The sequence below is a fragment of the Dioscorea cayenensis genome, chromosome 8 (genome assembly GCF_009730915.1).
Source record: "Dioscorea cayenensis subsp. rotundata cultivar TDr96_F1 chromosome 8, TDr96_F1_v2_PseudoChromosome.rev07_lg8_w22 25.fasta, whole genome shotgun sequence".
Lineage (NCBI taxonomy): Eukaryota > Viridiplantae > Streptophyta > Magnoliopsida > Dioscoreales > Dioscoreaceae > Dioscorea > Dioscorea cayenensis.
In genome coordinates, this window is record NC_052478.1 from 10,306,567 (window position 1) to 10,378,655 (window position 72,089).

The window sequence follows — 72,089 nt, forward strand, 5'->3', positions numbered from 1 at the left end:
GTTAGACCGAGAAAACCCAAGATTAGGTCAACCCGATGTTCATGGCAATTGACCCCTAATCCGGTACGAGTATTGGATACCGAATCTCTTCCACCCAAATCCTCCTACGATAGCAATGGGAAAGGTGGTTTTCTCAAGTTAGGGTTAGAATACAAGCTAATACTTAACCCTAGAATTGGAGGGGTATAAATACCCGATGGTCACGGCGTATTTATATGTGTTTCCCTTCCAAACTTGGTGAGTCTAACACTAGGGCAATGTTCATGCAACCTAGCATTACCTAAGAATTGATACACCGAGTTCTCATACATACCAAAGCACTCAAATACACAAAGCAAGGATCACAAACAAGCCAAAATACAATAGAAAGAACCAAGCATCCACACAAGCACAAGTCCACCCCCAAGGTTCACCTAAATCCGGTGACCTTGGGGTTTAGTTGTTTATAGTCATCAAATACAACAAGAAACCCATGCAAACGACCAAACAAAACATGAGAAACACTCCCTCAAAGAATGAAGGCCGGAGAAGCTTCCAAATATGCCACACAAGAGGTGGCTTCCCTTGTCTTCAACCTCCTTTACACAAGCCCTAGGAGTAGATCTCGCCTAAAATCGTGCTCTCCTCATCGAATCATCCATGGAAATGCCCTCAAAACCTTACTTCTAGCTCCGATTTGGAGTGGTGATGGTGAGCTCCAAGAAGAAGGCTTCTGATAAGTGCTTGAGTAGACATATTTTTATATATGTTTTACATGCATTGAGCATCATTTTTACTGTGGTTTATGTCTTATATTGTGTATTTGGTGTTCTTTTATGCATATAGGTTGTGAATGCCTTGAAGAGTAAAAAGGAAGCAAAGATAGGCTATAAAGACACAATGTTGGGAGTTCTTGTTCAATTCAAGGACCAAGACACGAGAGCAGTTGATAAACGTGGAGATGTGTGCCAACTTCCAAGAAGATTCAAGTCAATTCACCATTTGGAAGGGCACAAAGGCAGCCACATCTTCATATTCCTTCTCTTTGTGAAGATTGCAAGACCTCTCAAAGATATGTCGATGAAGAAAAGTTTTATAGCCTACCACATGGACGTGTGCCCGGACATGTGGCCTTAAGAGAAGAGTGTTCGGATCGCGTTTTGTGAAAAAGTCTCGCAGCCATTTCACCGTAGCGATCGTAGCATAATTCATCGCTCACGCGGCGCTGGAAATTCCAGCGCCCGCGTGGAAATTCTTGCGACCACGCGGGCGCGTGGAAAAATCCACACGGGCGGCGTGAGGGGCACGTGACGACGCGATCTAAGGCCTATAAATAGCCGCTTTTGCCCTATTCTTTCGGATCTTTTGTGCGGCTCTTGAGGGGTGAGACGGCTAGGGGTTTGGAGAGGAGGTCTTTGCGGCTTTGAGGCGCTCGTCACCAACTTTGATCGATTCCTCCTCCGTCATAGCATCAAGGAAGCCACCGGTTAACCTAGCTTCGGAGTGGGTCCTTCAAGACGTCGAAGCTCTCCATCAAGGCCATCGGTTCATATATAAGGGGGTTTATTTCTATGGTTTTTAATGTACTTTCATTCATTGATGGTGTGTTTTTGTATGTTGCTCCATGGAGAGCTAAAAACCCTAGAGGGTATTTGGGCTTGTGAACCCTAGGATTCTCATCTTTTGTGGATTTGCTTAGTGTTTCTATTTAATCCGAGTTTGATTAAGTTTTAATCTTGTATTCTCATTGCTTGTTTGTTTAATTAATCCTTGTGGTTGATTGGATTTGCATGATTTGTTGCCTTGGTGGGAGAGAGATCTCCATTAGGGTTAGAACCTCAAGATTGAAGAGGGTTGAGAGGGTGAATCATGAGATAGTGAAGTATCCCCTTTCCCCTCCGATTGGTGTGTTCTATCTCCATTCCCTAAGCTCTATGCAACCATATTTGGTGGGAGGCGTGAGATTGCTCGATTTCTCCGCCGGGACCTTGTAGGGGGTTAGGATCCTTCGCCGGGAATTAGGGTTGGATCAATCTTTAGGAATTGGATACACAATTTGGAATCCCTAGAGTGCTTTGCGGTCATATGTGGTGTGAGGTGTTGAGATTGAGCGATTTCTCCACCGGGACCTCGTGAGGGGACTAGTATCGGTGATCTAGAGATAGACCCTGATTATGTTTGGATTTCCACGACTTAACTTACTCATCATAGAAACACTTTTGCTTATCCGGTACCTAATACCGAATCCTAGGGGAGCAATGCCCGAATACCCCACTTTTACTCGATTGAGATTCTTCTTCCATTTTACCCTTGCATATTTGTCTCCGGTGTTCATCTCTTCGCACATTAGATCACCACACTATCCCATTATCATTAGGCTAGATAGCAGAGAAGAAGTTAGTACTAGTAGCCCTGTTCCCTGTGGATTCGACTACCCGACTCACCGGGTATTTATTACTTTGACACCCGTGCACTTGCGGTACACACACGCATATTCGGACGTGTCAGCTTCCCCCCGTCAAAAGAAACCCTAACAATGCTTATAAAGGGATGAACTCGGGCTTCCCTGCAGGTGGCCTCATGCTCACAAAAGTGCTCGCGAGGATGGTCATAATACTACCTGAAAGAAAATCCAGACTTAGACTTTTTCTGAAATTTTCATGTTCCGGGGTCCAAAAATGATGTTTTCGATGTCAATTTCTTCTTACATTCCGCCGTTGAGCTCACCTAGGCCTCCTTTGTGCCTAAAACATGAAATAAAACGACTAAACCATAAAAAAAGGCATCGAGTTCTCAATAAAATACAATAAACATGCGCATTGGTACGTACATTTAGACATTTATCAAACATCCCCACACCTAAGTGTTTGCTTGCCCCGAAGCAAACACACATGAAGAATAGGGGCAAGAAGATAAATGGCTAAATGCATGACCTCAAGCTCAAGCATAAAGGACTCCACAAGCACGAATGGACAGAAATCAAGAAGTGAGTTGTTCAATGAATAGTGAAGTGACAATAGTTTTGTCTCATCTAGAGAACTCCTGTGAGTGTGTGTGCTAACTCCCCCTTGACCTCCACACCCTGGATTACCCCAGTATGCCCATTCACCCCACACAAAATGAAAATGACATTAAGATGCTAAAGACATCCTCAATACTGAATTAAGAATCCTCTAGTTCCTAGGTAAAACTCTAACTTTCATTAGCCTGAAAATACTCTCCGACTTAGCCGCCGTCATGACTAGGTTGAGAGACATCAAGGTATTCATAACCTTGATGTTGGCCATTGAGATCCCCGTGTGGTACTCCTGGGTTTCTCACATTAAAGAACCAACCCTGTCAATGGCTCCGCGCACCTCTTCACCAAGGTAAACTCAGGGTTGACCACACCGCCTCCCATTAGGCCACACCATGGGAATCCCCCCACCCCCCCACCCACTGTAGTGGCGGAATAAAGTCCATGTCACCATCAAAAGTCCAAATGCCACGGTGCAATTATTTCCAATTCCAACTCGAGGAATCAAGGATACGATGTTTAAATACGGAAATATACATCAATCCATATTCGATGTGCATGTAAAATACATTTACATGTAAACATGTTTCTTTCAAAATAAGTATGTATAAGTATACTAGAATCATCTTTGCCAAAATAAGTCCATATTCAAAATATCCATATATATATAGCAAATGAAATCTAGTTTATCATCAAATTTATGATATAAAACATGTAAAGAAATACTATAATACTCTCATTAAGTCTATGCAATTAACAATTAACCCACTCACAAAACCAGACGTCTCTCCTCGAGACGCGCTTACGGATTGGCGATTTTCTTCCTCTTGGAGGATCCTTCGCCACCTAGAATCAGGCAGGGAATCAAAGAACAAATGAACACAATAATAGAACTAAAATGCATTCGAATGCAATTTTACATGTCGAACATGTAACGCTAGGGTTTTAGGAGAAAACGACATCATTTTGGGCCCAAACAACCTCAAACCAAGGTAAAACTAGTTTCAATGGATTCCAAGTAAGAAAGGATTCGATTTGGACCAAAGAAATATAAGAAAAGGCCAAAGTCTTTCGATGCTACAGTAACTTCGGATTTGCTACAGTAACCACGAAATTACTACAGTAGAAGCACACCTTAAACGATGGTTTCTCAAACCAAGGCTCATTTCTAGGGTTTGAAGGATTTTGGAAAATGATGAAATACGATGAAAATACAAAGAAAAAACCTTGGATCAAACCCTTACCACACTAAAGAGATTGGGAGGAAGTATTTTGAGGCTTTAATTCGAAGAAGAAGCACGTCGACGAATTTTTTTTCGAAATAGGGTGTTTGGCCGAAGAAGGAAAACAAGAAAGAAAGAAGAAAGAAAATGAAAATGAGAGAAAGGAAGAGCAGCCACGTTGCTTCTTATCCCTTGAATTTTCAATTTGTTTAAAGAAAAAGGGAAATTACCAAAATGGCCTCAAAAGAGAAACTAGAATGAAAAAGGGACTAAAAGACTATTTTGCCCCTATTTTTCGGCTGGTTTTCACACACAACCTACTGTGAAATCATGCAAAGATGTCACTAGTACAAAATGACCATTTTGCCCCTACATGCACGAAAATCTAAAAAGAGCATGAGGTCGAAATTCAGGACAAGGTATTACAGTAGTAGCTTCACACATCCTCTAAGGTAGCCCTTTCTGAAGTGGCTGCTAAGGTGGCTTTCACACTTTCGAGGTGGTAGCTCTTTCTACCGGGGTAGTAGCTTTTACTTATCCCATGAGATAGCTCTTTCTCTCATTAGGGCATAACTAGTATCCGACTTATGAGAGTAGCTTTATACTTCATAGGTGGTAGCTCTTTCCACCACAAATGCACAACCAAAACGAACATTTTTCTTTCTTTTTCAATTTGTTTAGCAAATCCAAAAATAATTTACATAAGATACAAACTAGTCTCTTAAACATCAAACTTGAGTTTCCACAAGGTTTAATGAGCGAGTAATGCAACAAGTGTAAATCGGGCAAAAATTCCTAAAAATTCAAGCAAAAACTAGAGCATGAGAACATTCAATGTTAAAATTCTCCTGATAAGTGCTTGTGCGATATGAATGCGAAGCGTTCATTCCTTATGTTGAGCATTACTTTTCTAAGGTTTTTACACTAATATGTGTGTTTTTATGTTACTTTCGCGCAGGTAGGGTTGTGAGGCCAGGTATGAAGGAAAGAAGCCAATGTGGATTACAATGCACCGATTTTGGAGGAAATCTTGCTAATATTCAAACGCGAAGACATAGGCCGATGTGAGATGCTAGAGTGTGTGCCAACCTCCTCGTATTCGAGTTGGCACATCCATTTGGAGGGGCACAAAGGCAGTCACACTCGAGCATTCTGACTTATGCACATAGAACAAGAGCTTCACCAACGTGCTTATCATTGAAGATGCAAGTAATCCACGATGTGAACATGTGCCCATTTGCGTTACTCCGATGAAAGTATGGATTCAGGAAGCTATTCAGGCCAGATACTATAGCACAGCATGGTAGCAACACGACAGAAAATACTGTAGCAGCACTGTTCACAGCCGGCCGAGAAAATAGGAGTTCAGAGGATCCACACGGGCGTGTGGAAATTATCCACGCCCGTGTGGAAATTCCAGACAGGCGCATGAAGAATCCACGCCCGTGTAGTCGCCTGATTCTAGCCCTATTTAAAGCCGAATCAACCCCGATTTTAGTATTCTTTTCTCCATCTTTTCCCCAACTTGAGAGAGAGCTTCAGCTAGGGTTTCGAGGGGTATTGGCCAAGGTTTTGGAGAGGTTCTATGGCTCCGACATCGTCATTCCTTAGGAAGAAGCTTTGTAGGTGAGCTTCCGTCGAGGCGTATCCTATACCGGATGAGTTAATCCTTGGACGACAAGTAGAGGACTTTCCACAAGACCATCGACACGACCATCGAGGGGGTTTCTTTATGGATTCATTGCTTTTACATTCTATTTCTTTGATTGTACCTAGCTCCATGGAGAGCTAAACCCCTAGTGGGTACTCGGGTATTGTGAACCCTAGGATGTATTTGTTTCTTTGAACCTCTTTATTATGCTTTCAATAAATTGATGTTTATTGTAAGTTCCAACCTTGAATGCTTGATTATATGAACATTTCCCCTAGAGTGACACTAGGGTTGAGAGTTCTTGTTGGTAACCTTGTGAGTGAGTGACACACCACGAGCGTTAGACGAAGCTAGGTTGGAGATGGTTGAGAGGGTGAGTCCAGAGGTACAGGAGGGTCCCCTTTCCCCTCCAGCGTGATAGATTCTACCTTCGTTCCTCGAGTTCTTTGCGGTCATAATAGAGTGAATGGTCTAATGGATGAACCTCCGCTGGGGCCTAGTTTCGCGTGCAATGGAGTGAAGCGTTGAGGTGATCTTAGTATCTAGGGCTTAATTGTGGTTAGGGACCTTCCACCTGGACCAAAGGGTTAGGTCTATAATAAGGAAGAGATTTATCACTTGGAATCCCTAGAGCTCATTGCAACTCACCATTGCATAGAGTTAGCCATAGTTGACCTTAGATTTGGGACTATGTAATTAAGGATTTCCACGACTCACCATTGCATTGATTAGGAAGCATAATAGAGGGTTCTTGCACTTGAAACAATTATCCTATGCGGAGCATTATCCGGGTACCCCATCTTTATCGATTGCCTTACCCCCTTCTTTTCTTCTGCTCTCTTACTTGTTGCTTTTACTGTTGAGAATTGAATCATTGTCACACTCATTATCATTGATCTTTTACATAGCTAAGAATCGAATTAAGTATTTTTATTCCCTACTTCTTGTGGATTCGATACCCGCTCACCAGGGATTATTACTTCGACAAACCCGTGCACTTGTGGGATATACGCAAGGGGATCTTGTCAGTTCCAATGGGTTGTGGAGCACACACAGCCATATGAAAATCACATTGACCGTGTCTATGACTAGTCGTTAATTTCAATACTCACAAAACCATCTGCATGTATACACAATGGTGATTCAGTAAAGCCCAACAAAAACAAAATAAAACTCGGGTATATAAAGATAAAGCAGTGAAACACAGCTTAAGACAATGAAAATAAAACATAAACTCAAAAGGAAGATCCTTTCTGAAGGGTACAAGTCCAAAATAAAATGTAGAAATAAAAAATATGAAATCATAAAGAAATAAAGTAAAACGTATCAAGCATCAGTGTTAGGCTCAATCACCTCTACTACTACTGGAGGTGCTGGTGAAACTGGCGGATCGACTGGTGTTGGTGGTGATGGTGATGCCTAAGGAGTACGGGGTCCCATCACAAAGGGAGATGTCACGTCTCGCTCGAGGATTTGTTGTAAGATGTCGAGACGCGCCATACCCTTGTGTGGTTCACGGCCTATAGCGTACGAACCTCGGCCAGGTCACACTATAGCACCCCCATAACACTATCGAGCCTCTCAAAACGATCATGGGCTCGAGGTGGAGAGAAGACGCTCATTTGAGGTAGCTCCTGTGTTGTGGATGGTGCCTCTGTCTCTATTTGCACCTACTGGGGCTCCTGCGCCAGCTGAGACCCCCTTACTGCATCACCCCTGGCCTCTTCTGTACCTAGTATAGGCATGTTCGGTACATAAACTCCATCTCTATATCTCCTGATCATGCCCATCATACGCATGGTCTTTATGCCAAAGGGTGCTGGAACTATAGTCTTCTCGACCCCTCGAATGGTGTCCAATAGACACATCCCGATAATGAGCCTAGTGATGTAGGAACCGGAGAAGAGGACACTGATCCTGGCATATTGTCCCTGGTGGCGTATGTACTCTTCCAAGATGTGTCCCAAGTGAAGTGGGATGGTCTGAACCATCGAATATAAGTACAATAGCTTCTGCTGACTCAGGACGCCGGTGTTGTCACCATGGCCGTTCACCGACCTGCTCAAAATGACATGAATGTAGCGATATGCAGGTCAAGAAAGATGGATGGCCTTAGACACCCTGGGCTTATACCGTCCCTGTCCACACAGTGCTCTATATGCACACTATGGTGTCAAACTCCCAGGGTAGTCTATAATAAATGATCGTATTCCTCAGTATCAGTAAACATCTCATCATAGAGCCCAAGTCGGATCAAAAACTATGTGATACTTATGCTATGGTGCTGTCCAAACACCTCATCAAAGCTGCTATAGGAACGATCGAACTTGAAAGAAGCAAGAACCTCCAGAGTCAACATACGGATCGCCGGCTCCCACATGGACAACAACCATCTCCAACTACCCACTGCAAGCATCTCCTTAATCTCATCTGCAATATCATTGGGCAACTAAACATCCCTAAGCACACTCAAGTCTGGGAATTGTATTTGACCGAACTTGAGGTTCTACAGTCACTCAAACCGAGGTTGGTGCTCGGGAATTGCAAACTTCATGTGTTTTGGCTCTAGGGAATGATCTCTGGGATGCTTGCCGGTTTGCTTCTTCATCTTGGGGGCTATACCTGCATGTATTGATAGGAAATTAATCAAATACATTCAAAATAACTATACTGCAAAAATCCACACGGTCGCGGGGAAATTCCATACGCCCATGTGGATTCACGGGGCGTAAGAACCGCACGACCCTTATGCTAAAAATCCAAAAATACATCCCAAAATCATTTCTAAACTTATTCTAAACATGCACCAAGCATTTAATCATAGAAATGAAGAACATTCACCAGTCTAATTGAAATAAATCAAGTATGGTGAAGAAAAGAGAGAAAGAGTGTTTACCGACAATATTAATATGAAAACCTTGAAATCGGCCAGAAAACTCAAGTAAAATCTCTCTAAATCGACGGTGCGAAGTCGGCAGAGTGTGAGAATGTGTTCTCAAATTGTTTGGGAGTGTGAAAATGAAAAGGCAAACAAGATTTATAAAGAGAAATCGCAGTCTTTTGAATTCTGTACATCCACACGGGGGTGTGAAAATTACCCATGCCCGTGTGACTCCACAGGAGAGCCTCACAGGGGCAGACACACGCCCCTGTGTTCTCTCGGGATGGTATTCTTTACCTCTCATCGCACCCAAATGGGCGTGTGGAAATTCCCCACGCTTGTGTGCCCGACCCATATGGGCACCCACACACCCTTTTGGTTCCTCCGTCCACACGAGAATTTCTCTAAGTGTTTCACACGCCCGTGTGGAAATTCCACACGACTGTGGATCTTCACAAGGGTCACTCACAGGGGCACTCACACGCCCCTATGTCTTCTCGGGATGGAAGAGAACACTCTACAGGAAATCGCACGGGCGTGTGGGTATTAACCGCGCCCTTTTGTAGTTCACAAGGTCAGACATAGGGGCAAACACACACCCTTGTGTCTTCTCGGATAGAGCCCTAAACTTTTGCAGAGAAACACAAGCCCATGTCGTAATTCCACACGGGCATGTGACTGTCATAAGGTTGTTTACAGGGGCAGACACACACCCCTGTGTCTTCTCGGGATGAGCTTTGAACAAAAACACACACCCTTGTGGAATTTTCACACGACCATGTGTCTTCTCTAGATGACTTAGAAAAAATCACAGACTCTGCAGAAAATTTCTGAACATTCACATCTGTTCAAGGCCTGCCTATATTATGCAAAAGTAACCAGAGACTCATGGAAAACAGACTTAAACGACCAAGAAAACTTCGCCACACACAATTAAGCACATGATAATACCAATAATCCATGAGAAATTCACAACAATAGCTTGTAAAAGATCAAGACACCAACACTCAAGTTGTTATTAATGCAAACACTGACTAAAACCTAGAAAAACAGTAAAGACTTTTGTTGCCTCCCAAGAAGTTCTTGTTTAACGTAACTTAGCTTGACGTACCTAACCTTACCTCACGGGGGCTCATTGATGAAGGTTTCCCTCTTACCCATAACTTAAAAGCATGATGAACATAGTCTTTTGAAAATAGAGGGGGAGTTATCAAGTTTGTTACCACACAAGGGTTCATCACCCTTACTCTGTTCTTGCACATTCCCATTAGCCTTGGGGCGTTTCTCGTGATGCCTCCTTGCACGCTTCATCTTTCGAAGCATCTTCTTCGTGATCCCTAGGGTAGGTTGTATCTTGTCCTCTAGACCAAGCATCATCACATCTTCATTCTCCACTTCTTGGTCTAGCAACACCTCGTACGGGTCTGGACACATCATTTCTTGCACATATTCATCTATTAATTCATCAGTAGTGTCAAGAAAATACAAAGTATCATCAAAGTCTAGAGAATGTCTCATGGCTTTGGTGAGACGATATGTAAGATTGTCATCCCCAACTCGTAAAGTCAACTCCCCACCATCCATGTCGATAAGAGCCTTCGAAGTGAGCAATAACGGCCTCCCAAGTATCAGCAGAACGTCGACATCCTCATCAACATCCAACACTATGATGTCTACAGGAAATATGTACTTGTCAACCTTCACAAGTACATTTTTGATGATGCCCCTCAGATGTCACACCATTCGGTCCGCCAATTGAAATGCCATCTGAGTGGGCATAGGCTCTCCCAAGCCTAGCTTCTGAAAAAAGGTGTAAGGCATGACGTTGATGCTAGCCCTTGGGTCCGCCAATGCCTTTTTTTCACCCATGTTTATAATGTTGCACGGAATGATGAAGCTTCCAGGGTCCTTCTTCTTCTTCAGCATATTCTTTTACAACACTACCGAACATGAAGAACCTAGAATCATAGATACACTCTCCTCTAACTTTATCTTATTAGTTAAAAGGTCCTTTAGAAACTTTGTATAGCGAGGCATTTGAGACAACACCTCCACAAATGGAATGTTGATGTGCAACTGCTTGAATAACCCCTAGAACTTCTTCTATTGCTCATCATTTTGGTCATTCTTCAACCTTGAAGTAGAAGGGATTCTTGGCTTGTATGGTGGCACTTTTTCTTTTGTTCTCTCCTTAACCTCCACGACCTCGGGTGCTTCAACATTGGTCTTCTCACTCGGAAGTCTACCCTCAACCTCACAACCACTTCTCAAAGTAATCGCCTTCACATGTTCCCTCACATTGGTTTCTGTGTTACTAGGCAAGCTTCCTTGAGGTCTCTCAGATAACGACTTCGCAATTTGCCCCACTTGATTCTCTAAATTATGCAATGATGCGGTGTGGTTGCGAAGTGTGGCTTCAACTGATTGAAATCTTGTATCCGACGATTGAATGAACTTGGTTAAAGCCTTCTCTAAATCAGTCATCCAGTTTCCCAATAGTGAAACTCAGTTCTCCATATTCAGGGCTTGTTGTTGTTGTTGGAAACCTGGTGGTGCCATTGTCTTTTGTTGCCCTTGATTACTCCATGAACGATTTGGATGGCTCCTCCAACCCGGATTGTAGGTGTTGCTATATGGATTGCCTTGTTTTCTCATTGCATTACTTACAAAGTCCACTTGTTCTACGGAGGATTTACCACTAATAGAAATTGGGAAATTAGATGGAGCATGTCCTCCCACACACCCTATGCAACTAGTCATGGCCATCACTCTATTAGAAGTTAGAGTGTCTAACTTCTTCCTCAATGACTCCACTTGGGCCGCCAATGAAGTAACTGTGTCAATCTTATGAAGTCTTGCTATCTTCTTTGTCCCTTCTGTTCCACTGATAGCTATTCATAGCCATTTCATCAATGAGATACCAGGCTTCTTTCGGGGTCTTGCTCCTTAAGGTACCTCCTACTGCAGCATCAAGTAACTACTTCGTGCTTGGGTTCAAACCATTATAAAAAGTCTGAATGATTATCCACTCGGGGAACCCAAATTGAGGACATTTCCGTATGAGCTCCTTGAACCTATCCCGTGTCTCAAATAGAGACTCCAATTCCATTTGCACAAAAGAGGATATTTCATTCCTAAGCTTCACAGATTTTCTTGGAGGGAAATATCGAGTAAGGAAAGCTTCTACCATGTCCTCCCATATAGTGATCAATGCTCTAGGTAATGAATGTAGCCATTTCTTCACTCTCCCTTTCAAAGAAAATGGAAAGGCCCTCAACTTGATAGCATCATTCGTAACACCATTGATCTTGAGCATGTCGCACACTTCTAAGAAGTTCTCTATATGATTGTTTGATCCTCATCGGCTAAACCATTAAACTGTACAGACTGCTGTAATATTTGGATAAATACTAGCTTGAGCTCAAAATTCTGAGCTGTAATCAGTGTCCGCACAATGATTGATTATGATGCCAAGAACTACTGGTCTGGAATAATCTTACAATGTCCTCTGCTATTCATTTTGTTCTGCCATATTATCTGACCTTTCACCTTTCTACCTTATCTTGATTTGTTGTTCTTGCACAGGTTCTTGAAGTGTTCATTCAAGTTCAGGATCACCTTCAACCAATGTCGAAGGGTTCCCTCGGGTCATAACCTGGAGTTACAACAAAATAAAGAAAAACAAATTAGAACAATGGAAGAATAAGAAAGTGTGAAATAGAATAAATGGTGAATAGCTAAAATATCAAAGTGGAAAGTATTTCTAAAATTCCTATTCCTCGGCAACGGTGCCAAAAACTTGACAACGCTCTTTTGCGTGTGTACCGCAAGTGCACGGGTTTGTCAAAGTAATAATACCTCAGTGAGTGAGTAGTCGAATCCACAGAGAATAGTGATTAGAAACACAAAGATTGCTATTTAACTAGAACAAAAATGAATCAATAGTGATGTGAATAAATATCAATGCAAATAGAAATAAGAAAAGAAAATGAAGGAGGCACAAATAAAAGATAGGAGAGGCAATCGACGATAAATGGGGCACTCGGACATTGCTCACCCTAGGACTATTGTTTCAAGTGCAAGACCAATCATTATGTTTTATAACTAATGAGTTATGGAGAACCTTAAATACACGGTCCCAAAACTTAACCCCACACAATACCCCAGTGGAGAAATCTCTCAGTCTCGACACTTCATACTATGCTAGGTTGCTTTAGGCTTTAGGGATTCCAAGTGATAAACCCTATTCCCTAAAATAGATCTTACCCTTTGGTCCAGGCGAAGAACCCTTGTCATAATTAAGACCTTAGATACTAAGGATTACTTTAACGCTTCACTCTGTTGCTTCCGCAACTAAGCTCCAGTAGAGTTTGTCTCTTAGCACTTCACTCTATTGTGACCGCAAAGAACTCTTGGAACGTGGAGGTAGGATAAATCACACCAGAGGAAAAAGGGACGCTCCGCTACCTCTCGACTCACCCTCTCAACCCTCTCCAATCTAGCATTGTCTTACCCTCATGTGTTACTCATCCACAAGGATCACCAAAATGGATTCTCAACCCTAGTTTCACTATAATAGAAAATCAACTCAACAAGCATTCAAGATTGGAACTCAATTAAAACATCAATTAATAAAAGCATAATAAGAGGTCAAAGAAATAATATCATCTTAGGGTTTACAAGCCCAAGTATCCACTAAGGGTTTAGCTCTCCATGGAGAAAACTACAATCAATAATGAAATCAAAAGTAAAAATATGCAATCCATGAATAAAACCCCTTTGGTGTTCGTGTCGATGATCTTGTAGAGTGGTCGCGTCTTTTCCAAAGGTCCCCTTGTCAAGCCTAGGGCACACCTCGCCAGATCGGTGCCGACGAAAGCTCCCCCAATAACTTTCTTCTGAAGAAAACACGGTGTCAAAGGCCGTAAACCTATCCAAAAGCCTATTGAAAGCCTCTCCAAACCCTAGCCGTGGGTGGCTCCAAAGGTGAGAAAAGATAGGCCAAAGGATGGAAAGAAGGATCCCCAAATCGGGCTAAAATCATGACTTAAATAGGGCTGGGATTGGGCATCCACACTGCCATGTGGAATTTCCACACGGTCGTGTGGATCTGCAGAAATTCATTTTGAGTGGCCTGTGACAAGTAACTGCTACAGTAAATTGTTAAAGTGATTTGCTACAGTACCTGCTATGGTACTCAACCCAAAAAATACTCCTAAATCCACAATTTTCATTGAGACAACATAAACGGGCACACGTCCATGCTATAGATAGCGTTGTATCTTTAAATAAAAACATATTTGACGAAAATCTTGCTAGCTTTGCACAAGTCGGAACACATGAGTGTGACTATCTTTGTGACCTTCCAATTTGCATATTCACTTAAGCACAACAGAGGTTGGTACACACCCACATGTCTTTGAGCAAAACTTGTGTCTTTATGTTTGTTCACTCCAAGATTACATCAAAAAAGTGCAAATGCAATATACTTTGGCTTCTTTCTTCCATACTTGTCTCCATAACCCTACATGCACAAAATAACACAAATACACATGTATTAGCAATAAAATCTAAGAAAAAGTAATGCTCATCGTAAGAAAATAATAATTTGTATTACTAATACACAAGCACTTATCAGATACGATGTAGTTCTCCTACAATCTGCACCAGTCTTCAGCAACTAACAAAAGCCCTTTTGAGTTAGCATATGGCTATCAACCTCTTACCCTTCCTGAGGTCACAAAGCTCGCTTGGGTAATGGGTATCCTACCACATATACCTTTGCACTTGAGCAATAGGAGATAATAGAGAAGGCAAGAGATAGACTCACCAAGGCCACTAGGTGCATGAAAAAGTATGCCACTAGGGTTGGGATCCTTCAAGTTCCAGGTGGGTGAACCTGTGTGGCTGAAGTTGGTACCACAAGTGTGGAAGAAACTATACTAGAAGGAAGTCTATAAGGGGTTGGTCTTGCGGTATGATGGCCCATTTGAAATCATTCAGAAAGAGGTAATGTGGCCTATCGAGTTAACCTTCCTAAAAGGTTAAAGTTGCACCCAACTATTCATGTAAGCCACTTGAAGCCCTACTATGATGCCTCAGCATCTGAAGTGGAATCGGTCTAGGTGAACTCCCCTTACTATGTGCAAGGAGTTCACTCGGACGGAGGAGAAAATCCTTGATCAGAAGGTGGAAAGAGTAGAGCAAGAAGAATCATCGGAATTATTTTCTCACTAAGGGAAGTACCTCCCCATTTTTTAAGAAAGATTAGAAAATGATATAACTCTATGGCAATTTGAAGGGTTGATTCAGAGGTTCCTTCAATCTCAGTCGATGAAGACGTCAAGCTCTTCAAGTGAGGGAGGTTTATAATGAGGCTTTATGGTGCTTTCCCTTGGCAAGGGTGTGGCCTGGGCACTTGGCCGAGTGGATAGCCAAGAGAATGGTATCTGCCAAAAACTAAGGTACGGATTATACAGTCGAACACAACACTCAGTCATGAGTGGGAATGATTTCTCACACATCCAACCTTGGAGCGTGATCGGGGTGCGTGGCCGGAACCGCACCCCATGAGCAAGTGGGCATAGGAGTACCATATAGCATAAGATTAGGAGAGGCCGATAATATTCTAAGGCATGACATGACTAAGAGAATATAATCATGACCAAGCAAAGACATAGACATGTCCGACAGAACTCTATACCCAGGAAGATAGGCTGAAATAACCTTAGTGTAGCATGGGCAGTGATAGGGCAGAATGGCTACCCACGCATAGGCAAGACAAAGTGTTAGACCGGTAAGGTGTGCATCATGGTAAAGGGTATCATAGTAAGGTGCAGCATGGCTTGCCAGTGTGCGTAGCATGACACAAGGTGCCACGGTATGGCAAGGCGTGGCATAGTAAAGACCATGACAGGAGTAGGACATAGGCGAAGTAGGGTCGGTATGGCGCGGTATGGACACCACTTGGCAGTATGGTCGAGAAAGTTTATCCCTTTTGCCTTAAGTTATAAAAGGAGATTCTTTGGGCTATTAAAAGGACTGGTTGGTTCTGGCCCTAAAGATGGTTGTAAACCATCCTACCGCACAGGTTGATCGACAGAGATTATACTCGTGACACCTACCATAAGGTCTTAATACTCATCGGGGTGACTGAAAATTTTATGAAAAATTCTTTTGAAGCATACCATAAGGTATTGTGACACGCATCCGAATATGCATGTAAACCGTAAGTGCACGGGTGTCGAAGTAATAATTACCCCGGTGAGTGGGTAGTCGAATCCACAGGGAACAGAAGTATTAGTATTAACCAATTCTTAGTTATCTAGTCGAAATTAATGGGTGTAATGAAATGAACTAATTGTAAGAGAACTAGTAAGCAAGCAAACAGGCAAGAAAACAAGTAAAGGAGATCTCAATCAGTAAAGATGAGGTACGCAGACAATGCTGCCTCTAGGATCTAACATGAAGCTCATGATTCACTAAATGCTTCTAAACCGAGTCTAATGAGTCGAGGTAATCCAAGAACAACCGGCCCTTGCTTCCAAACCACCGGTACTAGTCCCCTACAAGGTCCCGGCAGAGAAATCACTCAATCTCAACACCTAACACCTCATATGACCGCAATACGCTCTAGGGACACCTAAGAGTGAAACCGATTCCTAAAGATAGATCCAACCCTAATTCCCGGCAAAGGATCTCTAACCCCCTACAAGGTCCCGGCAGAGAAATCTTTCAATCTCACGCCTCACACCAAATATGGTTGCATAGAGTTTAGGGAATACGGAGATAGGAAACACTCAATCGGAAGGGAAAGGGGACACTCCACTATCTCATGACTTACCCTCTCAACCCTCTTTAACCTTGAAGTTCTAACTCTAATGGAGACCTCTCTCTCATCAAAGTAACAAATCATGTGAATCCAATCAACCACAAGGATTAATTAAACAAGCAAGCAATGGGAATACAAGATTAAAACTCAAATCAACTCGGATTTAAAAGAAACATAAAGCAAATCATTACAAAAACATAAATCCTAGGGTTCACATGCCCAAATACCTACTAAGCTTTAGCCCTCCATGGAGCAAGATACAAAACAATGATTATTACAATGAAAAGCAATGAAAACCATGAAGTAAAACACCCTTAAATTCGTGATGATGGCCTTGATGGGTCGCCCAACGTCTTTAAGAATCCTTCTCCGAAGCTAGGTTGCCGAAGGCTCCCTCTATGCTATGACGGAGAGAAGATCGATCAAAGTTGGTGATGGACGCCCCCAATACCGCCAAAGACCTCTTCCAAAACCCCTAGCCGCCTTGCCTTCAAAGTGCTCAAGAAAACCCCCGCCAAAAGTCTCTCAAAAATAAGGCAAATGGCCTATTTAAAGCCCAAAACCGCGCCTGTCACGTGCCCTCACACGCCCTTGTGGATTTTCCACGCGGCCGCGTGGGCTGCAGGAATTTCCACGCGGGCGGGTGGAATTTCCGCGCGTGCGCGTGAACAGTAATTTTGCTGCAGTAAATTGCTGCAGCAATTTTCCCAAAACATGATCCGAACACTCTTCTCTTGAGGCCACATGTCCGGGCACACACCCATGTGGTAGGCTATCCAACTTTTCTTCGTTGACATATCTTTGAGAGATCTTGCAATCCTCACAAAGAGAAAGAACATGAAGATGTGGCTGCCTTTGTGCCCTTCCAACTAGTGAATTGACTTGAATCTTCTTGGAAGTTGGCACACATCTCCATATTTATGAACTCCTCTCGTGTCTTGGTCCTTGAATTGAACAAGAACTCCCAACATTGTATCTTTATAGCCTATCTTTGCTTCCTTTTTACTCTTCAAGGCATTCACAACCTATATGCATAAAAGAACACCAAATACACAATATGAGACATAAACCATGGTAAAAATGATGCTCAATGTATGTATAACATATATAAAAATATGTCTACTCAAGCACTTATCATATTGACACTCAAGGGGGTACATAGGAGGAAGAAAAATGTATAAATTATTTCTTTGGAGCCTACTATGGGGTTTGACACACCCCATGCGTGTGTGTACCGCAAGTACACGGGTTGTCAAAGTAATAAAGTACCTTGGTGAGTGGGTAGTCATATCCATAGGAAATAGTGCTCGAAAAAAAAAGAATTGATGTCTAATTATGGTGAAGATGATTCAAGAGTGGTGTGAACAATTGAAATATAGAAAATAAGAAAGAGACGCAAGAGAATAGTAGGAGAGGCAGTAGATAGAAGATGGGGCACCCGGACATTGTTCACCCTAGGACTATTATTTTAAGTGCAAGACCAATCATTATGTCTCCTAACTGATGTTTAATGAGTCATGGAAATCCTAAACCACACGGTCCTAAACCTAAGGTCAACCTTGACTAACTCTACACTATGCCCTAGTGGAAAGGAATACTCTCAACGCCTCACAGTATATGGGGTTGCATAAAGCTCTGGGAACTCCAAGTGATAAAACCTATTCCTTAGTATAGATCTAACCCTTTGGTCCAGGAAAAAGACCCCTAGTCACAGTTAAGCCCTAACACTAAGGATTACTTCAATGCTTCACTCTATCTCTTGCGCAACTAAGCCCAAGCGGAGTTTGTCTCCTACCACTTCACTCTATCATAACCGCAAAGAACTCTAGGAACGTGGAGGTAAGATAAATCACATTGAAAGGAAAAGGGGATGTTCTTCTACAGCTCGATTCACCCTCTCGACCCTCTCCAACCTTACTTTGTCTAACCCTCATGGTGTGTCTCTCATCCACAAAGATTACCAAGATAGATTCTCAACCGTAGTATTACTCTAAGGGAAAATCAATGCAATAAACATTCAAGGTTGGAACTCAATTAAAATATTAATTAAAGAAACAAAACAAGAGTCAATGAAACAAAATCATTCTAGGATTTACAAGTCCAGGCACCCACTAGGAGTTTAGCTATCCATGGAGCAAGATATAATCAACAATAAAATTGAAAGTAAAAGCATGCTATCCATAGATAAAACTCCCTTGTAGTCTGTATCAATGGTCTTGTGGAGTTGCTTCGTCTTCTCCAAGGGTTCCCTCATCAAGCCTAGGGCACATCTCGCCAAATCGATGCCGATGAAAGCTCTCCTAATAACTATCTTCCAAAAGAATACGATGTCGATGGCCGTAGAACCACTCCAAAGGCCTATCCAAAGCCTCTCCAAACACTAGTATTGAGCGCCTCCAAAGATGTGGAAAAGATTCTTTAAAATGTCTGAAATCGCAGTATTTATAGGGGCTGGAATCAGGCATCCACACGGGCATATGTAATTTACACACAGCCGTGTGGATTTCCAAAAGCTTAATTTCCTGCTAACTGTGAACAATACTTGTTACAGTGATTTTTGCCACAGTAAACTGCTACAATACTTTGGCAAAATACTCCCGGTTCCACTCTTTTCATCGAGGCCACATGAATGGGCACACACTCATGCGGTAGATCACGTCGCGTCTTCATTGAAACCACATTGATAAAGGTCTTGCTTGTATTATATAAGTCAGAACACATGAGTGTGACTGCCTTTGTCCCCTCCAATTTGTATTTCGCTCAAGCAAAATAGAGGTTGGCACACATTCACATGTCTTTGAGCACAACTTGTGTATTCACATTTTTTCACTCCAAAATTTCATCAACAAATGCATCCACAATCTACTTTTGGTTCATTTCTTCCACAATTATCTCCAAAACCCTAAATGCACAAAAGAACACAAATACATATGCATAAGTGACAAAATCTGAGAAAAATAATACTCAATGTAAGAAAAGAATACTTTGTATTACTAATACACAAGCACTTATCAAACTCTCCCACACTTAAGCTTTTGCTTGTCCTCAAGCAAAAATAAAACATTAGAGCATATAAGAAGGAAAATGTAAATGCTTGGCCTTAGGATTACCAAAAGCATGCAAGGAAAGCATTCTACAAGTACGGCAAACTTTCAACACCAAATAGGAAAAATAAATGCTCTAGCTAAAAACTTGAATCAAAAAGGACAATAGCCCGATATCATGTAAGTGTGTGTAAACTCACTCAAGTCAACCCAACGTATACTCCTCAAAACTCTAAGTACGAGGGACTTATTTATTTACAAAAAGAAAGAATAGAGATGGTATTAGCTTCACACATCCTCTAAGTTTACCTTTTCCAAAGTGGCCGCTAAGGTGGCTTTCACACTTTTGAGGTGGTAGCTCTTTCTATCGGGGTAGTAGCTTTCACTCATCCCATAAGATAGCCCTTTCTCTCATTAGAGCATAACTAGTATCCGACTTATGTGAGTAGCTTCATACTTCATAGGTGGTAGCTCTTTCCACCCCAAATGCACAAACAAAACAAACATAACTTTTTTTTCAAAGTAATAAAAATACTAAACAAACTAAAAACAGCCTCCTTAAACGTTGAACTTGAGTTACCATAAGGTCAATCGGGCAAAAATTCCTAAAAATTCAAGTAAAACTAAAGCATAAGAACATTCAATGTTAAAAATTCTCCTGAACTTAAGAATAAAATCATTGTAACTAAGGTGAACCGCCATTGGCTACATGAGTATGAACAATGAAGCATAAGTATAGAACATGTGTAATGTGAACTACCCCCACACACACACACACACACACTTAAGATATACATTGCTCTTAATGTACGCATGCAAGCACAATAAAGAAATATAGCAATCAAAAACATATGCGGAGATGGGCAATTGAAACAATACTCCCCTAAACTCCTAATGGTGCATTTGATGGAGCTATATTCATTGTGAGTTGAGTCCCAATGGGTTATGGACCACACACGGCCATGTTAATGTCACATTGATTGTGCCAATGACTATTCCTCAATTTCCAAGACTCACAAGACCATCTACATGTATACAGAAGGGGGTTTAGTGAAGCTCAACAAAAATGAAATAAGATTGAGTCTATAAAGATGTGAACATGAAATACAACTCGACGCAACTAAAAATAAAAGATAAACTCAGAAGAAAAATCCTTTCTGAGTAGAACAGGTCCAAAATAAGATGCAGAAATAAAATACGGAAACATAAAAGCAACTAAAAGTAATGACGCCTCAAGCATTGGTGTCAATTGCTGGCTCTGCTACTACTGCTGGTGATGCTGCTAGTGCCACTGGTGGTGATGGTGCTGCCGGAGGAGTGTGGGGTCTCATCACAAATGCAGATGTCACATCTCGCTCTAAGATCTGCTGTAGGATGTCAAGACATGCCATCACCTCAGTGTAGTTCACAGCCTGTATCGCTCGAACCTCAGCTAAATCCCTCTGTAATACCCCTATACCACTCTCGAGCCTCTTGAAGTGATTATGGGCTTGAGAAGGAGAAACATTTGCACTGGTGGTGCCTCCTGTACTACAGGGGGTGCATCTATCTCCATATACTACGGCTGCGGCTCTTGTGCAGACTGAGACCCCTCTACTCCATCTCCCTCCCTCTCGGCTATCTTCAGTGAGGCATGATCATCAAATAGACTATGTCTCTGTATTCGTGGATCATCCCCATGAGTCTTATCATCTCTAGGCTGAGGATTGTTCGTACAATCGTATTCTTGACCCATCTGATCGAGTCCAATAGACCCATCCAGATAATTAGTCGAGTGATGTACAAGCCTAAGAAGAGGACTTCGACCCTGGCATACTGACCCTGATGCCGTAGGTACTCTGCCAAAATTTGTCCAAGGTGGAGTGGCTCACTTTGTACCATAGAATAGAGGTAGAGTAACTCCTGCCGACTCAAAACTCCCATGCTATCACCATGACTATTCACTAGTCTACTCAGAAAGACGTGGATGTACCTATAGGAAGGTCGGGAGAGGCATGTCACCTTAGACACTTTGGGATCGTACTATCCCTAGCTACATAATGCTCTGTATGCGCGCTGCAGCATCAAACTGCCGGGATAGTCTGTTGACAGCTGCTCATACTCCTTGGTGTCAGTAAACGTGATAAGTGCTTGTGCGATAAGAATACAAAGTGTTCTTTCCCTATGTTGAGCATTACTTTTCTCGGGTTTTAACACTAATATGGGTGTAATTATGTCACTTTCGTGCAGGTAGGGTTGTGAGGCCGATTATGAGAGAAAGACGCCAATGTGGGTCGTAACGCACTAATTTGGAGGAAATCTTGCTAAGGTTCAAATGCGAAGACATAGGTTGGGTTCCAGATGCAGGAATGTGTGCCAACCTCCTCGTACTCGAGTTAGCACAACTATTTGGAGGGGCACAAAGGCAGTCACATTCAAACATTCTGACTTGTGCATATAGATCAAGATCTCCACCAACATGTCCGTTATTAAAGAAGCAAGACGATCCACGATGTAAATGTGTGCCCGTTTGCGTTACCTCAATGAAAGTATAGATTCAGAAGTATTTCAGGCTGGTACGGTAGCTGGGTATTGTACAAAACACTGTAGTAAAAATACTGCAGCAGTACTGTTTACAGCCGGCCGAGAAAACAGGAAAACAGAGAATCCACACGGGCTTGTGGAAATTCCACACACCCATGTGAAAAATTCACAGGGGCGCCCACACGGGCATGTGGATTCTCGATTCCTGCCATTTAAAAGCCGATTTCAGCCCCGATTTCAGTATTCTTTTCTCCATCTTTTCCCCAACTTGAAAGAGGGTGGCAGCTAGGGTTTTGAAAGGTATTGGCTAGGGATTTGGAGAGGTTCTACGGCTCCGACATCGCGTGCCGTTTGGAAGAAGGTTAGTTGGAGAGCTTTCGTCTGCACCAATTCAGCGAGGTGTATCCTAGGCCGGACAAAGGGACCATTACGACGAGTAGAGGACTCTCCACAAGACCATCGCCATGACTAACGAGGGGGTTTTTCTATGGATGCTTTGTTTTTACATTCGATTTCATTGATTGTATCTAGCTCCATGGAGAGCTAAACCCCTAGTGGGTACTTGGGTATTTGTGAACCTTATGATGTATTCGTTTCATTGAATCTCTTTATTATGCTTTCAATTAATTGATGTTTATTGTGAGTTCCAATCTTGGAGACTTGATTGTATGAATACTCCCCTAGAGTGACACTAGGGTTGAGAGTTCTTCTTGGTAACTCTTGTGAGTGAGTGACACACCATGAGAGTTATACAAAGCTAGATTAGAGAGGGTTGAGAGGTGAGTCGAGAGGTAGCGGAGTGACCTCTTTCCCCTCCGGTGTGATCTATCCTACCTCCATGTTCCAAGAGTTCTTTGTGGCCATAGTAGAGTGAATGGCTAAGGGATGACCTTCTGCTGGGGCTTAGTTGCTAGTGCAACGGAGTGAAGCGTTGAAGTGATTTTAGCATCTAGGGCTTAATTGTGGCTAGGTATCTTCCACCTGGACCAAAGGGTTAGGTCTATACATAGGAATAGGGTTTATCACTTGGAATCCCTAAAGCTCATTGCAATTCTATGCGAGTGTGAGGTTGAGAGGTTATTCAATCTCTCCTCTGGGACATGTATAGAGTTAGGCATGGTTGACCTTAGATTTGGGATCATGTAATTAAGGATTTTCACGACTCATTGTTGCATCAATTAGAAAGTATAATAGAGGGTTCTTGCACTTGAAATGATTGTCCTAGGTGGATTAAAATCCGGGTACCCCATCTTTATCGATTTCCTTACCTTCTCCTTTACTTGTGCTCTCTATCTTGCTGCTTTTATTTCCCTTATTTCACATTTTGTCACACTTATCACTATTCATCTTCCACATTAGTTAAGAAACAACTGAAGTGTCTTTATTCCCTACTCTCTATGGATACGATACCCACTCATCTAGGATTATTACTTGGATACCAGTACACTTGTGGTTTACATGAATATATGGACGTGTCAGAACATCTCATCGTACAAGCCTAGTCTGACTGAGAACTGCGTGACTCTCATACTGTGGTACTATCCAAATGCTCTGAACTGTATGGCGTCAATGCTCGAAAAACTATTGTAAGCCTTATCAAACTCAAACGAGGTTAGCACCTCCAGTGTCAACATACAGATCACTGGCTTCCGTATGGACAGTAAAAACCTCCAGCTACCCACTGATAGAAGCTCATCAACCTCATCGGCCATGTCATCCCCTAACTGGATCTCCTGTAACATGTTCAAATTGGGGAAACACAGCTGTCTGAACTTAAGCTTTGACATACGCTCAAATCGAGCCTAATGCTCGAGGATGGCAAACTCCATGTGCTCAGGCTCAAGAGAATCCTCCCTAGGACGCTTGCCTGCTACTTTCTTGGTCTTGTGAAAATTCCACACGCCCGTGTGGATCTACGGGGCGTGAGAGCCGCACGGCTGAAACACAAAATCACTGAAATACAACAAGAATTCATTCTAAAAACATGCACCAACCATATAAACAAGAAATCGAAGCAACATTCACCAGTTTGAGTAAAATAAATCAACATTTGCAAGGAAAAAATAAAAGGGAAACTTACCGATGAAATGACAATCAAAACTTCGAATACGCCTGAAAAACTCACTCAAACCTCTATAAATCGATGGTGAGGGGTCGGGAGAGTAAAGGGATGCATTCTCTGAGTGTTTGGGAGTGAAAAAATGAAGAGGCATGAGTAGGTTTTAAAGAAAAGCCACATCTCTTGGCATTCTGTGCATTCACACGGGCATGTGGAAATTCCACATGGCTGTGTGACTCCATATGGGAACATCGCAGGAGCAGACATATGCCCATGTGTGCTCTCGGGATAGCTCAAGTTACCTTTGAACACATCCACACAGCCATGTGGGAATTCCCCATGCTCGTGTGCCTGATCCATAAGGGCACCTTCACGTCTCTGTGGCCTCTCTGTCCTTCCAAGAAATCGACTAAGTATTCCACACGCCCTTGTGGAATTCCACACAGGCATGTGGATTCTCACAGGGATACTTAAAGGGGCAGACACACGCCCCTGTGTGCTCTCAAGATGGAAGAGAAATCTCTGCAGAGTTTCACATGGGTGTGTGGAAATTACCCACGCCCGTGTGCCATTCACAAGGTCATCCATAGGGGCATTTACATGCCCCTTTGTCTTCTCAGGACGGAGTCTGAGAACTCTGCAGAGATTCACATGCTCGTGTGGAAATTACCCACAGGTGTGTGACCGTCACAAGGCCATTCACATGGGCATTCACACATCCCTATGTCCTCTCGGGATGAGCTCTGAACGGAAACACACGCCCGTGTGAAAATTTCACATGGTCGTGTGTCTTCTACGGATGACTTGGAAAAAATTATAGACTCTGCAGAAAAAATTTCTGCAAATTCTACACACAGAGCCTGCATATACTATGAAAAATTGACCAGAGAACAATGGAAAACATGCTCAAATGACCAAGAAACTTTGCTTACCACAATTAAGCACACTAAAACACCAACAGTCTATGAGAAAAACATAGCAATAACATGTAAAAAATTAAGACACCAACACTAAAGCTTTTTATTTATGCAAGTATTAACTAAAGCGAGAAAAATAGTAAAGACTTGGGTTGCCTCCCAAGAAGCGCTTGTTTAATGTCACTAAGCTTGACATACTTGACCTTACCTCACAGGGGCTCATAAATGAAGGTTGCCCTCTTACCTACCACTTGAAAGCATGATGAACATAATCTTTTCAAGGTAGAGGGAGAGTTATCAAGCTTGTTACCACGCAAGGGTTCGTCACCCTTACTCCATGCATGCACATCCCCATTAGCCTTGGGGCGCTTCTTGTGACGTCTCCTTGCTCACTTCATCTTTTGGACCATCCTCTTCATGATCCCCGGGGTAGGTTGCAACTTGTCTTCTAGACCAAGTGTCAATACTTCTTCATTCTCCATTTCTTGATCTACCAACCCCTCTAATGGGTCTGGACATAACATTTCCTGCACGTATTCATCAATTAGCTCATCAGTAGTGTTGAGAAAATATAAAGTATCATCAAAATGAAGAGAATGTCGCATTGGCTTCAGCAAGGCGGTATGTCAATTTGTCATCACCAACTCTTAGTGTCAACTCCCTATCGTCCATGTCAATGAGAGCCTTCAAAGTGTACAAGAACGGCCTCCCACATATAAATGGAACCTCGGCATCCTCATCAACATCCAACACCACAAAGTCAACAGGAAATTTGTATTTGTCAACTTTCACAAGTACATCTTTGGTGATGCCCCTCAGATGTCTAACTATTCGATCGGCTAATTGAAGCGTCATCTGAGTGGACCTAGGCTCTCCCAAGCCTAGCTTCTGAAAGAAGATGTAAGGCATGACGTTGATGCTAGCCCCTGAGTCTGCCAATGCCTTTTCTTCCCCAAAGTTACCAATGTTGCATGGGCTGATGAAGCTTCCGGGGTCTTTTTTCTTGTTCGGCATGTTCTTTTGCAACACTGCCGAACATGAAGCATCTAAGATCACAAATGCACTCTCCTCCAACTTCCTCTTGTTGGTCAAGAGGTCCTTAAGAAACTTCACATAGCGAGGCATTTGAGATAACGCCTTTACAAATGGAATGTTGATATGCAACTACTTGAAATGACCCAAAAACTTCTTGCATTGCTCATCATTTCGGTCATTCTTTAATCTTGAAGGATAAGGGATTCTTGGCTTGTAAGGTAGGGATACCACCTCCTTCTCTTTGGCTCTATCCTCAACCTAAATGACCTCGAGTGACTCAACATTGGTCTTCTCACTAGGGGCCTACCCTTAACTTCACGACCACTTCTCAAAGTGATCACCTTCACATGTTCTCTTGGGTTTGTCTCCATGTTGCTAAGCAAACTCCCTTGAGATCTTTCCGAAAGTGACTTCGTAATTTGTCCCACTTGGTTCTCCAAGTTTTGCAATGATGTGGTGTGGTTACAAAGTGTGGCTTCAGCTAATTGAAATCTTGTATCCGATGATTGAATGAACTTGGTCAAAGCCTTCTCTAAGTCGGTCATCTGGTTCTCCAACCCTGAAACTCGATTCTCCATGTTCGAGGCTTGTTGTTGTTGTTGGAAACCTAGTGGTGCCATAGTCTTCTGTTGCCCTTGATTATTCCAAGAAAGGTTTGGGTGGCTCATCCATCCCGAATTCTAGGTATTGCTATATGGATTTCCTTCACTTCTTATTACATTACCTATAAAGTCAACCTATTCCACTAAGGATATACCAGCAATAGAAATCAGGCAATCAAATGGAGCATGTCCTCCCCCACACCCAGTGCAACTCATCACTTCTGCTCCTCTAGGAGAAGTTAGAGTGTCTAAGTTCTTACTCAATGACTTAACCTAGTCCGCCAATGATGTGACTGTATCAATCTCATGAAGTCTGGCTATCTTCTTTTGGTCCCGTGTGTTCCACTGCTAACTGTTCATAGCCATTTCTTCAATGAGATGTTGGGCTTCTTTAGGGGTCTTGCTTCCTAAGGTACCTCCTGCTGCAGCATCAAGTAACTGCTTTATGCTTAGGTTCAACCCGCTATAGAAAGTTTGAATAATCATCCACTTGGGGAACCCATGTTGAGGATATTTCCGCAGGAGCTCCTTGAACCTATCCTGTGTCTCAAAAAGAGACTCAAATTCCATTTGCACAAATGAGGATATTTCATTCCTAAGCTTTACAAATTTTCTGGGAGGAAAATATCAGGCAAGAAAAGCTTCTACCATCTTCTCCTAAGTAGTGATCGGTGCTCAAGGTAATGAATGTAGCCACTGCTTTGCTCTCTCCTTCAAGGGAAATGGGAAAGCCCTCAACTTGATAGCATCATCCGTGACACCATTAATCTTGAACATGTCACACACTTCCAAGAAGTTCTCAATGTGATTGTTTGGATCCTCATCGGCCAAACCATTAAACTGTATTGGTTGCTGTAACATCTGGATAAAGCTTGGCTTGAGCTCAAAACTCTGGTCTATAATCGGTGGTCGTACAATACTAGACTGTGTGCCAAGAACTGCGAGTCTGGCATAATTTGAGAGCATCCTCTGCTGCTCATTCTGTTGTACCATATTATCATACCTTTCACCTTCTATCTCAACTTGATTTGATTATTCTTGCAAAGGTTCTTTTCCCTTTCTGTGAATTCTTCTTCCAATATCCAGATTACCTTCAACCAATGTTAAAGGGTTTCCTCAGGTCATAACCTGGAACTGTAACCAAAGAAAGAAAAATAAATCATAACGATGGAAGAATAAGAAGATGTGAAATAGAACAAGTGATGAATAGCTAAAATGGAAAAGTGCAAAATGCTTCGAAAATGCCTATTCCCAGGCAATGGCGCCAAAAAATTGACACACCCCTTGTGTGTGTACCACAAGCGCATGGGTTATTGAAGTAATAAAATGCCCTGGTGAGTGGGTAGTCATATCCACAGCGAATAGTGCTTGGAAACACAAGAATTGTTATCTAACTATGGTGAAGATGATTCAAGAGTGGTGTGAACAATATCAATGTAGATAGAAATATGGAAAATAAGAAAGAGACGCAAGAAAATAGTAGGAGAGGCAATCGATAGAAGATGGGGCACCCAGATATTGATCACCATAGGACTATTGTTTCAAGTGCAAGACCAATCATTATGTCTACTAACTAATGCTTAATGAGTCATGGAAATCATAAAACACACAATCCCAAACCTAAGGTCAACTATGACTAACCCTACACTATACCCCGATGGAAAGGAATACTCTCAACGCCTCACACTATGTGGGGTTGCATAAAGCTTCGTGAACTTCAAGTGATAAACCCTATTCCCTAGTATCGATCTAACCCTTTGGTCTAGGTGAAAGACCCCTAGTCACAATTAAGCCCCAGATCTAAGAATAACTTCAATGCTTCACTCTATCTCTTGCGTAACTAAGTCCAACGGAGTTTGTCTCCTAGCACTTCACTCTATCATAACCGCAAAGAACTCTTAGGACATGGAGGTAAGATAAATCACATCGGAAGGAAAAGGGGATGTTCCGCTACCTCTCGACTCACCCTCTCGACCCTCTCTAACCTTGCTTTGTCTAACCCTCATTGTGTGTCACTCATCCACAAAGATTAACAAGATAGATTCTCAACCCTAGTGATAAGTGCTTGTGGGATATGAATGCGAAGCGTTCATTCCTTATGTTGAGCATTACTTTTCTCAGGTTTTTACACTAATATGTGTGTTTTTATGTTACTTTCATACAGGTAGGGTTGTGAGGCCAAGTATGAAGGAAAGAAGCCAATGTGGATTACAATGCACCGATTTTGGAGGAAATCTTGCTAAGGTTCAAACGCGAAGACATAGGTCGATGTAAGATGCTAGAGTGTGTGCCAACCTCCTCGTATTCGAGTTTGGCACATCCATTTGGAGGGGCACAAAGGCAGTCACACTCGACCATTCTGACTTATGCACATAGAACAAGAGCTCCACCAACTTGCCTATCATTGAAGAAGCAAGTGATCCACGACGTGAACGTGTGCCCGTTTGCGTTACTCCGATGAAAGTATGGATTCAGGAAGCTATTCAGGATGGATACTATAGCAGAGCACGGTAGCAATACAGTAGCAAGTACTGTAGCAGCACTCTTCACAGCCAGCGGAGAAAACAGAAGTTCAGAGAATCCACACGGGCGTGTGGAAATTATCCACGCCCGTGTGGAAATTCCGCAAGGGCGCGTGAAGCATCCACGCCCGTGTAGTCACCCGATTCCAGCCAAATTTAAAGCCGAATCAGCCCCGATTTTAGTATTATTTTCTCCATCTTTTCCCCAACTTGAGAGAGGGCTTCGCCAAGGTTTTTTTTGGAGAGGTTCTACGGCTATGACATCGTCATTCCTTAGGAAGAAGGTTGGTAGGAGAACTTCCGTCGAGGCGTATCCTATACCGGACTAGGGAATCCTTGGACGACGAGTAGAGGACTTTCCACAAGACCATCGACATAACTATCGAGGGGGTTTCTTTATGGATTCATTGCTTTTACATTCTATTTCTTTGATTGTACTTAGCTCCATGGAAAGCTAAACCCCTAGTGGGTACTTGGGTATTTGTGAACCCTAGGATGTATTCGTTTCTTTGAATCTCTTTATTATGCTTTCAATAAATTGATGTTGATTGTGAGTTCCAACCTTGAATCCTTGTTTGTATGAATATTTCAGCTAGAGTGACACTAGGGTTGAGAGTTACCGTTGGTAACCTTGTGAGTGAGTGACACACCACGAGCGTTAGACACAGCTAGGTTGGAGAGGGTTGAGAGGGTGAGTCAAGAGGTACAGGAGCGTCCCCTTTCCCCTCCGACGTGATAGATTCTACCTCCGTTCCTCGAGTTCTTTGTGGCCATAATAGAGTGAATGGTCTAAGGGATGAACTTCCGCTGGGGCTTAGTTGTGTGTGTAACGGAGTGAAGCGTTGAGGTGATCTTAGTATCTAGGCCTTAATCATGGTTAGGGACCTTCCACCTGGACCAAATGGTTAGGTCTATAATTAGGAAGAGATTTATCACTTGTAATCCCTAGAGCTCATTGTAACTCTATACGAGTGCGAGGTTGAGAGGTTATCTAATCTCTCCTCCGGGACATGTATAGAGTTAGGCATAGTTGACCTTAGATTTGGAACTATGTAATTAAGGATTTCCACGACTCACCATTGCATTGATTAGGAAGCATAATAGAGGGTTCTTGCACTTGAAACAATTATCCTAGGCGGAGCATTATCCAAGTACCTGATAAGTGCTTATGCGATATGAATGCGAAGCATTATTTCCTTATGTTTAGCATTACTTTCCTCAGGTTTTTACACTAATATGTGTGTTTTTATGTTACTTTCGTACATGTAGGGTTGTGAAACCAATTATGAAGGAAAGAAGCCAATGTGGATCACAATGCACCGATTTTGGACGAAATCTTGCTAAAGTTCAAACGCGAAGATATAAGTCGGGTGCGAGATGCTAGAGTGTGTGCCAACCTCCCCGTATTTGAGTTTACACAACCATTTGGAGGGGCACAAGGGCAATCACACCCAAGCATTCTGACTTATGAACATAGAACAAGATCTCCATCATCTTATCCGTCATTGAAGAAGCAAAGCGATCCATCGCATAAACGTGTGCCCGTTTATGTTACCTCGATGAAAAGTGGATTCAGGAGTATTTTTGGCATAGTACCGTACACGCCCGTGGAGTTGCCCGATTCCAAGCCCTATTTAAAGCCGATTCAGCCCCGATTTTGGTATTCTTTTTTCTCCATCTTTTCCCCAACTTGCGAGAGGGCTTCGGATAGGGTTTTGAGGGGTATTGGCCAAGGTTTTGGAGAGGTTCTACGGTTCTGACATCGTGATTCCATTTGGAAGAAGGTTGGTAGGGGAGCTTCGATCGAGGCGTATCCTATACCGGACGAAGGAATCCTTGGAAGACGAGTAGAGAACTTTCCACAAGACCATCGACACGATCATCGAGGGGGTTTCTTTATGGATTCATTGCTTTTACATTCAATTTCTTTGATTGTACTTAGCTCCATGGAGAGCTAAACCCCTAGTGGGTACTTGGGTGATTGTGAACCCTAGGATGTATTCATTTTTTTGAATTTCTTTATTATGCTTTCAATAAATTGATGTTTATTGTGAGTTCCAACCTTGAATACTTGATTGTATGAACATTTCCCCTAGAGTGACAATAGGGTTGAGAGTTCTTGTTGGTAACCTTGTGAGTGAGTGACACACCACGAGCGTTAGACAAAGCTAGGTTGGAGAGGGTTGAGAGGGTGAGTCGAGAGGTACAGGAGCATCCCTTTTCCCCTCCGACGTGATAGATTCTACCTCTGTTCCTCGAGTTCTTTGCGGCCATAATAGAGTGAATGGTCTAAGGGATGAACCTCCGCTGGGGCCTAGTTGCGCGTGCAATGGAGTGAAGCGTTGAGGTGATCTTAGTATCTAGGGCTTAATTGTGGCTAGGGGCCTTCCGCCTGGACCAAAGGGTTAGGTCTAAATCTAGGAAGAGATTTATCACTTGGAATCCCTAGAGCTCATTGCAACTCTATGCGAGTGCGAGGTGTTGAGATTGTTCGATTTCTCCTCTGGGACATGTATAGAGTTAGGCATAGTTGACCTTAGATTTGGGACTATGTATGTAAGGATTTCCATGACTCACCATTGCATTGATTAGGAAGCATAATAGAGTGTTCTTGCACTTGAAGCGATTATCCTAGGTGAAGCATCATCCGAGTACCCCATCTTTATCGATTGCCTTGCCTCCTCCTTACTTTTGCTCTCTTACTTGTTGCTTTTAATTTCTGAGAATTGAATCATTACCACACTTATCATTATTGATACTCCACATAGCTAAGAATCGAATTAAGTGTCTTTACTCCCTACTCCCCGTGGATTCGACCCCGCTCATCCGGGATTATTACTTCGACAAACCCGTGCACTTGCGGGATATAAGCAAGGGGATCTTGTCAAGTTTTTAGCGCCGTTGCCGGGGAGCTAGGCGTTTAGAGATACTTTGCACTTTGTTTTCTTAGCTATTTACCCTTCATTCTATTTCACATCTCTTCTCTATCACCGTTCTAATTTGTTCTAAAAAAAAAAAAAATTATTTCACACTTTCTTATTCTTCCATCATTCTCATTTGTTTTCTTTTGTCATGTCTTACTTTTTCTTGCAAGGATTTTAAATGATGATTGACCTAGTCGTTGCTCTACATTTGCAGGTTGAAGCTCTAAGTGAAAAAGTTGATAGAATTTTTGCTTCACAACAACAGAACATTCCATGTTACAACGCATATCATCCAATTGAAGTGGGCTACCCAAACGTATTATGGGATAATGGTGAACAACATTGGGAGGCACCTCAAGAGGAATGTCAAACGGGTGAGATATTCGGGGAGGATGCACTTCAATTGCAAAGAGTATTAGCTAACTTCATTGAAGCATCCGATGTCTGCGTCCAAAATATGGAGACTACACTAAGATGTCATGAAGCCTCCTATAAAAACCTTGAGCATCAATTAGGAGGGATACTTGACACATTCTCCAAGGAACAACAAGCATTTGAGCAAGCAATTCAAGTTCCTTGTAGAGATGATGCGGTAGTGAACGACAATGAAGAAGTTGGGCAAATTGAGTACATTGGTGTAGAAAATGAAAAGGAAGAAGCTAAATACCATTTTGAGATTTTGGACAGTGTGAATGAAGATTGTACTTGTGAGCGAGAAAATTTACAAGGGGATTTGCTAGTGTCATGTTCCTTTCAAGCTGAAAATACACAAGAAGAAGTAAATCCTAAGGTAATGGAACAAGCACCACTCTTTGGGATTGATCAATTCTTAAATTGCAAGAAAAAAATTTTGGGCTTGGGAGAAGATGTGGGTAGGAGATTGAAACCATCCAATGACCCACCTATGCTAAGCCTGGACAATTCCCAACCCAAATTGTTTCCTTGGAGGCCAAAGGTAAGATGGTTGGACTCTCCAACAAATATTCCAGCCCGGCAATTAGATTTTTGGTTCAAAGGAAGTAGCTATGCAATATCTAGTCGGGAGGAACACACTCTTTTCAAGCTCCCATAAGGTAAGGAAGAGGTACGTCATGCTAAGTGACGTAAAACAAGCGCTTCTTGGGAGGCAACCCAAGCAATTACTGTTTTTCTAGTTTTTAGTTTAGTGTTTGCATGAATAAGAGCTTGAGTGTTGGTGTTTTGATTCTTATATGCCATTGCTATGCTTTTCTTGTGGACCGTTGGTGTTATCTTGTGCTTTCATGTGTTTTGGTGAAGTTTTGGTCGTTTGAGCTATTTCTCATATTTTCCACTGGTAAAACATACATATTAAGGCAGGCTCTGAGTGTGTAAACATGTTAAAAAATTTTCTGCAGAGCCTGCAGAATTTTCTAAGGCATCCAGAGAAAACATACGGGCGTGTGGAATTTCCACACCCTCGTGGATTTACACTGCGAGCTCATCCAGAGAAGGCACAGGGGCGTGCGGCTGCCCCTGTGAACGACCATGCGACTGTCACACGCTCGTGGGTAATTTCCGCACGGGCGTGTGAATTTCTGCAGAGTTGGGCGGTTTATCCCGAGAGCACACAGGGGCGTGGACTCGCCCTTGTGGGCGACCTTGTGAACCACACACGGGCGTGGATAATTTTCGCACGCCCGTACGAATCTCTGCAGAGGATCTCCCCATCCCGAGAAGACACAGGGGCGTGCGTTTACCCCTGTGAGTTGGGCTTGTGAATATCCACGCCCGTGTGGAAGTTTCGCACGGGCGTGGGTCTTAGAGAATTTTCTCGGTTGCATGGAGAGTCCACAGGGGCGTGCGTTTGCCCCTGTGGGTCGGGCACACGGGCGTGGGTAATTTCCACACGCCCGTGTGGATTTACAAATATGCTAGAACCGCAGGTTTTCTTTAAAATCTTTTCGGGTTTCTTCATCTTTTCACCCTCATATGTTTTGAGAACATATCCTTGCTCTCTCCTGACCTCTCACCGTCGTTTTAGAGGGTTGTTAATTGAGTTATCCGGTCGTTTCCTAGTTTTTCATTCTCATTTTGCCGGTAAGCTTCTCTTTCTCTTTTCTTTGCCAATCTTCATTTATTTTGCAGCACCAGCGTCATCTTCACCAGCAACGGAAACAGATGTACTAGCTATTGACACCGACACTTGAGGCATCTTTACCTTCTTTGTTCTTATTTTTCGCATTTTATTTTCTGCATTTTATTTTGGATTTGTATACTCATAAAGGATTTTCCTTCTGAGTTTATTTTCATTTTGTTGTCTCGAGTTGTATTCATTGCTCTATCTTTTGTATACTCGAGTTGTTTTTGTTTTATTGAGCTTCACTGAACCCCCTCGTGTATGCGTGCAGATGGTCTTGTCATCATGGGAATTGAGACTTTGTCATGGGCACGCCCAAGTTGCTTCGGCACTTGCCCGTGTGAGCTTCACAACCCGTCGGAACATTACGCCCAAGGACTTAGCTCCATCAAACGCAACACTAGGAGTCAGGGGAGTATTATTTTGATTGCTTCCCCCACATATATTCTTCATTGATATACATTATGAGTGGGCTTGCATGTGTACATTGAGGACAATGTACAACTTAAGTGTGGGGGGAGTTTCATAGTGCACACATCTTTTCTATTGTTCTTGATTGTTATATGCTCACATAGCCAATGGCGGTTCACCTTAGTTGCAAGCATTGTATTCTTGAGTTTAGGAGAATTTCTAACATTGAATGTTTTCATGCTCTAGTTCTTGCTTGAATTTCTAGGAATTTTTACCCGATTTATACTTGTTACACTACTCACTCTTTAAACTCTATTGGAAACTCAAGTTTGATGTTAAAGGGACTAGTTATAGTTGTTTTTTGTGCAAATTCTGAAAAAAAAAATGGAAAATGCAAAGAAAAAGAAACAAAATAGTTTTATTGTGCTTGTTGGGTGGAAAGAGCTACCACCTATGAAGTATGAAGCTACTCTCATAAGTCGGATACTAGTTATGCCCTAATGAGAGAAAGAGCTATCTCATGGGATGAGTGAAAGTTACCACCCCGGTAGAAAGAGCTACCACCTCGAAAGTGTGAAAGCCACCTTAGCGGCTGCTTGGGAAAGTGCTACCTTAGAGGATGTGTGAAGCTACTACCGTTTTTGAAATATTCGTTGTTTTCTTGTTGTAGATAAATAAGTCCCTTATACTTAGAGCTTTGAGGAGTATACTTTGGGTTGACTTGAGTGAGTTCACACACTTACACGATTTCGGGTTTGTTGTCCTTTTTTATTCAAGTTTTTAGCTAGAGCATTGATTTTTCGTATTTAGTGTTGAAATTTCCCTTTCTTATAGAATGCTTTCTTTGTATGCTTTGGTGAACCTAAGGCCAAGCACTTCCAATATTTCCTTCATCCATGCACATAACATTTTAATTTTTGCTTGAGGACAAGCAAAAACTTAAGTGTGGGGGAGTTTGATAAGTGCTTGTGCGATATGAATGCGAAGTATTATTTCCTTATGTTGAGCATTACTTTCCTCGGGTTTTTACACTAATATGTGTGTTTTTATGTTACTTTCGTTCATGTAGGGTTGTGAAACCAATTATGAAGGAAAGAAGCCAATGTGGATCACAATGCACCGATTTTGGACGAAATCTTGCTAAAGTTCAAACGCGAAGATATAAGTCGGGTACGAGATGCTAGAGTGTGTGCCAACCTCCCCGTATTTGAGTTTACACAACCATTTGGAGGGGCACAAGGGCAGTCACACTCAAGCATTCTGACTTATACACATAGAACAAGATCTCCATCATCTTATCCGTTATTGAAGAAGCAAAGCGATCCACGGCGAAGGAATCCTTGGAAGACGAGTAGAGGACTTTCCACAAGACCATCGACACGACCATCGAGGGGGTTTCTTTATGGATTCATTGCTTTTACATTCAATTTCTTTGATTGTACTTAGCTCCATGGAGAGCTAAACCCCTAGTGGATACTTGGGTGATTGTGAACCCTAGGATGTATTCGTTTCTTTGAATTTATTTATTATGCTTTCAATAAATTGATGTTTATTGTGAGTTCCAACCTTGAATGCTTGATTGTATGAACATTTCCCCTAGAGTGACACTAGGGTTGAGAGTTCTTGTTGGTAACCTTGTGACTGAGTGACACACCACGAGCGTTAGACAAAGCTAGGTTGGAGAGGATTGAGAGGGTTAGTCGAGAGGTACAAGAGCGTCCCCTTTCCCTTCTGACGTGATAGATTCTACCTCCGTTCCTCAAGTTCTTTGTGGACATAATAGAGTGAATGGTCTAAGGGATGAACCTCCGCTGGGGCCTAGTTTCGCGTGCAATGGAGTGAAGCGTTGAGGTGATCTTAGTATCTAGAGCTTAATTGTGGCTAGGGGCCTTCCGCCTGGACCAAAGGGTTAGGTCTAAATCTAGGAAGAGATTTATCACTTGGAATCCCTAGAGCTCATTGCAACTCTATGCGAGTGCTAGGTGTTGAGATTGTTCGATTTCTCCTCCGGGACATGTATAGAGTTAGGCATAGTTGACCTTAGATTTGGGATTATGTATGTAAGGATTTCCACGACTCACCATTACATTGATTAGGAAGCATAATAGAGAGTTCTTGCACTTGAAGCGATTATCCTAGGTGAAGCATCATCCGAGTACCCCATCTTTATCGATTGCCTTGCCTCCTCCTTACTTTTGCTCTCTTACTTGTTGCTTTTAATTTCTGAGAATTGAATCATTACCACACTTATCATTATTGATACTCCACATAGCTAAGAATCGGATTAAGTGTCTTTACTCCCTACTCCCTGTGGATTCGACCCCGCTCATCCGGGATTATTACTTCGACAAACCCGTGTACTTGCGTGATATAAGCAATGGGATCTTGTCAGTACCCCATCTTTATCGATTGCCTTACCCCCTTTCTTTACTTTTGCTCTCTTACTTGTTGTTTTTATTGTTGAGAATTAAATCATTGTCACACTTATCATCATTGATCTTTCACATAGCTAAGAATCAAATTAAGTATTTTTATTCCCTATTCCCTGTGGATTCGATACCCGCTCACCCAGGATTATTACTTCGACAAACCCGTGCACTTGCGGGATATACGCAAGCGGATCTTGTCACCTAGTATCACTCTAAAGAAAAATCAATGCAATAAACATCCAAGGTTGGATTTCAATCAAAACATCAATTAAAGAAACAAAACAAGAGTCAATGAAACAAAATCATTTTAGGGTTTACAAGTCCAAACACCCACTAGGAGTTTAGCTCTCCATGGAGCAAGATACAATCAATAATGAAATCAAAAGTAAAAGCATGATATCCATAGATAAAACCCCCTTGTAGTCTGTATCGATGGTCTTGTGGAGTTGCTTCGTCTTCTCCAAGGGTAAACTGCTACGGTGATTTTACTACAGTAATTTATTATAGTAAACTGCTACATTACTTCTCACAAATGCTCTTGGTTCGACTCTTGTCGTCGAGGCCACATAAATGGGCACACCCTCATGCAGTATATCGCGTCGCATCTTCATTGAAACCACATTGACAAAGGTCTTGCTTGTATTTCACAAGTTGGAACACATGAGTATGGCTGCTTTTGTGCCCCTCCAATTTGTATGTTCGCTCAAGCAAAATGGAGGTTGGCACACATTCATATGTCTTTGAGCACAACTTGTGTCTTCATGTTTGTTTACTCCAAGATTTCATCAACAAATGCATCCACTATCTACTTTTGATTCTTTTCTTCCACAATTGTATCCACAACTCTAAATGCACAAAAGAACATAAATACACATACATAAGCGATAAAATCTGAGAAAAGTAATGCTCAATGTAAGAAAAGAATACTTTGTATTATTAATACACAAGCACTTATCAGGGTTGTGACACTTATGAGGGTGAATGAAAATTTTATGAAAAATTCTTTGAAGCCTACTATGAGGTCTTGACACTCATGGGGGTGGATAAAAATTTTATGAAAACTCTTTTCAAGCCTACCATGAGCTCTTCATATTCATGGGGGTGATAAAAAATTTATGAAAATTTCTTTCAAGCCTACCATAAGGTCTTGACACTCATGGGGGTGAATAAAAAAAATTTATAAAAAAATTCCTTTGAAGCCTACCATGGGGTCTTGATAATCTTGGGGGTGAGTTAATGAAAATTTTCTACTCATTGTGAAGTCTCATGTTTGACACTTACTGGAATAATGCAAATTTTTTTTGAAGTGAGCATTTCAAACCTTTTGTGAGATCCATTGTTCAACGCTCGTAGGGGTGATGGAAACCATTTGAAGTTTTCTTTTCAAACTCACTCTAAGGTCCTATGTTTGACACTCGCAGGTGTGATGAAAATTTTTAAAGTGTTCTCTCTAAAGCCAACTATGAGGTCTCATATTCGACACTGATAGGAGTAATGAAAATTTTGAAGTGATCCCTTCAAACTAATTATGAGGTCTAATGTTCAACACCCACAAGGGTGATGGGAACCATTTAAAGTTTCTCTTCGAACCCACTCTGAGGTCATATGTTCAACAATCGCAGGGGTATTGAAAACTTTCAATTATGTTGGACATTGACAGAGGTTAACTAGGTAAGTCTTTCAATGCCTTAGTCAACGGAAATCCATTTTATAATTACAGCTTGAGATTCATTCTAAAAGAAAGTCAAAATAGTCAAGTTAATAACCTGATCATGTGGGAGGTCACAACTTGATGATATAATGGTCAAGGCTCAAAAGTATGGAAGAGTTAAGACCTAAGCATTTCATATAAATGATAAATGCAACCCTGAGGTCGTAAGACTTCAAAAATTCAAATACCTAAGAAGTTCCAGAAGTTAGAGACTTGAAGATTTCACAAGCATAAAGCGCCGAAGTCTTTAGTAATAAAAAAATGATCAAGTAGGTAACTCATAAATGTAGAGTGCCATAGCTTGAGAGCGATGAGATATGTCAAGATGCAAACATATAAAAAAATCGAAGAAGGTCATAGTCACCAAGCTAAAAGGGTATTCCAATATGCTTTTTGCATAGGAGTCAAAAGCGTCAGCCAAGTGGTGAAAATAAAAAAAAGAGTTTGAAGAACATGATAAAAAAAATATAGTTTTCTTAGTACTTTTGTATTCTTGTTCATGATTATGTACTCGTATGCTCTTTGAAATCAATAAAAAGTTAATTTTATGTTTGTCCAGTCATTTCACATTCACACTTATTTCTCAATCGGAGGTTCCCACAACAAAGTCTGGGGTAATTAACATTAGGGGCTTTCCCCTAATGGATGTCATGAACCTGCAATCATCTGAAATATAAAAATAATTAAAATTTGATATGTGATGTATCATTTTTATCCTGTCAATCCTAATTAAAAACCGGGCAAGAATAAAGGACCCCACATGCCCAAATCAAACACCACCTTCTATTAAATTTTACATCAAAGAAATCAAAACCACTAAACCCAAATTATGAACTCAAATTATCAAACAAGCAAAACTATTTTGACCAATTAACATTTTCCAGTAAATTAAACTCAATGAATACCTTTAAACCTAAGAACAAACACAAAATCTAAGAAATGAAATCGACCAAAAATCATCAAAACTAGTTAAGATCTTACATAATAAATTGAAATAAAATTTAGAATATCCAAGTGCTTACAAACGTGACACGGAGAGCTCAATCTAGAAGCTGGAACAAAAGTGAAGACCAGACTGTCGGCGACACAAGGTGCTCTATGTTAAGTATTCAAACTAGGGTTGAGAAGATACATGAAGGGACATAAATGTAATTATTTGGAAAGATTGAGGATATTTTCGTTCAATGAAATTTAAAAACCTTCGCAACCCCTTATTTGGAGGGTTGAGAAATCATCCATTTAACCTCCTCATACCATATCCTCCATTTAACCGTAGATCCAAATATGAGTTGTGAAACAACTTTATCTTATAAAACCCTCAAAAGCCTCCTCTGACGCAAAGCTTAAGGGCACCGTTCAAGAAGAATGATTTTCATAGATATCAAGAGTATATTAAGTGCATTAATAATTTTTTTTTTGAAATACTACAATAATTATTTATTTACTAGTATTATTTTTAAAATGCTACAAGTAAGGGTGGCAATATTTTGTCCGTGCCCGCCGACATGGTTTTGTCGGCTCGGAATAAAATGGGTTTGGACAAAAGTTGTATTAATCCAGGCTGTGTTTAGGCAATGCTTGATTGTTCAAATTTAAATTCGAGCCAGGTCCGGGCAAAAAATTTCGGACAACCTGGCTTTTGTACCTCTAAAATTTTAAAAGCCCAAATCATAAGCCCAATTGTTTTAAGGCCAATTTTTCAAAAACTTCAAACTTATATGGTTTTTTTTTAATTAAGTCTTGGAATTTTGTATGCTTTGATTTGAGTTTTGGATTGTTGGATTTTTTTTTTTTGCATTTAATATGAATTAAATTATTTTTTATAATTTAATATTTGAGTGAAGTTAAATGTAATTTATAGGATTCGGACAAAATTCGGACATCCAGATAACCCGGTTTTAAAAGAAACCGGGTCCGGACAAGTTAGGTTTGTCCGGATTTAAAACCGGGTCGTTCGGTAACAAGTTTATTTATTTATAGTAGTAGTTGTCTGGACCCGGTTTTATCCGGACCCGGATTTTTGCCACCCCTAGCTACAAGTAGATATTTATTATTATTTAAAAATAAAAATATTATTTTAAAAATATTTAATTTTATTAGCACCACAACCTCCTTCCTGTTCAATGCTCTACCCAAAACGTCTGCCACAATAGAGCTTGATTATAAGCTAAGAGTGTTCTCCAGAGAACTTCATCAGGGCAAAGGCCATGGCTTCTCTCAGCGCCACAAGCTTCCTGAACCCAAGAGGAAACCCCTCATATGCCCATGCCCCAATCCCTAAACCCCACCAATTCCATCAATCTCCATTTGGAATAAAAAAAACTGGCTCTTTGATCAGGGTTTTCGTCTCTTCCAGTCCCTTCGAGGCCCTGCAAGCCCCGAATTCTTCTGGATCCACGCCTCCCGGCCTGTACTCTGCTAAGGTTTACGAGCTGACAGTGGAGAACGTGAACTTGGTGCTTGAGGATGTGCGGCCTTATCTTATCGCTGACGGTGGCAACGTTGATGTTGTCTCGGTTGAAGATGGAGTCGTCTCTCTCCAGCTTCAAGGTTTGATCTTTCTTTAATTTTTCCCTTCATTTTTTTTGTTGGATTGAATAGCTACTGTTTGATACTCTGGATGTTTCATGAATTCGTTTTTGTTGTAATGTTTGTTACATTGTCAAGTTTGAAATTTTAATTTTTATGGGTAAATGCTTTATGGTTTTTGTCACTTTTTTTTATTAGATTATGTGGATCTGTAGTCTGGACAATTGAAGGCTATCTTATGAGGTTTGTGAGGGTTGTTTTTAATTTTTGCATAATTTAAAAGTTTTTGTGCTTAAGATTAGTAAGTATTTGCGTTTGGAATTTACTTGAATGCAAATGTGACTTTTTATACTTTATTTGGGATTTAGAGTTTTTTACTTGGTTATTTTTTAAGGAGTTCGAAGAAGTGGTGAACTTATGAGCAATGATTTCAATTGTAGTTGTTTTAGATGAATGACGTGATTTTTGTTTTATGATGCTTTTTTTATATTTCAGATTTTTGGTTTCGTGTATGTGCTTGCCATATCATGTGTAGCATAAATGTTGCATCATTTTACAAGGTTAAAGAGTTTGACTGTTTGAATGCATAGTAATAGGCATTGTGGCTGCTATTTATTTGGTTTGAGGTATTTCTGAGTTTTTCCAGCTTGTTGTTTGGATGAAAAGGAGCAAGGCCATGGAAAATGGTTCTTGTTGCCATGTTTTCTCTTGGTGCTCACTAGAGGGGGCAATGTCGATTCTTGCAGTAGTTGGTCACCTTTCACATTGGATGTTTAAACTGAAGGGATTTAAGTTGACTTTCATTACGTAAAGGAAAATTTTGCTCCATGAGTTATAATAGAACATATGCCTTAGATTTTAAAGAACAATATACATGGAACTCTAGCGTCAGTCTTTACTAGTTCTATGCTTGAATTATCCTTGCCAACTTGTTTCCAATATGATCAACAACCAAGAGATCTACTGGTATTTGGGTCCCTGTAAGAACTCTCACAAGTGGTAAAAGTTCGATTCACGGGTGATGGCATATTTTTGGGAGTGTGAACAGCGGTTGTGCATGGATGATCCCAGTGCTCACATGTGTGCAAACCAACCTTTACTTAGTGCGTGTGCCTACCTTCTTTAGTGGCCTAGGCTCTCATCTTGGCAAGAAAAACTTGTTTCTAATATTAATTTTCATGATATTGGTTAGATTAAATTTAATTTGTGCTTAGGAGATCTCGTAGAGAAGAAGTGGAAGGATTAAAAGAGGTAATACTAATTTTATTTTAATCTCATGTCTTAATACAGACTATTGGATATAAAGTAAACCTTTTATAGGTACACGCTAAATGAGGTGTTACAAATGGTCAGCAACGACGGCAAGACATTTAAAAAATAAATTAAAATTGGCCAACATGGATGTTTCTACAAGTTTCAGTGTCAAGGCGAATGCAGGATGCTACTACAGTTGAAGAAAATATAGTTTAGTAGGATACTTTTTAAAGATGTTTCTATTGATATTTTAGTACCTCCCGTAGTGATTATTCTCTCACTTTGGATCTTGTCAGCATTTCAAGTTGTCTTCTTAATATTTCAAACTTTGGACTATTAAGTCCTTTTGTAAATATGTTTGCAACTTAGTCGTTAGTGCTAATATACTCCATCTCATGTTACCCCCATGACACAATCTCTTGAATAAATTGATAATGCACCTCTGCGTGTTTTGTTCTTGCATGAAATATAGGATTTTCTAGAAGATGATTTATTGACTAATTGCCACAATATAATCTCACTAAGTAATCAGTTGATTGATGTAGATCTTGTAGTAATTGCATTATCCATGCATATCCTTGAATTGCCATAGCGGCCACTATACCTGTCTACTAGGGATCAGGAGTAGTATCTTGATACCAGAAGAGGCAACCTACTGTAATTTTTGTCCATTGCAGAAGCAGAGTATAGAGCGGCAGCTACGATAGCTCAGGAATATCCGTGGTTAAGACAATTATTAATGATTTGCATTGATCAATTAGCTACTCAGTGAAGTTATATTGCGATAATCAGTCAACAATTTTTGGGCAGAAATCCAGCATTTCATGCTAGAACGAAACACGTAGAAGTGCATTATCACTTTATTTGAAAGATGGCGTTACAGGGTAAAATAAAGATTAAAGACCAAGTTAGGGATATATTTACAAAAGGACATGACATCATTGCTCAAAGTTTGAAGTATTAAGAACAGAACTCGGTATGTTGACAAGGTTTACAGTGAGAAAGAATAATCATTGAGGGGGAGTATTGGAATATCAATGATTATTCTGGAGTACGCCTGGTAATATTTTGGAAACATCTTGGAAAAGTATCCTGCTAGAAGCATTTATGCTTTCTTCGTGTGTAGAAGCATCCTACAGCTACCTTGACACAGAGCTTGTAGAAACACTCATGCGGGCCACTTTTTTTTTTTGGTTGAAATGTATTGCCGCCATTGCTATCCATTTATATTGCCTCAATTAGCCTATGCTTATAAAAAGGTTTTTTTGTACCTAGTAGTGTGTAGTAAGAAATGAGATTAAAAGAAAGCATTATCTCTTTTACTTGTTCTATTTCTTCTCTACAAGAATGTGGAGAGCTGCTTGAAGGGTATCAATGCCTTAAGTCCTATTAGTATGAACATAATGGTACCGTGTCAGACCAGAGCTTCCGCAAAGTTGTATATCTGGCCAATTGTCTGTAGTTATTATTTCTCAGACATACTAGTATTGATACTGAATTGGTTTAGCTGAATACTTGCAAAACTGCTTTCACATAAATGAACTATGCATCCTATGCACATCGAACTAAAATCTTGATACCAGTACAGGGGCTTGTGGGAGCTGCCCAAGCTCAACAACCACAATGAAGATGGGCATTGAGAAAGTGCTGAAGGAAAAATTTGGTGATGCAGTGAAGGATATACATCAAGTTTCTGATGACTTAAATACTGAGACTACAGTAGAGGTTTGAAGTCACATTCTTTGAAACTCTCAATCTTTGATGCTTTATGGTTATTCTGTGGTTGATTGCTGGCATATGCAGGCTGTGAATGACCATTTGGACATACTGAGACCGGCAATCAAGAATTATGGGGGAAGTGTGCAAGTTATCCGTGTGGAAGATGGTGATTGCTTTGTCAATTACATTGGGCCTGACTCCATTGGAAGTGGCATTAAAGCTGCTATTAAGGAAAAGTTTCCAGATATCACCGATGTTCTCTTTACCAGCTAAAAGTTTAACAAAAACAATGTTACAATTAAGTGGATAGTTATGTGTTTATCATTATTTACCGAATTTATTAATTGTTATATATAGATATATGTTTTTGTGTTGAAAATGATTCTCGGATTATTACAATTTAATTCATAGAAATCTTATTGTAACGAACATGAGAAATGAGATGTCTTGGTTCACGTAGAAGATGGCTGAACAAATATTTGTTTGTGTTGCTTTACAACTGTCAATTATTTAATTATCTGTTTTAGATTGTCATGCATAATGATTATTTTTAAACTGACGAAGCAAACGGTAAAATTAGAACTTCCGAGCAAGTGTTGCATTGAAAGGGAACCGCTGAGGTCAAAAGGTAATTTTTTTTTTTTTTAAACAAAAGAAATGAGAGATTAGCTAGATATTGAAATTTGAGATATCAAAATCACACTATAGCTTTGGCCTTGCTGTGTGAAAGTCAATCAGATTCAGGTGGTGATGTGATGATCTAAATGGTCTGGCCTACATCGGGTTATTTAAACTTTAGGATTGAAACGGGCCACGTAATATATTTGGTTTATATGGTATTATTTGATTTGCATCTAATAAAGATTAAACACTTTTGAAATAAAAATTAGCTCAGCTATGTCTTACAAAGCTTGACTGTCATTTTGTGAGATGAATATAATTAATTTAACCAAGCGTAAATTAAATTGAAGTTTAAGCATAGCCATTATAAGGTTGATTTTGTATTTCTTCTTCCTATTATCTTGTCGTTTTTTCTTTTTCATATATTTTGAATATATTTTATTTTGGTTATATAATATACATGCAATTTCAATTATTTTAAGGGGAATAAATTTTAAAAAAACAATTAAAAGGTATTTAAAATTTTGATTAACCTAAAAATTTGAGATTGTAGGTTTGAGATGGCCTAAGTATATGAACACCATCAAATGCTAACCTCAAACAATAATTCCAAAATATTTCAGCCTAAAATTTGGTTAACCTAAGACGGCCATCCAAAAAGCTTCATTTTCATCCGAGAAACATAACAAAGATAAACAAGCTACTGGATAAAATTTAATAGAGAATACTTCACGTCTTATTAATGTCTATATGAACGTATTTTGACTGAAATACAAACTTCAAACCAATATCCAGCACAAAGAAGAAAATGTTCTGCTCATATACAAATATACTTCAATTGCACTTAATTTTGTTGCCTCCCTTGAACTCAAGCCAATCTAATGCCGCATTTAGGCAAATCATATGTATGCTCTATAACATTCGGATATCAACAGATATCAGGCTTGTTGCATGCTATCTTCAAGCTTTACAAACTACCAAACCATCGGCTAACGATCTTGAAATGATGCATTCATGAGGTTCACTGCAGAATCCATGAACTGTAGGGGAAATATAATTAATGTCAGGGATAGCTAAAGCAAGCATACACAAACTGCAAAATAAAAAAGTTTCAAGCACATAAATTTGGATATACAGTGTACTGGATCAAGGATCAACACAGAGAACGAAATACACATGAAACAAATTTGCAATTGTTTGATGATCATATGGTTATAATATATGTCTCATTTGTGTTTCACATACGATAAACTTCCACATGGGTATTCCAAAGTAAAAAAGTGCTACAGAAAGAGTGGTTCTCCATAAACAATGCAACAGACAACACAACAGTAGTTATAAAACATGGAAAGCAGGCATCTTCTACCAGTTACTAGTGAAGCACACAAATGCAACACTGTAGTATAAATGCCATTCAAAATTAAATGCACTAGACTATAAGGACGAAATGTGTAACATGTCTGATGCAATGCTAGCAAACAATGAAAAAGAATAAAATGATGTATTAGATCTTTGAAAAATGATGAAACAAATTCTTCGCGGATTAACATGTTCAAGCAGGAGGAAATGTATTGTCTGGCAAAGTTGTTATACCACTCTTGTCACTTGGAAAACCCAAGCTGAATAACTTTATTCCAAACCTTCCAATAAATTTAAGAGAAACCATTGAATAATCTGAGTAGCATGTGATGTGAAATTATTGGCCAATTCCATAAGTAGTTTAGGACCTGTAAAAAATATTGGTCTTTATCGCACAATATTAATATGTAATCAAGAAAATTTGTTACCTTCAGTAGATTACTGCCTGAGAAAAACAATGAAAATCAGCATATTAATTTTTAAAAAAGTTACCATAACAGATTAAAGGGCAAAATTAATAGCAGTTGACAATTCCATAGGCAAATATTAACTCTAACAATTTACATCTGAATGTTCTGTTTAGTTCATAGAACCAAATGGTTCTTTCTGACTGGTATTAGATATCCTGATAAATATGCAGAGGCTTGATTTAAGAACTGCTTTTAAAAAAGATCAGCCAAGTTGCACCATACCTTCCCAATAGATTGCAATTCCCGTCCAACAGGTTCCATAAATTTCAAGTTAATATCAATAGGCCAAACCTGCAGTCAGTGAACAAAACGGGAGAAAGAATTCAGATCCATATCCAAAACAGGAATTAGCGACGGTACTTACTGGCAACACATAAGCAGCCAATTATGATAGAAATGCCACTTTAAAAAAATTTCACTGGATATTGAAATGTATCCAAGCATATTAGTCAACACATCTGGGTCACTCATCCAAGTTGTTATTGATATGGAATTGCATGGAAAGGGCATTGCAACATAAAAGAGGAATAGAAACAGGAATGTGTCTGCTGATGTAAAAAGCATGAAAAGAGGAGAGAAATTTTAATGAAGCAGCACATAATGTCAGCTAATAAATGAAAGTACAAAACAAGCTTAGCCATCAAATTGAGTTTTAGCCTTCTTGCTTTCTTTCCCCAGCTAGAAGCATGATCTTTTAGAGATAAGGAATAAAATTCAATGCCACATCACAACATGAAACCTAAATCCCTTGTAATGATGGTGGACCAACCTAGTACTTTCTTACCATTTACCATTCAGAACTCAAAATGGAAATTTGTTTGCAAGATAACAGTTAAAAGACACGAATTTGGTTGTCTTGACACACACACACACAAAATCGCACAAAGACCATATTCCCTAAATTTCTTAAAAAAATAGGTCAATGTTCTCTACAAAATAATCATATAGCCATGCAAGTTAAAACTCATAATAAATATTATCCAAGAAACTTGCATGAAACAAAGGTTGCCAAATAATGTTATTATGAAAGATGATGCTAAGATTAAGCAATGAGGTAAAAGAGATCAAATGGAAAGCATAAATTAACAAAAGAGTGCATGCGACTAAGGTTACCATTTCAGATAGAAAAGCAAAGATGAGAAATGAAAAATGAGAGATATAGGTCAGCCGAGAATGGGAGATGGAATTTTATTATCTAAAATGGAGAGAAAGAGGACTAATGTGTCAGTTCTTTCTCCTTAATGAAAATGCAATATGTAAAATATTGATATCTACTTGTTTCAATGTGCCTTTTTAGTTGGTTCAGTTTCTGAATTTAGAAACAGCCCAAAAACACAAAAATCAAAGGCTTCCTCAACAGAACAGAACTAATAGTTCCAGGTCCTCTTGAATGAGAGTAGATTATCTATGTTCATCACTGTCACCAATAATAAATTTCAATTTATTATTCCAATGCATATATTTCTAGTCTTGCAGGTCAAGCGTTAATGGATGTCCCTACAGATATTAAAGTAGATGCTATAAATACATATGCTGGAATCAGGTAGGTTCATGTTTACAGTACTGCCACAATCATCAATTTCATGCAAACTATATCCCCTGACCAACCAAATACCACTTAAGAAAAAAAGTCAGAGTTGTAATGTCAACAACATTAAATTGTTTTGGAAAAGAGAGGCTGTGCCGTTAAAACTTAAAAGTTGCTGTCTACGAGGCTTTGGCTTATGCGTTAAATGGGCAATGGAAGACAAAAAAAAAGAGAAAAAAAAGAAGCATCTATTAGAAATTTACTCCCTTATGTTGGCAACTAAATTACAAGGCCTAAAGTATAATGAAAATAAGGGGCAAAGAAAATATACCACCTTCATTTGCTCCATTAATCTTTATGTTAAACACAACAAAATAAAAGCATACACCACTCTACAGGGTGTACACAAAATGAAAGAATAAGCATACATATTCCCATTCCCTTTAGTGTCAATCAAATAAACAACAATACATAAAAAAGAGCTGACTAGCCCTCGAAAACTTCCAAACACTTTAAGTCAGGCACAAGTAAAAACAAGTTACATTTACATATATCTTCTTGACAGGGATAACCGCAATAATAATCCCTGAACATGCATAAATCATATGACACAGGAAATCCCTCATCCACCTGAACAATATTTAATATTACTAACTTCATGTGTATGGAACAGTATCCACAGGGAACAAAGACATAAGTGCATTGACCCGACCAACTGTTTCCGGGTTCAACGTATTCAACCAAACATAGGGCATAAGTTCAAGGACCATTCTTGTACTTATCCCAACTTGATTCTCCAATCTCCATGACAAGTACTAGCTACTTTTGTCATGAATAAAGGCAACACGAAGATCAAAAGAAGATTCAACAAAAAAGGTCTAGAGCCAAATACACAATAGTTACATACTTAAAGAATAAAAAAGAAAAGAAAATGCAATGAATCAATGATATATATATATTCCAAAAAAAATTAAGGGATTGGAATTTATCGACGCTCGGACGACTTCGATCCAAGGAGCTTCACAGGACTTACAAGACCAGATCTTTAAAAAAAACAAAAGAAAAAAAAAACAAGCAACAAGATGGTTTTACACACAAACGCATGACAGTTGCAACTAAATGAATAAATAAAGATATCACAATGGATCAATTATGACAAAAAAAAAAATCATATATTCCAAATAAAGGAAAATTGATTAGGATTTAAAGAAGCTCCACCTTCAATCCAAGAAGCTTCACAGGGGTGGCCTGCCCGGGTACAACACATTCAGGGCCCGCAGCTTCAAGCTTAGCCTCAGTAGCGAAACCCCCTCCAATCGGATCAGGATGCTTCAACACAACAACAAGAATCAGATCAAGTCGTATTCACAAAGAGAGAGAAAAAGGTTAAATGAATACCTTCATGACAGCAAGAGCATAGCTTGAGCTAGGATTTTGCCGTAGCCGGAGAACAGGGTTCTGATGGATCCTGGGAACGGGCTTACTGCCGCCGGGTGTAGCCCTCCACGGAGCGTCCTCGGCGAGCAGGGCTCGCTTGGAAGATGCAGCGGATGACATCCGAGAAGGAAGAGACGCGGAGGAATGTGGGTGAAGTGAAGCGAGACGGGATCGGAATTGAATGGTTATTGTGGATATGCGGAAGGTCGATGTGATGTGGGTTTTTGCGGATGATTACAAGACATATATGGATGATAGGATGATAGAGATGATGAGTGTACTCAAGGCTTGTATCATGACCAAGGGAAAATAATTTGGTGCTTTAATTATATAAAATTAATGAAAAATAGTGAAAACAATTTGATTTTTTTTTTTTTAAATTCAATGTGTGTGGTCCTAAATTATATAAAGATGTTCACTTTTATCATTTTTTTAATATCTCAATTTAGTAAATATTTAAAACAATGAATTAAATACGTGAAAAAATTTATCTAGAAAAGACCTTAAGTTAGGTTAAGATTGGGATCTCTAATAAAAATAAAAAGGCAAAAGACTCATTTTAACATAATATAAAGTAATCAATTTTGTTTAAGTTAATAAGTTTTATAGGAACAAGATGCGGAGGTGGGCATGAATCAAGTTTTAATCCTGTCCCGCTTTGAACCAATTTATAAATAAAATCTAGTGGTAATTGCCAAAAACCCCTTGACAATTTTCTTTATGAACAATTACCCCTTTCAACTTTTAGTATCCTCAAAAAACCACTCTTTTTTCCTCAACTAACTTTTCAACCTATTATGCATCTAACGGATAGAAACAGAGTCAATTAAAATTTTCATGGACAATATTACCCTTGCATGGGAAGTTGTGGACAACCACTATATAGTGCGAAATGACCATCATGCCCATTATGTAACCACTTTGGCACTTGAGAAGATAAAACCAGAAGATAAACAGGTTTTTTTTGGATATTCATTTTTATTGGCGAAACTTTTTTCCTCTCTTCGGCCTTTCATCTACTTGCAAGAGAGAACCCGCACTTCTTTCCCTTGTTCTCCAAGCGTTTGATCCCCAAGGATACTATGTTATGGAGAAAATAGTTACTAGAAGCAAGCTTCCTTAGGACCTATGTTGTCATTCCTCAAACGCAATGAGCTGAACTTTGCTCCCCGCTCATTTCTTTTCTCCTTCTTACCGAGTCTTGGATGCATTCTTTGGCTTTCAATACTGACCTTGGACTTCCACTGTAAACTTAACTTCATTCTCATGTTGGTAAGCTTCTTTCTTTTTCTAGTTTCTGATCTTCCTTCTTGCTTTAAAAACTATGGATTCCTATTCAAGTCCAGCCTCCAACAATGGGAATGGAAGAAGGACCACATTCGATGGATTTTGATTTCAAGTCCTTATTCAATGTTGATGGGTCACTGGGCTTACAATAAGGGGTTGTTTGTTTGCCAGCCTTGGAATGGTATTCATTCCTAAATCCATGCACACCCTTGTTTGGGTGTGCATCAATGGGATTGGTATAGGCATGGCATTGTAATGAGATTGTACGGATCAATGATTCAAATGCCTTGAGAAAATGGGAGGATTGAGCAATCCTTGGACTTGAAATGACTATATTGCCCCTTAAAAACCATATCATTTCATTTTGACCAAAAAATTACAGATCTTGACCAACAAAGCAAAAGAAGAACGGTGAACTCCATCTCCAACTCCAGCAAGATCTCATTCCGGTAGGATCTCCAAGCAATTGCAGGTACCGTGGATCTCCAAGCATTCCGGCAGGCTCTCCAAGAACATAGAAAAGAGAAAGTACCGTGGAAAGAAGGAATTATAGGTTGGGAAATATATATGAATCTGTTGATTCTTCATAAATTCTCCTCAGCATGTGCAGATCTATTTTAGTAGTGATGTTAGGTTTGAATGTTAGTTTGAATGTTGTGTATTTTCTCCATCCCATAGGTTAGCTGTCAACCTGGATTTTGGAGATACCCTCTTCATATTTGAAAAGACCAAGATTTGTTTGCTTTGAAGCATCATCTGTAGAGGTTGTTGTTAAGGTTATTTCCAAAGCCAAGGTTTGCACCTTCAACCAAATCTATCATTTGTTTTGAATTGATGTTACTTATTGCAAGAAGATCTAATTTTGTTTGCTTGATTTGATTGATGCATGCATAAAATTCACAAAGGTTCATACTTGTAGAAACTATTGAGTTCTTTTTTATCTGTTGATGGTTTAAGCTTCTTTGTTATGACAAATGATTTCAGATTTCATAAAGTATGTTCTTATTTGCACATTCTTCTATGCTTTGATCTGGAGTTTATTTGTGCCTCCCATGTTTTGTGGAATAATTCTGGTGGTATTTTTCTATTTGTGCCATTGTACACCACTTTTCCTTTCAGTGGTGGTTATGTATCCACTTTGGTTGGTTGGTTCTTGTTATTGATTGTGATTGTTGAAAGTAGATGCAGAAGTTGTAGTTGTGATTCACCCTTGGTTTCATTGGCATGGTGTACTAGCCATTAAGGGTGATGCAGCAATTTAATAACTTTTTTGTCTGCAAGTCCTGTTAACTATGAAAAGGATGATGTAATGGGTTATGTAGCCATTGCTATGAATTTTCTATATTGGAAAATATTTTTGTTAACCATATTTATTATAACCAATCTAGTTGGTTAGCATGACTATTATTTATGTGTTGCATGCTATCATGATGTGTATATGTGAGATCTATGATACCTTTTTTTTTTTTTTTTGAAAACTAAATCTTTTGCATTTGTCATAGACCCAGCAACAACTGCCCAATATCATTTCAGTCTAACTAGATTTACCTTGAAATAAAATTTCAATCCTATATATTTGTAAATATATTTTAAAATCAATCTTATTTTCCTTTGTTAGACAAATATAATTATATATTTTTTAAACTTATTAAAATAGTCATGGACAAATGAAAGGCTTCAAGTAACTGGTCATTGATCGAGTTACTAAGAACAAGAGTAATGGCATAAATATGTGACTTTGTTTATATCATCAGGGGCAAAGGGATTCATCATACAAACTCTTCCAGAGTTAATTGATGTCGCACACTCGGCATTATATAAGCTATTTAATTTTAGTGATTATTTTTAATTTTACAACTCCAAAACAGGTTTCCAAGACAAGCACACCACTCAGGACTTTTTTTGTGGCATCAAAAATCTTGTTTGATCATCAATAGGATTTTATATATCAATGATATTGGTAGTGCATGTTATTATTATAACATCATTTATTAAGTTGATTGTATTTTTCGAATTTTGGTAAGGAGTTATTTTCCCTCAATAAATGTTGTGTTAATAGCTCATGAAGCCTTCCTGCAATTGTATTTAGTTATTTTTAAAAAAAATTATTAACTCATGAAGCCTTCCTGCAATTGATTCACCCTTGGTTTCATTGGCATGGTGTACTAGCCATTAAGGGTGATGCAGCAATTTAATAACTTTTTTGTCTGCAAGTCCTGTTAACTATGAAAAGGATGATGTAATGGGTTATGTAGTTATTGCTATGAATTTTCTATATTGGAAAATATTTTTGTTAACCATATTTATTATAACCAATCTAGTTGTTTAGCATGACTATTATTTATGTGTTGCATGCTATCATGATGTGTATATGTGAGATCTATGATACCTTTTTCTTTTTTTTTTTTTATTTGAAAACTAAATCTTTTGCATTTGTTATAACATCATTTATTAAGTTGTTTGTATTTTTCAAACTGAGGTAAGGAATTATTTTCCCTCAATAAATGTTGTGTTAATAGGTCATGAAGCCTTCCTGCAATTGTATTTAGTTATTTTTAAAAGAAAAAATTAACTCAAAGAAATAATGTACATATAATTTTCATTTTTTTTAGACATGAGGAAGATCAAAGAACTACAACAATATTGCATAATGATTATATGCTACATTTATATATTGAGCGTCATGATCGCAGCATGTGCAACAAGGCAACACAACCATAGAAATAGAATGATTGAACGCGATATTGCATCAATATCAACTAGGAGTCGCAAACAACACGAATATCTTCATCGAGTGGTTTATGAAAGTGACATTCAGTGTATTGATAAATTACGTATGGACCGCCATTGTTTTCATAACTTGTGCCAATTGTTAACTACCACTGGTGGCCTATGAAGCACAATAAATGTTCGGGTTGAGGAAATGACCGCGATGTTCTTAAACATTATAGGACACCATGTTAAGAATAGGATAATTAAATTTGATTTTGTCCGATCTGGAGAGACAGTTAGTCGACATTTTCATGCTGTCTTGAAGTCGGTTGTTCTATGCCATGGTGTTCTATTGAAAAAGCCTGAGCCAGTACCTTAAAATTCAACTGACTTTAGATGGAAATGGTTTAAGGTAATAGCTTATTTGTATTTTTTTTTTGTTTATCCTAACTCGTATTTTATATGTAATATTTTTTTTTAAACCAACATAGAATTGTCTTGGAGCTTTAGATGGGACACACATCCGTGTAAATGTGCCTAAAGCTGATCGACCTACATTCAGATCGAGAAAATCTGAAATAACCACCAATGTACTCGGTGTATGTAGCCAAGACATGCAATTTACATATATCTTGTCTAGCTAGGAAGGATCAGCTCATGACGGCCGAGTTCTAAGGGATGCAGTAATGAAGGCCAATGGTTTAAGGGTTCCAAATGGTAAATAAAATTTTTAATTTTTTTAAAGTTTTAATAGTAAAATGGTCTACAAACCTATTAGCTAACAAAAGAATTTCTCCTTCCTTAAGGTTTCTATTATTTAGTGGATGCGGGATACTCAAATTGCTTTGGTTTTCTTGCGCCATTTTGAGGACAACGGTATCACTTAAGTTCATGGGCTGATGGACATCAACCAATTACACCTCAAGAATTTTTCAACATGAAACATGCTAGTGCAAGAAATGTGATAGAGAGGACATTTGGTCTCTTAAAATGTCGTTGGAAAATTCTATCAAGCCCAAGTTTCTATAGCATGACAACCCAACAACGTATCATTAATGCATGTTGCTTGTTACATAACTATATTAGAAGGGAGACGGCAGAAGACCCTACAGAAGATGAAGTGGACAATCTAATCTTAGATGAAAGTACGCAAGATGATTTTGAGAACATTACAGCTGTTGATCCAACGGATGAGTGGACACAATTTAGGTTTAACATGGCTGTGGAAATGTTTAATGAGTGGCAGTCGAGTTGATTTTATTATTTAATATTGATGTACTATGTCTGAATGCTTCTACATACTATTATTTACTATTGATGCTTGTCTTTTGTAATCTTGTGTTTTAGTTTTGATTGTGGAAACATTTATTAAGAAATATATTTTAATGTTCTTGACTATAGCTGAATTTTATTTTTTTTTGCAAAATGCATTATATGTTCACTTGACATTTATTTTTATTGCTTTCATTGGTTTTATCTAGTATGGATTAAAGTTCACAATCAAGGGGTACGGGTCAAAATAAACACTATTGGACTGTAGAGGAAGATAAAACTCTTATTGATGCCTTGGTTGAGTTATCTACAAATCCAGTGTGGAGGGCAGAAAATGGATTTAGAAATGGGATCTTACTCATTTAGAAATAATGGTGAAAGAAAAAATCTCGCATACGACACTGAAGGGCCAGCCCAATATTGAGTCTCGTGTGAAATTGTTTAGAAGCAAAACTGTGGCTATTGCTGATATATTATAGAAAAGTGGATTTGTTTGGAATTACGAGAGATGTACCATTGAATGTGAAAAAAGTGCATACGACGAGTATGTTAAGGTGTAAACTCTTTTATTTGGCAATTGTATAGATTTATTTAATTGTTATTTATGTTACTAACTTTGTTTAATTGCCAATGCAATATAGATCCACAAAGAACCAGCTGGCCTATATGGAAAAGCTTTTCCTTTCTTCAATGACCTTGCTCCAGTATTTGCAAAAGATAGAGCACATGGCACCTCAAGAGGGGATATTGGCGATGATGCAGAGCAATATCTCCATGAGAATATTACAATGACTGATGATGCAGGATTTTTCCAAATGCCAAGTGATGAGTATTTTATTCCCACTCAAGAACCTATTCCTGCTCCATCACCTATGGGGTCTGAGACAAGTACCTCAAGATCACGTCGAAAGAGGAAAAATCTTCCTGCAGACCCATCACTTGATAAAATATCTGTAAATCTAAAAACTTTTGTGGAGATAATTGGTCCAGGATTTAAGGCAATTGCTGAAACTGCTACACGTGAAGCAAATCATGAAGCAGCTCGTGAAGGAGCCATTGAAGCTGCTCAAGCAGAAGTTGTAGAAAGGAGAATATTATTGAATCAAGTAATTTTTGAGATTGATGGGCTTTCTGTTGATGAGGCGTTGTTCCTCTTACATGTTTTGGCTAAAGATGATGTTCAACTACAAATCTTGTTTGACTTGCCAGATAACAAGAGGTTGTGCTTTTGTCGCATACTTCTATCAAGATTATCATTTACCCCCCCTAGTGTGTAATCCATATTAGGCTATGTCACTATTTTTACTATTTTGTTTGGAAGCGCCTATGACCAAAAACTGAAACTTTGTGTGTTTGAAGTTTGTGTCCACAAGTGTACAAACTAATGAACTTGGAATGTATAATTCAGTTGAATGTTTGTTTGGTGTTAAAGATTAACTGTTGGAGTTTGTGTGTTTGAAGTTTGTGTCCACAAGTTTACAAACTAATGAGCCAAGTAGGTTGGGTTATATTTGTTTTTTTTATGTTTTTGTGAGTGTTGCCAATTTGATAGATGTGCAAATGAAAGGAAGTTTGTTGGCATTATTTGAGATATATATCTTTGAATTGATGGTTAAGTCAAGAAAATGAGAAATTGTTGCCACTGCAGGAAATTGTATATATGTCATTGGATTGATGGTTGAATTTCCTTGGTGTTTTCTTTGTATATAGATTCTTTGAAGCAATCACATGAGCACTCTCTCATGCAAGAGAGTGTAAATGAATTAGTTGTGATTGAGTTTATATGGGGCAAAATTAGGTGAATAAATATTGTACCATTAGTTTAGGATATCTTGAAAAATAACACAATACTTAATTTTTATTAAATAGTATTAACATTTTTTATATGTGTTGTTATTAAACTTAATAATAAATAATTGTTAAAGTGTAAAATTTAATTTAAAATTTTAACTATGATAAAGGAAATAACAATACTTAAATAATATAATTAAAATGTATTAGCATTCTATTTTCTACATTTTATTATTAATTTTAATAATAAATAATTGGAAAAGTGGAATATTTAATATTTACTAGAAGGAAAATGATATTTTAAATATTTTATTATTTAAAAATATCTATTATTTTATTTTAATAGGTCATGTTATATATAATAATATAATTAAAAAGTATTAATATTCTATTTTCTACATTTTATTATTAATTTCAATAATAAATAATTGGAAAAGTGGAATATTTAATATTTAATAGAAGTAAAACAATATTTTCAATATTTTATTATTTAAAAATATCTATTATTTTTAAATAATATATTATGTTATATATAATGTTATTTATTCTTATATGGGTATAAAGGTCATTTTACTATATTTTCTTTTTCTACTTTTCCCCATTCCCAATAAACTACCCTCTTATACCTTACCAACCAAACACATCATTCATTCCCAATCCTCCTGCACTCCTCCTCATTTCCATTACTCCTCTACTCCTTTCCATTCCCAATCCGGGAACCAAACGGCCCCTAAGTCATTAAGAATTTGTGTTATAGTTTTACATTATATGTTAATGCGTATCTGATTAAGTTTAGTAGTTTCTCTTTAATAGTTTTAGGTTTTTGTTTACGACTACGCTTTTTACGTCTAACAATAGTTGTTTTGTTTAAGTTATCTTGTTCCCGTTTATCAATCCTGGGTTTCTGTTTAAGTTAACACGTTTCCGTTTAATAGTCTTGGTTTCTGTTTAACAATAGTTATTTATTTTTTTGTTTAAATTACCTTGTTTCCATTTATCAATCCAGGTTTGTGTTTAAGCTAACACGCTCATCCATTGCAACATAGATCACATAAAAACGATCACATGGGAAGCAACAACAACCATTCAAATCGATTCTAGCCAAAATTAAACAACCAAAATTACTAACAAATCAATAAAATGATCCAATAAAGATTCAATCTTCAAAGTCAAATACCAAAACCATCACCAAATCAATTAAACAAAATAGAAAAAACAAGAACAAGAACTTTAGGGAATCGGAACGTAAAAGAGTTACCTTTTCATAGATATATGGATCAATTTCTCAGGCTCCGAGTTGAATGAGGCGGCCGAGAGAAATGATGCCACTTTTCACCTCCGAGCTTTGCAAAGCGAAGGATTAAATGCTCATTTGCGTATTACCCCCTCAAATCCTTTCTAATTCTCAATTAATTCTTGTTCACAACCTCTCTCTCTTTCTTGGTTTATCATCTAATTTATCAGATTATTTGCATATTACCCCCTCAAATCCTCTCTAATTCTCAATTAATTCTTGTTCTATAAACTTTAGACTATTTTACCGTAATCCTTTAAATCATGCAAATTTCTATCAATATTTCTCTCTGAATTTAAAATTATTATCCCCTCAAATCCTCTCTAATTGTTAATTAATTCTTGTTCGGGTTTCAAAATTATCTTTATTTAAAATATGATTCAATGAATTGTGAATTTGAATATGAGTTGTTAGAAGTTGAAGAAGTAAATTAAATATAAAGATAAATTTTAACGTTTTACGTTTAGCAATAGTTGTTTTTTGTTTAAGTTATCTTGTTTCCGTTTATCAATCACGGTTTCCGTTTAATTTAAAACGTTTCCGTGTAACAATCTCAGTCACTGTTTAAGTTTACTCGTTTATATTTATCTAATTACGTTAAAGCACATTGTTAAATGTTTTACTTTTAATTGGTTGGGTTTCAATAGTTTTACAGTATATGTTAATGCGTATCTGATTAAGTTTGCTAGTTTGTGTTTAATAGTTTTCGTTTCTATTTGTGAATACATTTTTTACATTTAACAATAGTTTTTTTGTTTAAGTTATCTTGTTTCCATTTATCGATCTGGGTTTCTGTTTAAGTTAACGTGTTTCCATTTAATAATCTTGGTTTCTGTTTAATAGTAATTATTTTTGTTTAAATTACCTTGTTTCTGTTTAATTATCTGGGTTTGTGTTTAAGCTAACGTGCTACCAACAATCAGCCCCATGGTAAACATTCCAACAATTTCAAATTTATCCATACAAAAAATGGACATAAATCGTATGAATAGAAATTAAAAAACACACACACACGCATGTACCAATTCAAAATCCCCAAGGGGATCGACATAAGCCCTAAATCGGTTCTCCATCTCAAGCCTCTTCCTCTCTTACAAAACACCTCATACCTCTCACCCTCCTCATCCTCCTTCTGCCCCCTCCTTCCGCCCCATCAGATTTCTTCGGTTCTCCAAAGCACAGTACATCCCCCATCGGTATATCGATCCTCGCCAGTCTCTTCCTCTTCAAGGCCGAGCCGAGGCCAAGTGAGTCTTTCCCACCTGACTCGGCCGCCAAACTAGAAGGCGAAACCAAAGAATCCATAGCAACAGAAGGTGGTGACAAAAACGATCGAAGCCCATTAAAGATGCACGGTAAGGCTCAAGGTCTTCCAAAAAATGTTTAAAAAGAAGGAAAAAAACTGGGTGATTTGATGGTGAAAAATAAAATTTTCAAAAGGATGATGTGTTTTTTTCCACCATTGTCAAGGGTAAAGATGGAATTTAATCAAATGAACTAGACATAATGAGCTGCAGGGGGGAACAATTGAAGTGAAACAAAAAGGAAGGATTGTATGGTAAATTCAGAAGTCAGAGGGGCTATCTGTGAAGTTTTGAAACTGTTAAGGGGTAAAAAATAATTTTCCTTAAAATCTAACAAAAATAATTAAAATTAATTAATATATTAAAAGATATATTTTTATCAAAATTTAGATTTTTTATGATTCTGACTCAGAGGCGTCTTAAGATAACTAGAGGTTTTGAGATGTTTGTTTATCTTTTCACATACTACTAAACCCATAATAAAAGGATATATTTTAAATTTGTGAATAAAACTCAACAAAATAAAAGTCTAACAAGAAAATTAAACAATATAAAAACTACAAAAGTTTTTATTTATAATTAAAAGAAATAAATATTATATTAATTTTGGAGAAATAAATGCATGAAAAGCCATTAAAAAGATGAATTTTGAAGAGTTAGTTAGAGAAGATATGACTGATTAAGCATTAAAATAAAATATTTAATATTTTTAAAATCTAAAAATTAACTCAGATTAAATTACATTGATTAAATATTAAATTAAAATATTTTTATTATAGTAATTAATTAATTATTGATAATCTTTCAAATTTTGATTTTTTTAATTATTATTAAAAATATCTAAAGATGAGGATTTTAACAAATAAAGAGCCTAAAGTAATTCCTTCATTAGCCATACCCTTGAGTTGATATTATTCTAATTTATAATATAATATTTTAAATAAAAAAAATTCTCATTTGCAGGCATTTATCTGAATTCATTTAAATAATTTAAAAAAAAATTTAATTTTTATTAATTATTTACATTTAAGATCTTAGTAATTACAAAACAAACTAATATTTAAATATTTTTGAAAAATAATAACTTTCATTTAAACTTCTATGTAAATTAATCATAATTTAAAATAAAATAATTTATTTGCTAAATCAAAGCTTTTATATTTCTCAAATCCCTAAATCAATCCACATTAATCAATCATACATATTTTTACAAATTTTCTCAAAATATTTAAAAATAGAACACTCAACAAAAACATCTAATGAATGAGAAATAAATAAATAAATAAATAAAATCATTCAATTGAAAAAAATAAAGAAAATATAAAAATATAAAAATATATAAAGATAAAAAATTATAAATTATAAATTATATTTATATATATATATATATATATCTAAAAAATAAAAAATAAATAAAAATAAAAACTTTGAAATGGGCGGCCAAAGGAGGAGGGCAGAAGGGAGGGCTAGCGATGGTGGCGGGGAGGGAAAGAGCAGTGAATTTACAAGTGTAGCCATTAGGTTACAGCAGTTGGACCACCTGGTTAACTCTATATGCCAACAAAAACTTGATTGCTTCCCTGCAAGTGTACAGCATCGCCAAGTAATACCTTGTGCAAAGACACGAGCTTCGTATTCCATGGGGCTAAGGAACTCCTATTACTCCTTCTCGAGCTATTATCTAGCCTAAGATCTCAAGTGAGGGAATTTACTCTACTAGGTGCAATTAAAACTAAAACAAGATTATCATCAAATTAGAAAGAACAAGCAATAAGCAAGCAGGAAACTCAATGTAATGCAGAGGCCTATGGATGCGGATCCCCTTGAGGGGTTATCATGAAACATGGATGATGAATAAAAGATGCAAGGGTAAAATGGACCATGAGTTTCCAAGATTAGAACAACCCCAATTTCTCGGCGATTGAACCCTAATCCCATACAAACATAGATAGGAATTTCTTCCAAATCTACAATCCTACGATTGCATTAGGTACGAGAAAATCTCACTTAGGAGTAAGCCTACCCTTCTTCGGCTTAAACCTACATGGATGGCTACCAAACACCCGATTTCTCGGCGTGATGATACAAGTATCCCCTTCTAATCAATTCATGATCTAATACATGTGAGTAAGTCATATCTACACGCATCACTCATAAAAGAGCTACGGATTTCTCCTTAGTGTAGCACTTAGCATGAAAACAATGGATTAAATCTCAAAATTACCCAAGCATGGAATTAACAAGTAATCATCGGAAATACATGATAAAACCCCCCAAGGTTCACCAACACCCGGTGGCCTTGGGGGTCTAGTGTGTCATCATCCCACAAAAAGCAATACAATCAAGTGAAACACAAAAGAAAAGCATAAGTGACACCCCCTAGATGAAATGGTGGAGGAGGAGGTAGAATATATGCCGAATGACGCTTTCCCCGACAAAGGAATACCGAATTACGCTTCCTCTAGCCGCGGGTCTCCTTCCTTCCAATCGTGGTAGATCTCCCCTTGAATGATATTACCTTCTTGCCTTGAGAGTCTTGGACCTTGGCCTTGAATGATCTCCTAGCTTCCTTACCCTTCTTCTTCTTCCCACGGTCCCCCCAAAGCCTCTCAAGTAGTCTCCCAAAATAAGCCCAGCAAAAAGCCCCTTGTTTTGCCCTAAAAGTCAGTATTTATACCCCCCCCCCATGACATATGGGCCGTATAGGGGTCGTATGGGGGTCGTATATCACTCAAAAACCCTAAATTCGCATTTCATACGGGGTGCATATGGCCTCCATACGGCCCCGTATACTGGGTAGTATGAAAATCTGGGCAGACAAGTCCAAATCATCCCGCTGCAACAGTGCATACGGCCCCCATACTGGGTAGTATGGGGAGTGGTATGAATTTCCTATTTTCTTGTCTTTTCGCCTAAATGATATCTTCTTGTTCTCCATGGCTTCCTTATGTCTTTCAAAGCAAATAGTAGACGATTAAGCACAAAAGGGGCATCAAACCTCACAAAATACATGCAAAGTGAATACGATATATATATATATGAAAAAGCCTACATTTAGACACTTATCAAATATCCCCACACTTAAGCGTTGCTTGTCCCCAAGCAAACAACTCAAGAAAAACAAAGAGACTAAAAAGTGGCTAAATGCATTACCTCTGGCATCAAGCAAATATAAGACTCCAAAAGCAATGGACAATGATACATAGATGTTGAGTTATAGTCAATAAGCATAATAAGAAATATCCTGTCTCATCCCTTATATGTCTGTGCCATGTAAGTGAATTTTATATCTCATTTGCCCTGATCTGGTCTAGCCTAAGGACTTCAATCAGTACAGCTCTAGATGCTAATCACTCCATATACAAAGAATACTAAGTCTTAAACTACTAAGTGCTACTTCAACGGCCAAATAAGATCCTTCTAAATCTTTAGCTTGAAACTGAATCCTCTTTCTTCTCAAAACCTTAGGTAGGTACTCAAAAAGAACACTAGGGTTTTTATTTTCTATTCATCATTCATTTCTTATTTTTTGAGTTCGACTAACGTAGACTACACCAACATCATTTTAAAATATTTCTGGAGGGTGCACATACTGGTTAGGCACAAGAGCCACCCAACTACTCGATTACAGTCTACATAGACGCATTCATGCTTCAGTAGTAGAGGAATACTGACATAGACTCATTTTTTTCTTTCATTTCATTTCTTTTTTTTCACACACTCACCCTAGATCACATCTTCAGAGTACTCTACATGACAACACTAGGATTAGCTCAACAAGACATAGAAGTTCTTAAGAGTCCATTGAAGGATAGAACTTAGTGCTCTAAGGCCAAGTACTCAAAGTAGTGTGTTAAGCATACAAGAGAGTTAGAGTAGTCACATTGGCTATTCCCAGGGCATCGACAAAAAATTCAGTGCACATGACAATACTAGGGGTAAAAAGGATTCACTAAAGCATAAAAAACAAGTAACTCACATCAATCATTAGTCCAAGCTAAAAGAATCTTAAAAGAATGAACAAAGCCATCATAGGTAACACTAGCATGTAACAAATGGTACTAATACATGAAATACACCCATCCCCACACTTAGTGTTGTGCATTGCCCTCAATATACACTAATCATGAAAAACATGCAAGAAGAAGCAATGCAAATAATAGAGGAGGGTGAAAACGAAACTTCCCTGGTTCATCTTGTGTTCGTCGTGAGGTATGACTCGACAAAAAGGTGTGGTGAGCAATACATGTCTCGTCTGACCTCCATTAAAACTAGGAAAGCTCACCAAATTCCCTCAATGCCCTGCGAGGCAACAAAGGGACATCATCATTCCACAAAAATTTAAGAATACAAATACAAGGGAGAAACTAGAAAGTAGTCAACAAAACACAGAGATGAAAATAACATAGAGTTCGACAATCACAAGTCGGTAGGGTAAGAACCATGCCAACTCATTCAAAACACAAAAATACAAAACAAAACAAACTAAAGTAAATGATAGGTGTCCATGCTCAAACAAGCCGCTACTCATCAAAATCTGGTGCCGGTGGTGGTGGCATGGTGGCAGAAGAAGCGTCACTCATCAAAATGTAGGTGTTTTCATATATATATCGTATTCACTTTGCATGTATTTTGTGAGGTTTGATGCCCGTTTTGCGCTTAATCGTCTACTATCTGCTTTGTAGGGCATAAGGAAGCCATGGAGAACAAGAAGATATCATTTAGGCAAAAAAACAAGAAAACAGGAAATTCATACCACTCCCCATACTACCCAGTATGGAGGCCGTACGCACTGTCGCAGCGGAATGATTTGGAGTTGTATGCCCAGATTTCCATACTACCCAGCATACAGGGCCGTATGGAGGCCATATGCACCTTGTATGAAATGCGAATCTAGGGTTTTTGAGTGCTATACGACCCCCATACGACCCCTATATGGCCCGTATGTCATGGGGGGTATAAATACTGACTTTTAGGGCAAAACAAGGGGCTTTTTGCTCGGCTTATTTTGGGAGACCACTTGAGAGGCTTTGAGGGGACCTTGGGAAGGAAAAGAAGGTCAAGGAAGCTAGGAGATCATTCAAGGCCAAGGTCCAAGACTCTCTAGGTAAGAAGGCAACATCATTTAAGGGAAGATCTACCACGGTTGGAAGGAAGGAGACCCCCTGCTAGAGGAAGCGTCATTCGGCATTCTTTTGGCGGGGGAAGCGTCATTCGGCATATATTCTACCCCCTCCTCCACCATTTCATCTAGGGAGTGTCACTTATGCTTTTCTTTTGTATCTCACTTGATTGTATTGCTTGTTATGGGATGATGACACACAAGACCCCCAAGGCCACGGGGTGTTGGTGAACCTTGGGGGGTTTTATCATGTATTTTGAATGATTACTTGTTAATTCCATGCTTGGGTAATTTTGAGATTTAATCCATTGTTTTCATGCTAAGTGCTACACTAAGTAGAAATCCGTAGCTCTTTTATGAGTGATGCCTGTAGATGTGACTTGCTCGCATGTATTAGATCATGAATGGATTAGAAGGGGATACTTGTATCATCACGCCGAGAAATTGGGTGTTTGGTAGCCCTCCATGTAGGTTTAAGCCGAAGAAGAGTAGGCTTACTCCTAAGTGAGATTTTCTCGTACTTAATGCAATCGTAGGAATGTGGATTTGGAATAAATTCCTATTTATGTTAGTATGGGATTAGGGTTCAATCGCCAAGAAATTGGAGTTGTTCTAATCTTGGAATCTCATGGTCCATTTTACCCTTGCATCTTTTATTCATCATCTATGTTTTATGATAACCCCTCAAGGGGATCCGCATCCATAGGCCTCTGCATTACATTGAGTTTCTTGCTTGCTTATTGCTTGTTCTCTCTAATTTGTTGATAATCTTGTTTTAGTTTTAATTGCACCTAGTAGAGTAAATTCCCTCACTTGAGATCTTAGGCTAGATAATAGCTCGAGAAGGAGTAATAGGAGATCCTTAGCCCTGTGGAATACGATCCTCGTGTCTTCGCACGAGGTACTACTTGGCGATCCCGTACACTTGCGGGGAAGAAATCAGCCAACCATTATAAAATAAAAAAACATTTTTAATTCATTTTCATTTTATATGTACCCCTTTTCTCTTCCTACTAATCCGACACAAAATTCTCTCAATTCTTTCCATTCTCTTATGACTCTAAAATCTAAGTACTCTTACAAACTCTCTTAGATTATTTTAATTTTACTCTATTGGTTGTTTTATTCACTAATTAAAATCAAGTAGGTTTTTTTCTTTATTTTAAATTTTTATTTACCCTTTAATTCTCTAGTATCTTTGCCACTATTTATTTATTTATTTATTTTTAATGTTTTTTTAATTATTTTGTTTGTTATTTTAAGTTTGTTTACAGTTCATTAATTCTCTAGGTCTAAGCTCTACTAGGGGTGGCTCAAGGCTTATAAAGGCCTAAAAGGCAAGCATAAAATGGGGCCCTAATTAGGTAATAAGGGAAAAATTATTATAAAAAAAAACCACAGTGTAAAACAAACAACAACATGATAGACACCAAAACAAACAACAAAAAGCAAATAAAAAGATTATAGAATAAAGCTAGTTCAAAAAGAAAAGCCTTCCTTTACATAAATTTGCATTATGTGTCATTCAATTAGGTAGATCAAAATCTTTGGGATTTATGATGCCATATTATGTAAGTTTATCCGCCATTAAATTCTGTTGTCTAGGAATGAGCTCTGGTATGACGTTGGGGCAAGTCTTCAGAAGTTGTTTATTTGACTTGATATTATCTTTGTGTCCAAAAACACATCCATTTCTTCATGTTGGAAAAGACCAGTGAGGCTCAAATAATCTGTCAAAATACAAGTTGATCAAAAACTCCTTTGTGAATATAGCTTGAGCTTTGTAGCAATTGCAAAAGTTTCTTTTTAGCTTGAAGGCTTGAAAAGAAATCCACAGCTAATGCTTTTGCAAATATAATAATATTGAAGCTATTCACTAGCACAAACAAAATTCTACTCACACTTAATTTTTTTTTATTGAAATCTGTTAGTAATATGAGTATAGAAAGTAAGAGATTGAGCAGATTGAATCAACTTCTCTATCTCAAGTTTTTTGTCCCTTGTAAAGTCTGTAACAATTTGAAGTCCACCCAAAAAATGAGTTGAAAGTTTGATTGTTGTCCACGTTGCCTCTAGCATAACATAAAAGCCATACACAAGACCTAACATAGATTTAAAGCAAAGAGAAACCCATCCAAGTATGCCAACTAGTCAAGATTGAATCCCTAGCTATAAAAACATATGTACTATATAAGCAAACTCCAACATAATCGATGAAGAGATTCTAACAAAAATTTCTTTTATGAAAGTACAATTAAGAGAAATCTGACACCATAATTGAAGATTAATATGTTATTCTATAAAAAGAAGAATTTCTCACTCAAAAAATTTATTTAAAATTTATTTTCCTATGTTTTTGAGATGCAAAGTTGTTAATTAAATTTTTATAATCAATTTATTCTAACATTTCCTTTTCAATTGATAAGAGAAATAATCCATTTAATCTTTCTTGAGACATTGTTGATCTTGGGTAAGAATTTATTAATTTCAATTTTAGAAAACTTCTTTCAGCTGAAGCAACAATTTATTAACAAAGTTGTTATGATTATTCTATAGGCAATATATGCATTTGGAAAAGAATTAAGCCTTTTTATTTGATTAAGTATGTTAGCTAGAGTGTTATCTTCTTCTTGCATGATTTCTCTTACTACTTTCAATTTAAAAAATAAATTTAGACCATCGATATCGGAGTAACGATTATGCTTTAAGCAACATTCAAAGTTAATTCAATTTTGTTTTTAAATTCTCATTATCTAATGATTTCAATTTCTTATCACTTAATAGAAAGGCAAACGTATTTTCATATAATTTGAATTGTTTAAATCTACTTTGAAGTGAAAGAATAACATTGCCCACTATATATAAGAAATAATCAATTCGAAAAAATTCTTCAATGGACTTTGTTGTTTCGCTATATCATTGTCATCAAATTGCCTTTTTCTTCTTATAACATGTTTATCATGAAACTCAATTTCTATATTCATTTCAAATGAAATTCCTTTAGTAGACACTATAGCATTTGCAAATTCTTCTTCTCTATATTTTAAAAAAATAAAAAATAAAAAGGACTTTTTATTTGATCTATAGAAAGATCAATTCACATAACTTTTGATTGCAAATTTTTGCTAATTGAATTAATAGCAAACAATATATCATACCAAGTAGTCATATCCAATAAAAACTCAAAACTTTCAAGCTCATATGTTGCTAAACAATTAGCTTCACTTTTAGTTTTTGGATCCTCAATAACTTCTACTAATTTCAATTAGGCATATCTTATTTGTGGAGTTTGAAACTTTATAGCTTTCACACCTTCAATACGACTCTCCCAATGTGTTTGTGATAATGGTTTAAGAGTTAAATTGGCTATAGTATCTTTTAAACTTTTCCACCATTTAATAGAAGAAGCAAATAAAGAATAAATACATTGTATTACTCCAAAAAAAGATATGGCTTTAGTGCAAGAATTAGGCATATCACATAGTACTAAATTTAGATTGTGACAACAACATGATGTATAAAATGACCTAAGATTTATATCTAAAATTCTCTTTTGCACTCCTTGGTGTTTTCCCTTCACATTTGATCTGTTATCATACCCTTGTCCTATTAAATTATTGATATCAAGGCCCATATTTTTTATTTCATCCACAATAAGTTGGAAAAGACCTTTTCTACTAGTATCATTCAGTTCTAAAAACTCTTAAAAAATGTTCATTTATTTTTATTGGATTTGATGAAATATCCACAATTCTCACTATGAAAGACATTTGCTCTTGATGACTTGTATTTGAAATACAATCAAGTATAATCAAAAAATATTTTGCTTCTAAAATATTTTTAATAATTTATCTTTAATCTTAGTTGCTAACAAATTTATTAATTCATTTTGTATGTTATGTGCAAGATAATGGTTATGAATTTCATCATGATTAATGCGTCAAATATCTTCTTGCATCACATGATCTAATTTTACAATCATTTCAATTAGACTTAAAGAATTTCCATTACTTTCATGATTGATTTTTTCATTTTTCCCCTAAATGCCAAATTCTTTTTACCAAGAGTTTTTATCACATCAATAATTCTTTCTAATACATTTTTTCAATGTTCCCTCTCGCTATTAATTTGTGCTTTGACATGCTTATTGATTGTTTTATTTTTCAATAACCTCATTTCTAAATCAATCCATGAACTCATATTAATAACATGCTCGTTGCTGGTTTAATGATTTTTTAGTTTAGTACTAAGGCTTCTCCAATCAATAGTACCTTCATTAGTTAGTTTACCAGTACTTGAAATAGAGTTAAACAACTTGCAATAAATGCAAAATACTTTATTTAAATCTTTAGAATAATCCAACCATCATCTTTCATGCTTCTTTCTATTTGCCGAATTTTGAATATAATGTGTCAAAGAAAAATGTCTCAATAATTTATCTTTTGGAAAATCTATATCAGTAACTCTAATTAGCCCTTTTTCAACTAATAATCTCTCAAATTTGCATTAATAGTTTTCCATTGGCTAGGATCATATATATTCTTAGAAATGCAATCATTAGATTCATTAACAAGTTAGTCCTCATAAGTATATATGTTGGATTTTTTACTAGCTTCTTCTTGTATTTGAATATCATTTAACTCAACCACGTTACTAACATGTTCATTAACTTCATTTAAAGAACATTATGTTAGGAATTTGTAGGGTTGTGTGACATAAGTTCCACTTAACAAGAACAATATAAAATAAAATAAGAGAGTAGAGTAAAGAAGAAACAAGACACCAGAATTTATACTGGTTCATCCTTAAATGGGCTACGCTAGGTTTCCTACTATCACTACAATACTCGTTATGAAGAATTATTCAAGAGTAGAAAATTACATCTCACACACTCTCTCTTTGGTGTATCACGCCTCTAAGAATACTAAAAGGATTTTACAATAATTTTACTCAAGAACTATCACACTCACTCCCTCTTGATTTCTCTCTTACTTGTTCATATGAATACTTATGAACTTAGACACACTTCATCATCCAAAGATCACTCCCTTTTATAGGTAAATATTTTAGATGAAAACAATACATTGGTGGCTCTAATTGCACACAAGGGTGGCTTTTAAGTCAAGAAAAATGACTACCAATAATTAACATGTCTTTAAGGTCAAAATTAATGGCTTCTAACCATTAACATGAGTGAGTTTTTTTATTTTTATTTGAACACATGGACTACTAGATGTATCTCCATTTTTTAACACATTCTTTAGTCTCTTTTATGTTTTCTACCTCTGCTTTTGCGTTACTTGTTAAAAATTTATCAATAGCTCTTTTTTGATACTGTATTAAAGTTTCAATTATTTTCATTTTCTTGACTTTTGCATAACTAGATTCATATTTTCAGGTCGACATATTTAAATTTTAATAAATTAAAAATATATTTATAAAATATAAATGAAAACAATATAAATTAAAATAATAGAACATGATAACTTGAGTAGTATATATAGAAAATTTGCATTAAAGAAAATATATGCCTAGGAGTTCTTGTCATTTGTGAGTCAGCGAGTGATGAGTATCACAAATAAGAACTCAATAGCAGTTAACAAAGATAAAAAACACTAACGATATAAAGTAATTAGAATCTTGATTTATAATAGAAATTATAAAATATGATTGTTAGTTACTCATGCCTACATTTTTTTGGGAATAGATTAGTTGGTTATGAGAAGATAGAGAATTAATTATGCATTGAAGCTACATTTTTTTGGAAATAAATTTTCTTGTTAGGAGAAGAAGAGAATTAATTATACATTAAAGTAAAAAAAATTAAGAACTTAATTTATTAGTTATTGTTTTTAAAAAGCTAGTTGATGAAAGATTTGAAATTGGTGAAGTAGTAAATAAAAAGGTTTAAATGTTCATTGATTATACATTTATGATTACAAGGATAAGATTTTAAAACTTTTAAAAATTTAAAGTTAATGATGAGGGCTCAAATTAAATATTGATTGGCTTTTAAAACTATTATTACCTGGTTCATAGTTAATTAGTTATTATTATAATCATAGTGATAAGATTTTAAAAACTATATTAGTTTAAATTTAGATGAGGTTCTTAATTTTTAGGGGCCTAAAGTGATTGTTTAATTGGATTTCCCCTTGAGGTGCCTCAGCTTGCTGGATATATGGCACCCACAAGACATTTTGTCAATTCCATGTGGGCACTATGCAGGTTTCAGATGGTACTACAATATTGGAACATTATTACTACAATGATGCATCTCCAAACTTGCCCGTTGTCTCACTAAACTTGGCCCGAAGTGCGTTTTTGAGCTCTAAATGATTTCTTCATGCCCTACAAAGAAAATAATGCAAAATTAAGTATGAAACTTATATCGATCCAATAGAAAATACATGTTAAATATATGAAATGTATATATAAAAGTATTCACATTTAGACACTTATCATTCCAAGCCTTTCAGCCTACTCTATGCGGCCCACTATACATGCCACACAAAATATGTACTGTGCTATAATAAGGATACAATAATGCTATGGTGTGTGTGCTTCAATACATTGAAACTAGTGTTTTACTAGCATTAGTTTAAGTTTGGACCAATTAGAGACTATAAGGCTTTAGTCTCACTTTAGAGGCAATATCTATAATTCTTTCCCTTGACAAACATTTTACTAATAGATTTACTAAATTAACCCTGGACTTTGCATATGCGATGGTAATTACAACATTTTATATCAATTGTTTCACACTCATATCTCAACTATATTAGTCTAGACTTTACATTATAAGTCTTGTTATATGTATGAGACAAGGTTATTTAATTATCACAAAAGATCATAATAGTCACCTTCAACTGTAGCCATAAGCCTATATCTAGTATTAAATTCCCAAGCCATTCTACCTCATAACTTGTAGTTAATAAAGCTATAAATTCAGCTTCTATTGTTGATGTGAGATGTAAATTTGTTTTTTATGGCTCCAGCACCTAAGGTGAAAATTTATCTTGCAGTAGACTCATTAGAGCTAAGATTTTTAATCCAACTTATATCAAACTGATATCCTAGTACAATGGGTAATCATTATAATACAATATTAATCCAATAGTACTTGCATATTTTGATTGTACTAATAGTCTACTTTATGTTTTACTAGTTATTCTACTAGTTTCCTTATGTTTAATTCAAACTTTAAGCTCGGATCATAGAGTTTATTAGACTCTTTAAATTTGAGATGGTCAAATTTATCCATTATCTCCTTAATAGAATATGCTTGGCTTATAAAAAACTTTCTATATGCTTATTTGCTTTAATTTCTAATATTGTATCTATTAGGTCCTTTATCTTGAATTTATAAGTTAGATATCCTTTAGTTTAAAAGATACCTTCTAAATTGCATCCCAATTATTAACATATTATCGACATAGACACAAATTATTAGCCATGAGTCTTTTATGCATTTTGAATATATATATATATATATATATATATATATATATATATATTTGTTTGCACTATTATG

The 72,089-nt window shown here is 37.9% G+C and overlaps 2 protein-coding genes and 2 non-coding genes across 5 annotated transcripts; 3 read left to right on the top strand and 1 right to left on the bottom strand.

Annotated features, from left to right (window-relative positions):
* The first annotated feature begins 11,785 nt into the window (after positions 1–11,785).
* Positions 11,786–11,892, top strand: LOC120268093. The gene has a single exon (XR_005538763.1). It is a non-coding gene; the product is annotated as a small nucleolar RNA R71 (small nucleolar RNA).
* Positions 11,893–27,257: 15,365 nt separating this feature from the next.
* Positions 27,258–27,364, top strand: LOC120268065. The gene has a single exon (XR_005538735.1). It is a non-coding gene; the product is annotated as a small nucleolar RNA R71 (small nucleolar RNA).
* A 13,613-nt stretch (positions 27,365–40,977) lies between these two features.
* LOC120266329 (nifU-like protein 1, chloroplastic) lies at positions 40,978–44,733 on the top strand. Its single transcript, XM_039273949.1, has 3 exons — positions 40,978–41,406; positions 44,228–44,364; positions 44,443–44,733. The coding sequence occupies exons 1-3, from the start codon at positions 41,064–41,066 to the stop codon at positions 44,629–44,631; spliced, it is 669 nt and encodes a 222-aa protein (XP_039129883.1). The 5' UTR covers positions 40,978–41,063; the 3' UTR covers positions 44,632–44,733.
* Positions 44,734–45,687: 954 nt separating this feature from the next.
* LOC120267947 lies at positions 45,688–50,046 on the bottom strand. 2 transcript variants are annotated; one of them, XR_005538634.1, is made up of 5 exons: positions 49,735–50,046; positions 49,555–49,665; positions 47,031–47,099; positions 46,573–46,706; positions 45,688–46,019 (listed from the first exon to the last, which is right to left on the bottom strand). XR_005538634.1 is itself a non-coding variant. In XM_039275626.1 (4 exons), exons 1-4 carry the CDS (start codon positions 49,891–49,893, stop codon positions 45,969–45,971), a joined length of 390 nt encoding a protein of 129 aa, XP_039131560.1. In that variant the 5' UTR covers positions 49,894–50,040; the 3' UTR covers positions 45,688–45,968. The 2 variants fall into 2 exon arrangements, 1 of the variants encoding a protein (XP_039131560.1); XM_039275626.1 differs by lacking the exon at positions 46,573–46,706 and having other exon boundaries at positions 49,735–50,040.
* Between the last annotated feature and the right edge of the window lie 22,043 nt (positions 50,047–72,089).

Bases quoted from the DNA above. Each gene is read 5' to 3' on its own strand.
- LOC120267947 (XM_039275626.1), bottom strand. From the start codon at position 49,893: ATGTCATCCGCTGCATCTTCCAAGCGAGCCCTGCTCGCCGAGGACGCT. The intron at 49,666-49,734 runs GTATTCATTTAA...GTTGTGTTGAAG, and splicing joins ATGCTCTTGCTGTCATGAAG to CATCCTGATCCGATTGGAGG. The intron at 46,020-47,030 runs GTATGGTGCAAC...TTTCCCCTACAG, and splicing joins AATTGCAATCTATTGGGAAG to TTCATGGATTCTGCAGTGAA.
- LOC120266329 (XM_039273949.1), top strand. From the start codon at position 41,064: ATGGCTTCTCTCAGCGCCACAAGCTTCCTGAACCCAAGAGGAAACCCC. The intron at 41,407-44,227 runs GTTTGATCTTTC...ATACCAGTACAG, and splicing joins CGTCTCTCTCCAGCTTCAAG to GGGCTTGTGGGAGCTGCCCA. The intron at 44,365-44,442 runs GTTTGAAGTCAC...TGGCATATGCAG, and splicing joins ATACTGAGACTACAGTAGAG to GCTGTGAATGACCATTTGGA.